We start from the raw sequence: 66,197 nt of genomic DNA, 5'->3' as shown, positions 1-66,197 counted from the left end.
TCTATCTATCTATCTATCTATCTATCTATCTATCTATCTATCTATCTATCTATCTATCTACATATACACGTTACAACACAACATTGATTTATATTATTTTCTGAGCAACCAAGACCTAGAATGGAATTTGAAGTTACATATATTGTTTCTCCCTCCCCATGTATGTTTCTACTATGCTCAATTTCCTTTGTACTCATGTAATTAACTCTTTTAATCTTAATGTAAGGAATAAAAAATACATAATGCAAAATTTCCAATTTGTATCCATACAAATTCTTTCAAAAATGAATTCCTAATGCATCATTCATTTTTAAATCACTTACATATATGCAATTTCTTTTTTGTCATTGTGTAAGTTATTATGCTGGTTTTATTTCACAATGTATCAGTTCAGATGTCTTCCAATGCTTCTTTATATCCACCATTTTCATCATTTCTTACAGATCAACAATATTACATTGCTTTTATATACTACAATTTGTTCAGCCATTCTCAAATCAATAGCCATCTACTTTGTTTTTAGTTCTTTGCTACTACAAAAAAAGTACTACTATAAATGTTTTGATACATATGGGACTTTTTCTTTTAATCAGGGACATCTTTTTGGTATATGTGTCATAATGAGATCTTTAGGACACAGAGTATAAATATCTTAGTCACTTCAGTTTAATTGCAAATGATTTTGCAGAGTAATTACACCAACTCATAACTTCATCCACAATGAATTCATGTTCTATGAACTTCATAATACTGAATAATCCTAGCATTTATTTATGAAGTGAAACTTCAGAGTTCTTTTGATCTCTACTTCCCTTACTATTAGTGATTTAGAATATTCTCCTATAAGGGTATTAATGGTTTGAAATTCTCCTCTTGAGGGCAATTTGTTCATATCCTCAACCACATATCTATTGGGAAATAGCCATTTTTGCTATATCTTTCCCTTAGATATTTATCCATCTTGGTTATCATACCCCTGTCAGATACAATGCAATGATTTTTCTCCATTGAATTGCTTTTCTTTATTTCTCCTGTTTGTGCCGTTATTGCACCCATTCTCCTGGTTCTACTCACTTCTGTTGTTCTTGTTGTTCAAGCATTTTCAGTTATATCTGACTCTTCATGACCCCATTTGGAGTTTTCTTGGCAAAGATACTGGAGCGGTTTGCCATTTCTTTTTGCAGCTCATTTTACAGGTGAGAAAACTGAGGTAAACAGTTAAGTGACTTGTCCAGGGTCACACAGCTAATAAGTGTTTGAAGCTGGATTTGAATTAAGGAAGATGAGTCATCCTGAATTTAGGCCCTGAGCTCCATTCGCTTCCCCACCTAGCTATTTATGTTCATTTTATTCATGCAAAACTTTTCAATTTCATGAAATTAAAATTATCCATTTTTGTTTTCTATGATTATCTCTGTATCTCGTTTAAGAATTCAAGCTCTCCAGTGATAGTTATGAAAGCTATCTGATCTAGTTTTCTTCTAAACTTTTATATGACCTTTATTATTCAGGTTACATCAATTTTGAGTTTGTTGTGGTATATGATGTAAGATGTTGGTCTAAACTTACTTTCTGCTAGATGCTTTTCAAGTTTTCTCAGCAATTCTCAACAAATAGAGGTCATCCATATCTAACAAGTATGTAGGTGTATTGAACACTAGATTATTGTCATTGTTTCTGATTTTTTCTTGTCTAATCTATTCCACATTTCTGCTTTCCTATTTTTAAACTTGTACCAGATAATTTTGACAAATACTGCTTTATAATTTAGTTTGAAATCTGGATATACTATTCTCTCTTCATTTCTAGTTTCCTAAATTATTTCTTTTATATTTGATATATTTTTTCCCTCCAAATAAATTCTAATATTATTTTATTTAGATCTATAAAGTGCTACTTGGTAATTTGATTGTTGTAGCATTGATTCTATAATTTATAGGTGATAATGTCATTTTTATTATATTGGCATGACCTAGTTATGAGTACTGAATACTCCTGTTATTTAAGTTGTTCTTACTTTAAAGTGTTTTGCAATTTTATTTCTATGGGTATTAAGTCTGTCTTGGTATAGTAACTGCAAGATAGTTTATGCATTTTATAGTTATTGATACTGGGTCTTCTCTTTATTTTTTTTGCTTCTAAATTTTATTATTTCTATATACAGATCCTAGTGATTAACGAGAGGCAGTTATTTTATGGCCTTATGTTTTATCCTATTAATTTTCTCAATTGGTTTCATTACTTTTTCTTTAGGATTTCTTAAGTAAAATATCATCAGGAAACTGTGATAGTTTTGTCTTCTATTTACCAGTCTTTCTTCCTTAAATCTCTTTCTTTTGTGTTATTCCTATTGCTAGAAGCTCTATTGCTATGAAGTGTCCTGGTAACTATAGGATATTATCTGGCCTGGTTTGAACCTAGTATGCCAGCCTCTTGGAATAATTTTGAATATTTTTTCTTAGTTATGACCTAGGAATGAAATCTATGATTCATTATAGACCCTTCTCTGAATCTTTTGGCCTCATGTGAAGTAGTGACCAAAAAGGGTGGGTTTTGGTAGGATAACATAGGTGATACCAAGAAAACATTTTACACTCTAACATGAGCTTCAAATGGACATCTCATGGTGCATATACAATTTTAAATTCAACAAATATTTATTAAGCATCTATTGAATATAAATGATGTGTTAAGTTAAGATATGGTCCCTGCCTTCACAGAGTTTACAATCTATAGCTTAATAGGGGAACAAGGCACAAAGCCATAATTAAAAGAAGTACTTGGGGACACTATCTTCAACTTTTATGTGGATTCTCCCAGACATACTATCATAGATTCAAGGTATTCCAGTCCCAAATTTATTGAAAAATCTTACAACTCCCAACCCCAATTTTTAACTTTTTTTTTTATCAGAGTATATATTCAATTCAAGCCAAAGTTGTTTTTTAAAAATTTAAATAGATAATATTGACAACATAAAATTGAAAATATCATATGAACAAAATTAGTACAACTAGGATAGGAAGTAAGTGATACAATTCTGGGGGGGGGGGAGGGTGGACAAAACTCAGAACAGTCTTATAGCCAAGATATATAGGGACATAACAGAAATTTGTAAAATCAATAGATAAATGGTTGAAGGATGTGGTCAAACAGTTCTCAAAGGTAGAATTGTGAGTTATTAACAAACACATGAAAGAATTCTTTATATGACTAAATTAATCAGAAACCAACAAGTGACACCATAGAGGAAAAAGTGTGGCTGAGGTGTGTTTTCTTTCCTCCCAATTTAGAATGGGAAGAGGCTGATTCCTCTTAGGCTGGACTGATTCAAGGGTATAATCTTCCATTTAGTAAGCATTCTCTCCAAGAATTCTCTCCATTCTTTCCACAAGAAGGCTAAAGATTTGTAGTGAGACCTAATGTTCAAGGCTACTGGGGATGGCTACAGAAAAGAAGCTCACATGGTTTTGGCCAAGGGAAAATGATTCAGATCTATGTAGATTTCTTTCCTTACCATGTTAGAGTGCTCATTAAAATGAATCATAAACAAAAAATACTATGAAACCTACCTAGCTTGTCAAGCCCCCAGGTAAAGAAAACCCATACATTTGACCAGAGATGTAGATATCTAAATGATTTACATTATGTGTATTCAAAAAAGTAACTCTCCTTTTCCCAGTCTGGAAAAGGTATACACAGTTTGAAGCATATGTGATCAACCATGAATTTTATGTGAAGTATGGGGAAAAAAAGGATAAATAAACAACTTTGGAGAGATAGAAAAAATCATATAACAATGGACTCCCTTATCCCATGAAACTGACTTTCTTGCCCTTCCTCACACAAGACATTCCATATCCTGACATGGCATTTTTTACTGGCTCTTCCACATGTCTGGGATTTTCTTCATCTTCATCTATGCCTCCTGATTTCCTTTAAGTTCCACTTAAAATCCTATCTTCTATAGGAAATGTTTTCTGATTACCTTTGATGCTAATACTTACCTTCTTTTGATTTTTTCAAATTTATCCCATATGAATCATCTTTGTATATAGTTGTACACTGAGTCTTATGTAAAAAAAATTCACAAGATGCTTATGGTAACCCAATAGTTCATTCAGATGGCTCCTTTTACTTCACTATCTTTTCCACAAATTTAACAAATTAATTCCTTACTGAAGCTGCTGTCACAAATTGCCAAACCAGCATTCTCAATAGTCTTATTTTCTATAATAGGAAAAAGCAACAGCATCTCTTGCAGACACACTACATCCCTGCACATGGTAAAAACCTATAGTGTCCAAAACAAACTAGAAATTTCCTTTTAGCCAAATGTCATTGCCATGCGATATCCAGAGTAATTCCTCTTTGGCAGAGATTATTGCCATGTGATATCTTGGTTGTTAATAATAATAATAAAGTTTCAGATAAAAATAAATATTGTTTCATCTCATATCCAGTAAATTGACAAAGAATAAAAGGTGGGAATAGTTAATGTTGGATGGGTTGTGTAAAGATATGTTCATTGTTGGTGGAGCTATGAACCATTTTGAAGGGCAATTAGGAATTATGCACAGATATTGACAAATATATCCATACTATCTTGATCAAGAGATATCATTGCTAGGTATGTGTCACAGGGAGGATAATGACAAAAATATATGCCCCAAGTAGTAGAAAATATTTATAATACGTTTCTTTTTGTAATGTCAAAGAAATGAAAAGAAAGTAGCTGCCTCTAGATTTACTAGACAAATTATGGCTCATCAGCGTAATGGGACTCTTTGAAAAATTATAAATGAGGTGATGAATACAGAGAAATATGAGTAGACCTAGAAATTGATTAGAAATAAGGTATTCATTGAAAAGGAGATGAAATGGCAGTGTGAGAGGAATGACTTTTGTCTAGCTACCTTTATACATCTCCACAACAATGTAAGAAAAATATGACAAACTGAATTCTGATTGAAAAAAAGAGAATACATGCAGCAATGAGTCATTTTTCCAGCTGAGGATAACCTAAGAAGACTGACAGAGAGTTATATGGGTATTGAGGTGGGTGTTAATCAGGAACACAGCATGGTGTCAGTGGCAGCCAAGTCAAGACCTGGAGTAGTAAGGGAATTGAAATGGAACACCAGGAAAGGAAGCATTGGAGCAAATAGAGAACCTAGGTTACCTCTAACTAGTGCTGGAAGCAAGAACATATGTCATCTGGTAGTTCTGTCCCCAATTACCCAGTTCCAGGTAACAATTTTAGGGCAGAGAAGAATGAACCAGTCTTTAAAAAGCATGGGACTCTAACTGAGTACTGAAAACAAAACAAGTTTCAGAAATGTACCTCTATGACTCTGAGCCCAAGAGCAGAATGGAAGCTCAGTAATAACCCTTAGAAGAGCATGTAAGACTGCAGTAAAATAACTAAAGCAAGAGATGAAGATTAAAGGGGAACCAGAAGTTTGGTCACTCTGAGTTTGCAGAATGTCCCAGTAGACTACTAATGACTGAGTTTAGTGGAATCTTTTGAAACCCAATTACACACAAGCCAATAGAAGCAAACCTGGATCAGACACTTACAGAACTCAGATCAGGAGGTCATTGAAGGGACTTCTCCCCAGATAATCACAATTTGGTAGCACTAGAAACTTGCAGATCTTCAGATTGAACTATGAAAGCAACATGAGGACATAAAAGGACAGAAACCAAGGACAGACCTCCCCTACCCCAGATATGCACACCATGCATCATAAACAAGAGTTCAAAGTCAGTAAATAGGCCAGAAAAGTGAGCAGACAACAACATTAACAAAAGAACCGGATTATAAAGAACTCCTATGGTGACAAGGAAGCTGAAGACATAAATGCATAAAATAATCACCTGAAAACATCTACAAGCAAAAGCTGAAGAACAATGCAGACTGGACACAACCTCAAAAAGATTTTCTGGGAGAGCTAAAGAAAAAAAAATTAAGCAAAATATGACTTTAAAAACTAAAAAGCTGGAATGGCTAGGTGACACAGAGAATAAAGCACCAGCTCTGAAGTTAGGAGGACCTGAGTTCAAATCCAGCCTCAGACACTTAACACTTATCACTTACTAGCCGTGTGACTTTGGGCAAGTCACTTAATCCCAACTGCCCTCCAAAAAGCCAAATAAAAAGATTTTTGGGGTGGCTAGGTGGTGCAGTGAATAGAGCACTGGCCTTGGAGTCAGGAGGACCTGAGTTCAAATCCGGCTTCAGACACTTAACACAAAAACTAGCCATATGACCTTGGGCAAGTCACTTAACCCCAATTGCCTTCCAAAAAAAATTAAAAAGCAGCATCAAAGAAATGGAAGAAATGAGAGGAGTGAAAGCATTGCAATAAGGTAATGAAAAGGGAATTAATAAGCTTAGTAAAAGAGAGAAAAAACTTACTGAAATAACTTCTTCAATAACTTCTTAAATTGACCAAAGGAAGCTAATAACTTCATAAGATATCAAGAAATAATAAAACAAAACAAAAGACAGAAAAGCAGAAGAAAATATGAAATATCTGACAGGAAAGACAACTGACCTATAATATAGATAGAGGAGAGATAATTTAAGAATCATTAGAATATCTAATAGCCATAAACAGAAAGTGAAGCAATCAGAATCTAGAAAAATAATTTACATAAGTAAAACTCTGTAAATGGAAATAATAATAAAAGGAAATTAAATGTTACAAAATTATAATAATCAAATTTAGCTGCAAAGCAGAGTTACGAGAAGAGAACTCCTGATTTCTTTGCAGAGGTGGACTTCTTTGAGTGTGGAACATCATAGGTATTGGTCCTCAATATGAGGAATGGCTCCCATGGTGACAACAGGGTAGAGAGGTGGAGAGCAGGGATACATTGGAAAATGGTGACATTTTTGTGATGTGAAAGCAAAGAACATCAATGAGTTATACCAGTAGAATGATTTTCATCTCTGGGAGTACCCTATACCCTTAAATTCAAAGAAAAAGACTAAACAAGAATGTCCTTAGAGTGTTTTTTTGTGCACTAGACTGCAAGCACCACAAAGGAGATTAGGTCCAAATATTTCAGTTTGGCCAGTGCCTAGAATTGTACTTTGCAAAGAGTGCATACTTAATAAATGTTTCTTGAATTTCTCCAAGTGGACAGAACACTCTCAAATAGCAATGAGAGATATTTCTTCATTTGCATGTTCTTCCCACACTACCTAAGACAAGATTACATGTACTTTAGGTGCTTTACTGGAAATATTCAACAGTTTTAAAAATGGTGTCCTCAGAGTAATCCTTTCTGAGAAACTAATTGCCTGACTGACACAAGAACAAAAAACATAGGAACTATATTTTCTGGTCTCAGGACAGACATAGATTTGATCTGAAGAAGTTGACTCAAGCTAACACTGGCTGTTGACCTTGGAAATTTGCATTTCAGAACTGTCAAATTTCTAGTGTCAAAAAGTGCTGTACTAATCTGTCCTTTGGGCCTTTGGCAGCTATTCACTGGTTAGTGACTGAACAATGTAAACTCTGAAGGATTTGTGTCCCTTCAGTGCCACATCATAAGGAACCCCACCCAAGGATGAAGTATAAAGGCAGCTGACCAGAAAGCCCAGAGTATTCATCAGAATCCTCACACATTTAGGTGCTGCTGAAAGCATCAAAGAGAAACCCTTCAGAAGATGAAGATTCTACTGCTGAACATGGGGCTAGCCTTGGTGTGTGGCCTCCAAGCCCTCGATAACAATACAGAAGACTAACAAAATGTAAGTGAGCCAGAATGGGAATAGATTGATAGAGTGGTCTGGGAAAGGTGTAAAGGTAATAGGTAAATAGAACTTCTTTGGGCAGAACAGAGAAAAATAGCACTTGCAGTTGAAAGGAAAAGATGTGTATTTGTGTCTTCTCACTCAAAACTGTCTGTCCCAATAGTTGCTGTCGACTAATGATTAGTCAGAAGAAAATATGAAATTACACATGAGTATGTGTCCATGCCTTTATTTCTTTTATGTAACTAGAATAAAAATAGTCCCAAACTCTCATTCATCATAACAAAAACCATAGAACAAATTTTGCATCTGATAAATGAAGGGTTTTACTGCATTATCTATAAGAGTTTTCTTCCTCTAAGGTGTTGAAATCCTGAAATGACATTCTTTAAAAAACTGAAATTGAAATCTATGATCTCTACTTCTGATTACAATAGTAAATGAGATGATAAATTCCACCAAGTCCCCCTTTCTGCAACCTGCCATTTAAACCAATTTTGCCATTAGGGTTCAGATGGTAGCTTGATGGCCTTTGTTTTGTGCATGTTTTGGATTTGATGTTACATGAATTCTCCGATGGGGTGTTATCTCACATCCAGGTAGAGCAGAAGAGAAAAGTATCCCTCAGGACCATGAGTAATTAGAGTCACAGGATGAATGCAAGTCTTTCATAAGTAATTGTAGCAGCAAGCACCCCAAGCGTCCTCAGGGTTTTCTGCCAACACAGGTTCTTAGATCTGTTTTGTTAAAGGAAAGCAACTCAAAATGGGTTAACAAGCTTACTTTAATCAGTCAAACATATATAGTTTACCTCGTTCAGGGGAAAAAGGTCAGCACCCTGAACTTCAAAGTATACAGGCAGAATTATCAAGACAGAAACAGATCAAGTAGACAGCTTTCCAAACTGTCCAACCATTACATCCATACCAAACAACATCTGGATTTCAAAGCCGGGGGGCTCTGGACAACGGCTTCCCATAATCCAGATCAAATCACAGAATACTTCCCAAAGCGAGCCCCAAAACAAAGCTACACATGAGGGCTTATATAGCCTTCTCCTGGCTCAGAGAATGTAACAACCTTATTGACTCACTGGCCAATCAAGAAGTATCTACTGAAAAACAAGCCTCCTACCCCAGGCTCCAGGTGCACTTTAGCCTAGGGGCGGGGAAGATCTTTAAATTTACATTCCCATTACAGTAATAAGGGAGAACTTTTGTTAGGACCCCAGTTGAGATCTTCTCATGTGTTCCTGTGGCAATATCTCTCCCTTATCCCCAAATAATTCAAGAAATTGCCAGTCACACATAAGTCTAGAATACATAGCAAGAGGAGGGGGAAATAATGCGATCATGAGAATAATGCCATGAACCACACAGTGCCAATACAATTAGACCCATTGGACAAATGAGCAAATCAGGGTCCTGTAAGCTTCAATAATTTGCCAAAAGTCACAGAGTGAGTTAGTATTAGAACCAGACTAGAACTCAGATTTCCTAACTCCTAGTCTCATTAACTTTCTGCTATGCTATGAAGATAATGTGAGAACCAGATAGAATTGAGGCAAAGATATACTTCACCATTCAGGCCTCAGTTTCCTCACTTATAAAAAGAGAGATTTGGACTATGGTTTTCCCAGCTGACAAAGACTATGGGCCTATGTGAGCAGAGACATCTTTTTTCAATTCTCATCAGAGCTCTTTGCCACAGTTTATTGGAGAATGGTCTATTGTTGGATTCACCTCAAAGGTGACATCTAAGATTGAGGAAGGAGGTAGCTTCAGAAAGTTTGTCAAAAGTATCAGTGAACATAATAATGCTCTCACTTCAGTGTGCTTCAGAAGGTTAAGTACTACCTGTGTTAGTTGGTAGATAAGGAAGTGGGGACAAAAACCTGGGTAATAGTTCTAGGATCCTTTAACCCACACAGGCTAAGCCAGGAGTCAACTAGTGATGAAGTTCCTGGGATGTGGTTGGTTTTATTAAGAGCAACAAGGAAATTAATGGCTACACACATACTTGAAGCTTCTGTGCAGTAGTGAGGACGGTACTGATTAAAATATTTTTATATGAAATTTAGATCTTTTGAATCACCCCTTAGGGGAGCTACAATTTCCATTCTGTTCAAGCCTCTTTGGACCACCAATCTCCATTTCATAGTAGAGATGGGATCCTTGAGGCCCCTCTCTGATAAGAAAATAGAAAGCAGAGTGAGAAAGAGTAAAGAAAGGTACTCAACTTACACATTTGGAGTACCTTATTTAGCCATTTACCAATGGATAGGCCTCAACTTTGCTTAGAATCCTTTCCTACTCCAAAATATACTATCAATCATTTTTTCCTAATAAACAGTCTTTCTTTTACTCATTGACCTCCTTGAGATATACAGTTAACCTTGGGAATTCTGGTTTAAAAGGTATGGACATTTTAGTCCTTTTCTTAACATAATATTAAATGACTTTCCAAACCAATTGAACAACTTGTAACTCCAAAAATAATGCATTTGATAAAACAAGCCCTCAGGGGGAAGAGCCAAGATGGCAGAGTAAAAACAGGAACTCCACTGGGCTCTGACTCCAACCACCTCCAATACCTGTAAAATATGACTCTAAACAAATTTTAGAGCTACAAAACCCTCAAAGTGACAGAGGGAAACAAATATCCTGCTGAAGGCAGCATGGCAGGCCAAAAGGTGGGGTAGCACAGACTGGCTGGAGCAGACTTCAGGAGAGTGAATCATCAGCAGCTGTGGTGGTTTCCAGACTTCTAAACATATAAACTCCAAAGAGAACGTATAAGGTCATTGGGGAACTCTGTTGGAACCAGATGCCCTGGGGCAAGAATTGGTAGAGGTGTGGTGGATTCAGCTGTTGCTGCTGCTGAATAGCTGCCTCTGGAGCTCCTGGCCTGCAGATTGTAGGGGGACAGAGCAACCATTCAGAGGGTAATCACTCTTGCTTTCACAATGTAACTACTATGAAGATGTTTTGCATAACTACACACTTACAACTTATATCCAATTGCTTATCTTCCCAATGGGGGTGAGTGAGGAGGGAAGAAGGGAAAGAATCTGGAAATCAAAGTTTTAAAAACAAATGTTATATTAAAAAATTTGTTTTTTACATGCAACTGGGAAATAAGATATAAAGACATTGGGGTATAGAAATCCATCTTGCCCTACAAGAAAGTTTGGGTGGGGGGAGAGGATATAAGAGAGAGAAAATTAGGGGAAGGGTACTCAGTGGGCTCTCTATCTTGGGGTGGGGGGTAGAGGAAAGATGGGGAGAAAATTTGTAACTCAAAGTCTTGTGGAAATGAATGTTGAAAACTATAAATAAATTTTTAAAAATTGAAAAGTAAAACAAAAGAAATAATGCATTTGCACTTTGTCCAGATATAAAACAAACTATTCCTAATTTTTTTTCATCTTTGTCAATTTGCTAAGTAAGATGAAAACCCTCAGTTTTTAAAAATTTGTATTTCTCATATTTTTAGCGATTGAGAACATTTTCTCCTTTGGTTGTTAAAAGTTTGAAATTTAGGGGCAGCTAGGTGGCGCAGTGAGTAAGAGTGCTGGCCCCAGAGTCGGGAGGACCCACATAAACACAAAAAATCTTGGGCAAGTTATTTAACCCCAATTGCTTAAAAAAAAAGTTTGAAATTTTTTTTTTCTGAAGATTTCTGTTTATATTTACGCTCGAATCATCTAGATGACTCAGTGGAGAGAGCACTAGGCCTTGAGTCAGGAAGACCTAAGTGCATTTGGCTTCATACACTTACTAGCTGTGTGCTGCTAGTCAAGTCATTTCACCACCGTTTGCATCAGTTTCCTTATCTGTAAAATGGGCATAAAAATAACACCTATTTCTCACAGTTGTTATGATGATCACATAAGGTAATATATGTAAAGTGCTCAACACAGTATTTGACATACAATAAACACTTTATCAATGCTATTATTAGTAGTATTATATCCTTCAACTATTTCTCTATTGGGAAAAGACTTTGTGTCTTGCATGTTACTATTATTTACCTATATATTTAGAGTATTTTAGATTTAGATTATTTGATTTAAAGATTTTTTTTCCTTCCCAACTGATTGCTTCTTTTCTCATTCTAGTTATTTTATTTTGTTCAAGCAAAAGCTTTTCAATTTCATTTAATAGAAAATGTCCTCCTAGGTATATTCATGAAAGCAGCTTAATATATTTTTTTTCCTTACTTTTGTGACCATTAATATTCAGCCACACATCTCTTTGAGTTATGGCATAAACTTACTGTATTATGTTGTCTTAAATGTATTTTCTGCCAGACCACTTTCTTGCTTTCCCAGAAATTTTTGTCAACTACAAATTTCTTTTCCAGGTACTTTATATTTTCATGTGTACCAAACTCTGATTCTTTATTGTCCTGTCTTTTTTTCCTGATCACTTTTCTGTCTTTTTTTAAAGAAATGAGTGTGAAATAGTTTAAATTATTTCAGTTATATTGATTAAATCGGGAAATTTTTTGTTTGTTTTTCTCCTGAGACATTGTGGAAATAAAATGCAACAAGTTCATATCTTATAAGTTCTTTCAGTTTAAAGAAATTATAGATTTTCTTCAAAATGAGTTTATAAGGTAAGACAGAATATTAATATCTCTATTTTGCAGATGAGATACTTGATTCTCAAAAAGATAAAAGAGACTTGCAATCTGGAACTATGCCCAAAGGGCTATAAGTAATTTCATATTCTTTGAGCCAGTAATGCTACTTCTAGTATTTAATTACTAGTTATTTAAGTAACTTTAAAGGTCACACAGTCAGTAACTGGAGGTAAGTAAGAGTAAGTAAGTAAGAGTCAGGATTTGAATGGAGATCCAACTTTAGTTGACTTTTGGAAAGCCTAGTGATTATCCCAAAGCATTTTTATGCATAACTTCTAAAGTGCATTCTATTTTCTTTGAATGCTTTCACCAGAGAAGATAGTGATATGCATATGCAATGTAAGTATAAATGAGTATCTCAATGTCTTTCAGTATTACTGTAAAATGAATTAATAGACCCAGTGATTAACAAAGAAGTGGACAATGGTCAGAAATGATACAAGTATAAAGAGAGAGAGAAATGAAAGACTGGGAGATAAGTGTTCCTCCACTTTTTGCAGCACCTCTCCATACCCTTTCTTAATTCCATCATGACTGCATTGTGCAAAGCCTAGAATAGATCCTTTGACCTCGTTTCTTCCTTATAGAGCTCTAGAGGTCTGATTAACTCTTGCATGATTGAAATGGAAAGTCACTATGTAGTCTTGCACAAGTGTTTTGTCCTCTCTTGGCCTCAGTTTCCCCATCTATAAAGGAGGTGGTTGGACTAGATGGTTTCCAAAATTCCTTCCATTTCCAGCATTTTGTGACTCCAGAGGCAGATAAGAAGAATGATGAAAAAAAGAAAAGACCTAAAAAGCATAGGTCAAAAAAAATTGCAGTTTGATTGGAATGGCAAAGCTATAATGCATTTGAGTTTTCTGGAAAACCCTGAAAAAGGTCTTTGCATGAAGTTTAAGTGCTAATAAGTCTCAAGTCTGTGCCTTTGTTACTATAGTTTCAAAATTCTGACCTCACTTTCTGAATGTATCACCGATGATGCAGAAAGTGATTTATCCTTTCAAAGTATGGAATCTAAACATTTTATATTCATCTTGTATAATACCAAAGAAGGAGAGGTGACTGGGGAGAACTATATATTATGTATCCTATAATCCTGCACTAATATTCTTCCCCTTCTCTTTTTCATAAGAGTACTAAAAGAAAATTAGTTGTAGCATTGTAGCTTTGGGGGTGGCCCAAACTGTGTATCGCTATGATTTAAATGCCTGAGATCAAAGGGGAAGATAAAAGCTTCCCAATAAAACAAACTGTCCATGTTGAGCTTCCTTTAGTAATGTTTAAAGCAACTCTAAACCTTAAGTAGAATTCAAGCTTTGTAAGAGCCAGGTCAGAGAGACAGACAGACGGACAGACAGACACAGACAGACACAGAGACACAGACAGAGAGAGAAAGAGAGAGTCAGAGAGAGAGACGCGCACACACACAGATAAAGATAAAGACAAAGCGAGAGAGATAGGTCTCAGTGTAAATTTTTCTCTCTCTGATCTGAAAAAAAAAATGGTAAATATGAATTAATTATTTTCTGTTGTTCAGCCAAAACCACTAACTAGTCATATTTATCCCCAAATCAGGTTTTAAAGTAAGGTAAGCAGATAGAGAAAATTTCCTAAGAGATAGAAGTAAACTTTGGGAAGGATACACTCCTCCTTTGGAAAGATTGAAGGAATGTAGAGAAGGGAGATGAGTAATCATCAGTACAAGTCTCAGGAACCAGAATGGTTTCAGCAATGCAATCCTATGCTATGTTTCTCTTCATTGTTGTATCACATGGCCCTGAAATCCCAGATTTGCTGCTCATACCTCCCAGTCTCTTAGTTTCTGAGATGACTGTTGGTCCCCCAGGCTGTTGCTCTACATTCTCATCTCCATTGCCTGGATTCCTTAGTTCCCTTCAAGGCTCATCATAAGTGCTATATCCCTTAAAAGGGCTTCTTCCCGATAGCATTCTTCCTTCCATAAAAATTTACTTTGTATTTGTCTTTCGTATTTCTCCTGTAATAGATGTTTGGACCTTGTAACCCCAGGGTTCACTCTTACATTTTCTTATTTGTGAAGATGTTTCTTTCCAGTGGATTGTAAACTCCTTGAGAGAAATGACTAGCTCTTCATTGTCTTTACATCGTCACATTTGTCACATAGTACTCATCACCTAGTAGGTGTTTATAAATGTTTGTTAATTGGTTTACTAGTAATAGGGAATTCTCTTTCATCCTTTATTACTGGTCACATAAAATTCTTGAACATATGAAAGTTCCAATTCCCAAAGTTATTAGCTCAGTCACCTGGGTCAAAGGTATAGGCCCCTTCCCCTGTACCCTACACCCCACATTCATCTAGCTACTTTTTTTCTTTATACAGTTGAATGTGATCAGTGAGAAAGACTGAGCAGTCATTCTCACTTTCACAGTAACTACAGGCCACACTCCAGATCTGTCAGATGAAATAAAGAAAAATTTGAGTAAATATGTGAAAATTTTGGAAATAGGAAGGATCAGATTAGAGACCTACCCAGAGATGGTAAACTCTGCTCGACTCTGTCTCTAATTCCCCATTTTCCCTGTGAGACTGGGAGGAGAGAATTCCCTAGAATGGAAATCCATCCTGTTGACTCCCCTTGTTCTCACCCAGTCAATCTTATTTCGTTTAACTTTTGGGATAGTGATGAAAAGCTCTGAGAAAGATTCATGTTTGAGAATCACTGGCATCCTGCTTTGTCTCCATACATCGATGTGAGGAGGTTAGCTAAGGAAGTTCACCCTGACATGCAGGTTTGTAAACTTTGACCATGGGGTTGTTGCCTGAGAGTCATATTTCTATAGAAAACCACAGCAGGTTGCTGTGGTCTTCAACTGCATAAAATAGGATAGCTATAGATCTACTTGGGTAGACCCTATTGATTTTCAGGTGCAAGGAAACTCTTCAGCAGTTCTTGACCTCTCTTTGGTCATCTTGACATTATCTAAGAAATCAAGTACTTGAAGAGGGAGTGATGGTGTGTTATTCTATTTTTTCTAAAGGATATTTTAATTCCCTCTTTATCTTCCAAAATTATACATATAGATATAGATTAAATTGAGGATGTGCAATAGTCAGAGGGATGGGGCTTGGAGAGAAGGTATAGAAAGGGATCAAACCAAGGAACTAGGATATAGAATTAGGAAATGAGGTGAGCGTGCAGATGAGTTTGGGATGAGGTTTGGAGTGACAATCTGAATTGATAATCCATTCAATCTAACCCATCAGATGCATCCATCTAATTCAAGAAGGATTTTTGTGCTTCTGAACCTCCCAAAGCTGTCTGTCTTTGTTTCCTATCCTGAGGGTAACAGGAATAAGGATTTTTATCTGTTTTTTTTTCATCCTCATCAATTTCAATTCTCAATGGGTTCCCACTCACCCCAGACAATATTGCTGAATCTCCTGAAGTCTATGCTTTCCTAGCTACCTTCTTATGGGTCAATATTACCTCCAGAATGTGGATATTTCATCTTTATTCCAAGCTCTACTTCCTAATCTAATTCCTAAGTCACTTTGTGATATTGTATAATCAGGATTCTTTCACTGTCTCACAGTAATTGCTAGGATGAAGCACCCCTATGTTTCCATGAACCAGTTCTATTTCCTCCAAAGAACTGTTAATATGGATGACAAACATTTCTACTGACTGTCTGTTCTTTTCTCTAAACTCTAGGGGGACACTATTCCCCTCCCTGATCTGCCTTATCTGATTCATCTTTCACAACAAGACTAATGTGGAAATGTGGGCAATATGATCCTACATGTATAGCCTATATCAAATTGGGGAAGGGAAAGGGAGGTTTGGGAAAAAATTTAGAGCTCAAAGTCTGAAAAATTGTATGTTGAAAACTAAAAATAAATATTTAAAGAATTGCTTTTACTTGTAATTAGGGAACTATAAAGTACCAAATAAAAATAAAATAAGTAAAAAAAAGAAAAAGAATAGTTATATGAAAAACTTGTAGAAGTATCAAGAGATAATTCATAAGAATAGATTCTTGGTAGAAAGATGGCTTTTCATTTCAAAGTGTCTTTTTCTTAAGAGAGTTTCAATTCAAATAAACAAATTTTTATTCTCCTAAAAAGAGAAACATACTTTTTTACACTTTCTTTTTGTTTGTCTGTTTTTTGTTTCACAACCTAAGAAGGAATTATATTTTGCATGTATAACCAAATTTAATTGCTTGCATTCTCAAAAAACTGGGTAGGAAAGATATGAAGAGAGAGAGAATTTGGAACACCAACATTTAAAAATGAATGTTAAAAATTGTTTTTATATGTAATTGGGGAAAATAAATGTTAGATTTTTTTTTTTTGCCTTTTGGAGGGCAATTGCGGTTAAGTAACTTGCCCAAGGTTACACAGCTAGTATTTTTGTGTGGGTGTTAAGTGTCTCAGGCCAGAACCGAACTTGTGTCCTCACGACTCCAGGGCCAACACTTTACTCACTGCACCATCTAGCCACCCCAGTGTTAGATATTTTACAAAGGCTGCAGAGAGGTCAAGAAAGATAAAGATTTTAAAAGTCCATTATATTTGTTAGTCAAAAGATTTTTGGGTGTGGAGGCAAGATGGTAGAGTAAAAACAGAAACTCCAATCAGCTCCAGCTCCAACCACCTCCAATACGTATAAAATGTCATTCTAAACAAATTTTAGAGCCACAGAACCCATAAAGTGACAGAGAGAAACAAATCATCTGCTGAAGGCAGCCTGGCAGGCAGACAGGTAGGGTCTATCACACTGAGCTGGGAGCTGAACTCAGACCCCCATGACCTGCAAGGTCCTGGCCCCAGGATTGCCTGGCCAGTGGCACAGATGGGTCAGAGAAGATTTCAGGAAAGTGAATCACCAGCAGCTGTGGTGGTTTCCAGACTTCTCAATCCATAAACACCAAAGATAAAGTAAAAGTTCAGTGGGGAACTCTGTTGGAACCAGGTGACAGAAGAGTGTGGTTGAGCCTCTGCCCCCAGAGTGAGAGGTGGTAGAGATGCAGTGTGTTCAGCAGCAGCTGTTTGCCTGCCTCTGGAGCTCCTGGCCTACAAATTGTGGGGGGACCAAGCAACCTTTCAGAGGGTAATTGCTCTTGCTTTGAACTGCTTGGTCTGATCATGGTCTTGGGTGGTGGTCCTGAGGTGTGAAGCAGTGTGTCAGAGCTTGAGGTGTCTGTAGAGAGGGTAACCTACTCAGTCTTCTGACATTTGCAAAAATCCTTGTGATTTAGGACAAAGATCTATCCATTCTGGAAGCAGAGATCTACCATGGCAAAGGGCTCAAAAGACAAGTAATTGGCTTGCAAGATGAGCAAGCAGAGGGTAAAAATATCAGACCATAGGATTCTTTTTGGGGGGCAAAAAGGATCAAAGCATGGAACCAGAATAAGATAGCGAAGTAAAAACTCCTGCATCAAAGCTTCCAAGAAAAAAAATATGAACTGATTATAGGCCATGGAGGAGCTCAAGAAGAATTTTGAAAATAAAGTAAGAGAAGTAGAAGAAAATTGGGAAGAGAAATGAGAATGATTTAAGAAAATAATATAAAGCAAGAAAGCAGCCTGCTAGGGAGAGCCCCCAAAATACTGAAGAAAATAGCACCTTAAAAAATGGACTAACTCAAATGGCAAAAGAGGCCCAAAAAGCCAATGAGGAGAACAATGTCTTAAATAGTTGAATTGCATAAATGGTCAAAGGATATGAACAGGCAGTTTTCAGAGGAAGAAATATCTCACTAGAAAAATAACTGACCTAGAGAACAGATCCAGGAGAGATAACTTAAGAATTCTTCGTCTACCAGAAAGCCATGATGAAAAAAGCAGCCTGAACAACATCCTCCAAGAGATTGTCAAAGAAAACTGTCCCGAAATCCTAGAATCAGAGGATAAAATAGTTACTGAAAGAATTCACCAGACTCCTCCTGAAAGAGATTCCAGAATTACAAGGTCAAGGAGAAAATACTGCAAGCAGCCAAAAAGAAACAATTCAAATGTCGTGGAACTACAGTTAGCATTACACAGGACCTAGCAGCTTATACATTAATATATTGGAGGGATTTGAATTTGATATTTTGTAAGGCAAAAAAGCTAGGACTGCAACCAAAGATCAACTACCTGGCAAAACTGAGCATAATCTTTCAGGCAAGGAGACGGTCATTTTATGAGATAAGGGACATCCAGACTTTGCTGACAACAAAGCCAGAGCTCAATGGGAAATTGGTTCTCCAATTACAAGATTCAAGAAAGACAAAAAAAAAGGAAAAAGGAAAACATTCTCTCTCTCTCTCTCTCTCTCTCTCTCTCTCTCTCTCTCTCTCTCTCACACACACACACACACACACACATACACATGCACATAACTTGGGATTCAATAAGAGCAAATTGTTTATATCCCCATATGAGAAGCTAATACCTGCCAATACTGGAATTTATATAACTATCATGACATTTAAAAGGGATATACATAGATAGAGGGCATGGGTATAAATTAACTAATCTGGTGGTTTAAAAAAACCTTATTAAGGTGTTCAAAGGGACTATAATGGGAGAATATTAAAGGATAAGGAAGCAAAAGGTAAATTGTGCCACACACAGAGGCATAAAAACATACTATATTAGAGGGGAAAGAGGGAGGGAGATGATCATCATATGAACTTTATTCTCATTGGTTCTGTTTCAAAGAGGGATCAACATAATCAGTTAAGTTTAAGATTCTAATGTGAAAAAAAACCAAAAACTCATTATAATAGAGGGAAAGGAGGGAGGGAGAGGAGCAATGTATGAAATTTATGCTCTTTGGTTCGGGGCCAAAGAGGGAATAACATACTCCAACAAGTATAACAAAATCTCTTGTGCCCTATGGGCAGTAGAAGTGGTAAGGGAGGATAAGAAGAGGAGGGTGGTTAGAAGGGCGATAACAAGGGGAAAGAGTAGAACAAGAGGGGGTCACAGGCATGGAACGCTAAGGGAGGTGGCGGCCAAAAGGAAAACTCTTAAGGAGGGGGAGGGAAAAGGTAAAGAAAACAAAAGCATGAATAGGGGAGGAAATAGGATGGAGGGAAAGAGACAGACAGTAATCATAACTGTGAATGTGAATGGGATGAACTCTCCTATAAAACAGAGGCAGATAGCAGAGTGGATTAAAAACCATAATCCTACAATATGCTGTCTACAAGAAACACATTGGAAACAAGGGGATACACACAGGATAAAGGTAAAAGGCTGAAGCAGAATATATTATGCTTCAGCTAAAGGAAAAAAAAAAGCAGGGGTAGCAATCCTTATCTCAGATAAAGCAAAAGGTGAGGGAGAGATGGAGGGTGAGAAAATTTGAAATTCAAGGGATTGTGGAACTGAATCTTGTAAGCTAAAAGTGAACAAACAAATTAACAAAGAACAAAAAGAAATAAATTGTCCCCTAAGTACTTCTCTGACTGCATCTCATAAATTTTGGTAGGTTGCATCATTGTCATTCTCTTTAATGAAATTATTATTTCTATGATTTTTTTGTCCCACTCATTCTTCCCTCCCTTCTGTCAGTCCTACCCACTTTTCTTAACTTCCTCCTCTCCTACTTCCCTGTTGGGTAAGATAGATTCCTATGTGCAACTGGTTGTGAATGTCATTACCTCTTTGAGCCAATTCTGATAAGAGTAAGATTCAATAAATGCCCGCTGCATCTCTTCCCATCATCCACTCTACTGTAATAAGTCATTCATGCCTTTTCATGTGAGATAATTTACCTCATTCTAACACTCCCTTCCTCCTGTTCCCAGTGTAAGCCTTTTTATTTCACCATGTAATTTTGTTTTTGGATATCATTCCATCATATTCATCTTATACCCACACCCTCTGCCTATGTATACTCCTTTTCACTGCACTAATCCAAATTCCATTCTTTTCTTTTTAAGCAATCAGGGTTAAGTAACTTACTGAAGGTTACACGGCCAGTTATTTTTATGTGGGTGCCAAGTATCTGAGGCCGGAACCAATCCCAGGTCTCCTGACGCTGGGGCCGGCGCTCTTACTCACTGCACCACCTGGCCGGCCCATCCAAATTCCATTCTTAAGAGTTATAAGTATCATCTTCCGGTGTAGGGATACAAACAGTTTAATATTATGGAATCTCTCACATTTTCTCTTTCCTTTTTGCCTTGTTATGCTTCTCTTGAGTCTTGTATTTGAAAACCATTTTTATTTTTGTTCAACTTTGGTCTTTTCATCAGGAAACTTTGAAAGTTCTCTATTTTATTAAATGACCATTTTTTCCCACTGAAGGATTGTGCTTTGTTTCACTATATAAGTGATTCTTGGTTTTAATCCTAGTGCCTTTGCCTTCCAGAATATCATATTCCAAATCCTCTGATCTATTTATGTGGAAACTGTATAATACTGTGTAATGCTGACTGTAGTTAAATATCTGAATTTTTTCATTCTGATTCTTTTCAACATTTTCTCCTTTATTTGGAAATTCTGGAATTTGGCTATAATGTTCTTGGGAATTTTCTTTAGGGATCTCTTTCATGAAGGGATTTGTGGATACTTTCTATCTTATATTGTTTTCAATTAATGGACTAAAAGTGTTTCCATAGCATAGTACCATGTTAAAAAAAGATGGTTGTCTATTAAACTGAAAATCTACTATATACAATTTACTATTCCTTTCAAATATACAAGAAATTACCATGCTCATTTCTTTTCTTCTTCCCTCCTCCTCAGCCTAGAGATGGTTGCCATTAGACACAAAAAGGTATTTATATATGTAAAATTAGTAAAAAAAAAAAAAACATACTTCTCTCTATCAGTTGTTTTTTTTCTGGATGTAGATAGCATATCTTTATATGCCCTCTATAGTTAATTTGGGTATTTATAATGCACAAAATAACTTATTTGGTCGTCATTTAAAAAAAATATATTGCTGTTACCGTATATGATGTTCTCTTGATTCTGCTTATTTTGTTATTCATTATTTCAAGCTAGTCCTTCCATGCATGTTTTACTATAACCATTTAGATGATCATTTCTTTTTTGTTAGGGGGTAAGAAAAGGCAATTAGGGTTAAGTGACTTGTCCAAGGTCACACAGCTAGTAAGTGTGTCAAGTGTCTTAGGCCAGATTTGAAATCAGGTCTTCCTGACTCCAGGGCAGTTACTATATTCACTGTGCCACTTAACTGCCCCTAGTACGTCATTTCTTATAGCACAATTGTATTCCATCATGATAGTAGACCACAACTTGTTCAGTCATTCTCCAATTGATGAACATCCCTGCAATTTCTAGATCTTTGTCACCACAGAGAGAGCTGTTATAAACATTCCAGAATATATAGGTTCTTTCCTTTATCCCTAATCATCTCTGGGAATATATCAAATAGTAGTATTACTTGGTGGAAGGATATAGGTAGTTTAATAACTCTTTGGGCATAATTCCAGATTGCTCTCCAAAATGGTTGGATCATTTTGCAATACCACTGACAATGAATTAGTGTCCCAATTTTTCCACATCCTCTCCAACATTTGTCACTTTTTCCTTCTATCAATTAACCAATTTTCTAGGTGTAAAATAATGTCTCAATGTTGTGTTAATCTGCCTTGTTCTAATTAATATTGATTTAGTGCATTTTATATGACTACAAGTTGTTTAAATCACTTCATTAGAACACTGTCTATTCATATCTTTTAACCATTTATCAATTGAGGAATTACTTATGTTTGTATATATTTTAATATTATATGCGTATATGTTTGTTTCTGTGTATGTATATGTGTGTGTATTTCTTTGTCTATGGTACCTTTTAACAAACTGTAGTCACCCTGCTTATCAATTTTAATCATATCTTTTTTATCCATAACTTTCTCTAAGATCATAATTGCAATATCTGCTTTTTTTTCTTTCAGTTCAAGTATTAAAAGAACAATGAAAGGGGGGCAGAGTCAAGATAGCAGAGTAGGAACAGGACTTCTGAGTAGCTCCAGCTCCCACCTTCCCCAATCCATGTAAAAGGGGACTCTGAACAAACTTTGGAGCTACAGAAGCCACAAAATGACACAGAGAAGCTAACCTCCTGCTGAGGAGAGCTCAGCAGGCTGGCAGGAATCGGCCAGCGCAGTGCTCTGGGAGCCGAGCCCAGCCACACACGAGCCAAGGTTTTAGCCCCAGGGTGGGCCTGACCAGCCAATGGCTGGAGGGACTTCAGATCACCAGCAGCTGTGGCAGTCGAGAATTATCAACACATAGATGCTAAGTACAAAGTGAGAGGTCAGTACAGTGCGGATTTTGGGACCCAGTAGTTGGGAGTGCTTTGGCTTTTGCCCCTGGGATGAGAAGCCACTAAGGAGACATGGCTGTGCAGCCACCCAAAAGTGTCAGCTTCAGCTCCTGGCCTGCAGAGTGTAGGGGGACCAAACAACCAGTCTGAGGGGTAATCACTCTTGCTTTAACCTGCTTTGATATTGATTGAAGTACAGGGTGGAGGTCCTGGGGTGTGTGACCAGCTTGCCAGAGCATGTGGAAACTTCAGAGAGGGCACCCAATTAATACATCTAGCAGCTGAGAAAACCTCAGAATTTGGAATGAAAGCTCCCCTGTCAGATGGCAGACTCCTACTGTGGCAAAAAGGACAGGGGTCAAGTGACTGAGTGGAAACATGACCAGGTAAAGCAAGCAAAGCAAACAGAAGAATCCAACATTAGACTCCTATTTTCAGGAAAAAAAGGATAATAGCATGGAACAGGAGAAAGACAGTGAAGTCAGAACTCCTGCACCAAAAGCTTCAAAGGAAAATACGAGCTGGTTACAGGCCATAGAGAACCTTAAGAAGCAGATAAGAGAAGTAGAGGAAAAAATGGGAAGAGAAATGAGAATGATGCAAGAAAATTACAAAATAAGAATCAATAGCCTGACTGAGGAAAATAACACCCTAAAAAACAGACTAACCCAAATGGCAAAAGAGGCTCAAAAAGGCAATGAGGGGAAGAATGCCTTAACAAGCTGAATTTGCCAGATGGAAAAAGGATCTCAAAAGCTCACTGAGGAGAATCATTCCTTCAGAATGAGAATGGAACAAATGGAAGCTAGTGACTTTATGAGAAATCAAGATGCTGGTAAACAGATCCAAAAAAATGAAAGGATAGAAGGCAATGGGAAATATCTCATTGGAAAAACCACTGACTTGGAAAATAGATCCAGGAGAGATAATTTTAAAATGATTGGACTACTTGAAAGCCATGATCAAAGAAAGAACCTAGAAATCATCCTCCAATAAATTCTCAAGGAAAACTGCCCTGATGTTTTAGAACCAGGAGGCAAAATAGAGGTTGAAAGAATCCACCGATCACCTCCTGAAAAAGATCCCAAAAAGAAAACTCCTAGGAATATTATAGCCAGATTCTGAAATTCCCAGATCAAGGGCAGAATATTACAAGCAGCCAAGAAGAAACAATTTGAGTACTGTGGAAACACAATCAAGATAACACAGGATCTGGCAGCTTCTACACTGAGGGATCGAAGGGCTTGGAATATGATATTCTGGAGGGCAAAGGAGCTGATATTAAAACCAAGAATCACCTGCCCAGCAAAACTGAGTATCATCTATCAGGGGAAAGTACGGTCATTCAGTGGAATAGAGGACTTTCAAGCATTCTTTTTTTTTTTAAGCAATTGGGGTTAAGTAACTTGCTCAAGGTTACACGACCAGTTATTTCTGGGTGTGGTGCTGAGTGTCTGAGCCCGGGATTCGATCTCCAGGTCGTCCCAACACTGGAGCCGGTACTCTTACTCGCTGAGCCACATGGCCGCCCCTCTTTCAAACATTCTTGATGGAAAAAAAAAAAGTTGAATAGAAAATTTGACATTCAGATACAAGAAGCAAGAGAAGCATGAAAAGGTAAACAGGGAAAAGAAATCATAAGGAACTTATCAAATTTGAACGATTAACATTCCTACATGGAAAAATGATAATTTTAACTGATGAAATTTATCTCATTATGAAAATAGTTGAAGGGAATATATATATATATATATATATATATATATATATACATATATATATATATATATGTTTGTGTGTGTGTGTATGTCTATATCTATATTGGAAGGTATACTGGCTTATGAATACATATGTAAATATTTGTATATATGTTTACAGGTATACATAGATAGAAGGCACAGGACCAATTTATTAGGAAGGGATGATACTTAAAAGGTGAAATTAAGAGGTGAGAGAAGAATATAATGAGAGGAGATAGGCCAGACAGAATAAACTATCTCATATAGAAGAGGCAAGGGAAAATGGATACAATGGAGGGGAAGAAAAGGAAGGCAAATGGGAATGGGTCAATCTTATTCTCATTGAATTTGGCTTGGGGGGGGATGAAATACACACTAAATAAGGTGTCTCACACTACAGGAGAGTAGGGGGGAAGGCGATGAGAGGGGGATGATGGAAGGGAGGGCAGGCTGGGGGAGAGGGAAGTTGGAAGCACCTACTTTTGAAAAGGGACAGGATCAAAGTAGAGAATAGAACAAATGGGAGGTAGGATAGGAGGGAGGGAAATATAGTCAGTCTTTTACAATATATCTACTATGTTAATGTTTTGCATTAGCTATACATCTAAAATCTATACTTAACTGCTTATCTTCCCAGTAAGGGTGGGTGACAAGGGAGGGAATGAATCTGGAATTCAGTGTTTTTAAATCAAATGTTTAATATATATTAAATATATATTATATTTATTATATATGATATATTATATATAATATATATTTATTACATTATATATAATATATATTTATTACATAAATATATTATATATACACTATTATTAATACTATTTTACACGTAATTGGGAAATAAGATATACAGGCACTGGGGCATAGAGATCCATCATGCCCTACTGGAAAAGTCAAAGAAGGTATGGAAGAAGATATGGGAGAGAGCAGAGTGGAGGAGGGGATATCCTGTGGGACTGTTATTTTGGCAGGGTGGGTAGGGGAAAAATGGGGAGAAAATTTGTAACTCAAAATCTGGCAGGAAATGAATGATATACATCAGAAGTTAATAAAGCATTTGGAAAAAAATAAAATATAGCATGAGTTCTAAAAAAAAGAAAGAACATTGAAAGAATCTATTTTAAAATGATAGATTAACACAGAGATAAAATGGAGAGTTTGCTGAACTGAGCAGGGTAAAAACCTTGGTACTGAACTGGAGCTACAGGGGTGCAGGTTGTGGCTGGGCTTTCCTTGATGTTACTGCTGCAGTGGCTTCTGGGGTCTCAGTCATTGACCTGAACTTTCTTCTGGCTTGCTGAGTTAGCCTTTGTTAATGCCTTGCCAGGATATTCCCTGCCCTTGACTTCATTTCCCTTTCGCTTGAGTGAGACAGAGTTCTCCTACCAACCTTCCAAGTTCTCTTGGGCTAGAAAACTTTTTCACTGCATTACTTTTTTGGTTCTACTATTCCAGAATTCATTGTGAGGTTCTATTTTTTATCTTTTCTTTTTTTGTCTTTATTAATTTATTTGTTTACTTTTAGAAGATTCAGTCCCACAATCCCTTGAGTTTCAAATTTTCTCCCCCTCCATCTCTTTCCCCCCTCCCCTCCCACTCATGGTGATACGCAATCAAGTATAGGATCTGCAAATACTTTCATGTTAGACATTGGTCAGGTTATAAAGAAGGATTGTAACTGATGGGATGAACAATGGGAGAGAGGGAACAAAACCAAACAAGAAAAAGAAAGAGATCAGGTACTTTGCTTCAATATGCATTCAAACTCTCTTCTTTCTAGGTCTTTCTCTGAATGTAGAAATCTCTCTTCATCATGAGTCTTTTGGAGTTGTCGTATAACCCTGCATTGCTGAGAAGAGTCCAGTCTATCAAAGTTGGTTGTCACACAAACGTTGTGTCTGTAATTCTGTACAGATTTCTACTAGTTCTGCTCAGCTTCAATTCATAATCATTTGCTTTATCTGAGATAAGGATGGATACCCCTACTTTTATTACTTTAGCTGAAGCATAATATATTCTACTCTAACCTTTTACCTTTACCCTGTGTGTATCCCATTGTTTCAAATGTGTTTCTTGTAGACAGCATACTGTAGGATTGTGGTTTTTGATCCATTCTGTTGTCTGCCTCTGTTTTATGGGAGAATTCATTCCATTCACATTCACAGTTATGGTTACTATCTGTGTCTTTCCCTCCATCTCATTTCCTCCCTGTTTATGTTTTTGTTTCTTCTGTTTCTCTTCCCCTTCTTAAGAGTTTTGCTTTTTACCACCACCTCCCTCAGTGTTCCCTCCCTGTGCCCCTTACCCTTTTCCCTTACTATTATTTCTCTCCCTTCTAACCAACCCCACCCCCACCCCCTTTTACTCCTCCTTACACTTCCTACTGCCCGCAGGGCCAATGGATTTTTATACTTAATGGAATATGTTATTTCCTCCTTAAACCCAAACCAGTGAGCACAAATTTCATACAGAGCTCCACTCCCTCCCTCCTTTCCCTCTATTATAATGAGTTTTTGTGTTTTTTTTACATTATAATATTAAACTTAACTGATTATGTTGATCCCTCTTTGAAACATAACCAATGAAAATAAAGTTTATATGATATTCATCACCCTCCCTCCTTCCCCTCTGCTATAGTATGTTTTTATGCCCCTGTGTGTGGCATAATTTACCTTTTTCTGCCTCTTCCTTTCCTTTTCTCCCATTACATTCCTTTGTACTGCTTAGTAAGGTTTTTTTTTAATCATAAGATTAGTTCATTTATACCCATGACATCTATCTATGTATATCCCTTTTAAATGTCATGATAGTTATATAAATTTCAGTATTGACAGGTACCAGCTTCTCATATAGGGATGTAAATGGTTTGCTTTTATTGAATCCCAAGTTATGTGCATGTATGCGTGTGTGTGTATGTGTGTGTGAGAGAGAATGTGTACGTTTTCCTTGTTTACTGTTTTATGTCTTTCTTGAGTCTTGTAATCGGAGATCCAATTTCCTAGTGAGCTCTGGCTTTTTCATCAGGAAAGTCTGGAAATCCCTTATCTCATTACATAACCATCTCCTTGCCTGAAAGATTATGCTCGGTTTTTCCAAGTAGTTGATCCTTGCCTGCAATCCTAACTCTTTTGCCTTACAAAATATCAAATTCCAACCCCTCCAAAATTTTAATGTAGAATATGCTAGGTCCTGTGTAATCCTGACTGTAGTTCCACAATATTTGAATTGTTTCTTTTTGCCTGCTTGCAGTATTTTCTCCTTGACCTTGCAATTCTGGAATCTGGCTACTACACTTCTTGGAGTTTTCAGTTTGGGATCTCTTTCAGAAGGAGTCCGGCGAATTCTTTCAATAACTATTTTATCTTCTGATTCTAGGACTTTGGGACAGTTTTCTTTGACAATCTCTTGGAGGATGTTGTCCAGGCTGCTTTTTTTCATCATGGATTTCTGGTAGACCAAGAATTCTTAGCTTATCTCTCCTGGATCTATTCTCTAGGTCAGTTGTTTTTCCAGTGAGATATTTTACACTTTCTTCTAACTTTTCAATCTTCATGTTTTGTTTGATGGACCCTTGATGCATCATAGAGTCCTTAGCTCAATTTGACAGATTCTAATTTTTAGTAAATCATTTTCCTCAGTTAGATTTTGAACCTCCGTTCCTAGTTCACACATTTTACTTTTTAGAGATTTGTTTTCTTCAGTGAGATTTTTTTTCCAGTTTGTTCACTGTATATTTGAATTTATCTTCTACCTCTCTAATTTGGCTTTTAAAATATTTCCTGAAGGTCAACTATGTGATGCAGTGAATAGAATACTGGTTGTGGAGTCAGGAAGACCTGAGTTCAAATCCAACCTCAGTCACTTAACACAAAACTAGCTGTGTGACCTTGGTCACTTAAGCCCAATTGCCCTTCCTTCTCCTCTCCATAAAGCAAAAACAAACAAACAAAAAATCTTTCTTGAGCTTCCCCAAGAATGCTTTTTAGGCTTGAGACCAGTTCATATTTCCTTCTGTAGTCTCAGGTGTGAGTATAGAGAGCATATTGTCCTCTGTATTTTTTTTCTTCCATGCTATAAGCTTGGATCGATTTTCTTGCTTTTCCCTTCTCAGCTTCCTTCTTTCCCATTGTGATTTCCTATTTCCTGATTTCTCAGGCTGGGAACTAATGGTCTGTTTGTTGACTTTGTGTGCTGTAGCCTCTGGGTGTCTAGACTGAGGCCAAGGCCAGGATTCTCAGTGTTTCCTCTGAGTTACCCTGAGGCTCACAGAGTAACCTGTGGTGGAGCTGTGGTCTGGCTGCTTCAGATATCCACTTCTATGCCCCTGGCCTGCAACTCAGGCAGGCTCAGCAGCTGCCAGCCAGCAGAGCTGGTGTCTGCTGATTCCCCTGTTGATGCTAAGGCCCACCTGGGCTTGTGTTGTTAATGCTTGCTCATTCCACCACCCTGGGCTTCTGGATCTCCTTCTGGTCAGCTGAGGTGGGTCTTGTTGGGACCCCTCCATCCCTGCATTTCAGACTTCTTACTGAGTATAATATATCATGGGATAAAATGGATATTCAATGAAATTGAGGGATTTCAAGCATCTTTGTTAAAAGACAAGAGCTGAATATAAATTTTCACTTTCAAATACAAAACTCAAGAGAAGAATCAAAATATAAACAGGAAAAAGAAAACATAAGGGACTTTTTAAAGTTAAACTGTTTACATTACTACATGGGGAAAAGATATTTGTAACTCATGATACCATTCTCAGTATTAGGTTAGTTGGATAAAATATGTGTGTAGTGTGTGTGTATGTATATAGACAAATAGATAAGTATAGATATGTATGTGTGTATGTATACATTTATGTACATGTGTGTATATAAGTATATATGTAATATATAACTGTGTATATATATACATTTATGTGTGCATATAAGTATATATGTATATACAAATGTGTTTATGTGTACATTTATGTGTGTATAAGTGTGTATATATAAATGTGTGTGTATATAAGTATATATATAAAAGTGTGTATACATTTATGTGTGTATATGTATGTACACACACAAATTTATATACATGTGTAGATAAAAAGAGGGCACAAGGTGAGTTGAATATGAAGGGATGATATCTAAAAAATAAAATTAAGGGGTGAGAGAGGAATATATTGGGAGAAGGAGAAAGGGAAAGATAGAATGGGATAAGTTATCTCACATTAAAGAGGCAAGGAAAAGTTTTCACAATGGAAAGGAAGAGGGAGGTGGTGAGGAAATGAGTGAAGCTTACTTTAATTGGATTTGGCTTAAGGAGGGAATAACATTCACACCCAATTGGGTATCTTTCCTACAGGAAAGTAAGGGGCAAGGGGTCAGGAGACATGACAGAAGAGAGGGTAGATTGGGGGAGGGGTAAACAGAAGCAAATACTTTTGAAAAGGGACAGGGTCAAAGGAGAAAATAGAATAAGTGAGGGGAGGGAAAATAGTATGGAGGGAAATATAGCAAGTCTTTCACAACATGACTATTATGGAAGTGTTTTTGGATAACTACATAAGTATAACTATATTGAATTGCTTGCTTTCTCAATGAGAGTGGGTGGGGAGGTGTAAAGCCAAGCATGAGCAGCTTTCCAGAAGAATGCTATTGTAAACAACTTTCAATATTCTGATTACATAGTATAATTAACACTCTATTCAATAACAAATCAGAGCAAAACATTCACAGTAAATCAAGGTACAACATTCACAATGTTACAACTTATTGCAGAAAATCAAAATAGAGCATTCACAACAACTTATCACAGAAATGGCCACATAATTTTCACCGCAGTGGTCACATGGTTTTGAACAAAATACAATCATGTAGTCAATCAATCACTTAGTAACTCAATCATTCACTCAACTCAATCATTCAGTCATCCTTAAGGAGAAGGGACACAAAATACAAAAGTCAAAATACTCCACCCCTGGATAGTACATTCATTTAGTCAATCACAGAGTCCTTAATTCAGTCACAAAGTACAGTCATAAATAAATTACACAACTCAAAAGACAGGGCTCCCAGCTGTCTGACCATTACATCCATATCTAGTTAGTTACCAGAGAAGGAAGCACAAACATCTGGGTTTTCAAAGCCAGGGGCTCAATAGCTGCCCAGAGTCTCATCTGGCCAAATCACACAACTCTTCCCAAAGTGAGTCCCAAAGCAAAACCTCACATCAGGGTCAGTCACTACTCAGTATTCACAGAGCGGTATTTTCATCTTGATCCAAGGTAGGCTCTCAGATTCCCTGGATCCACTTCTATGGTCTCACTCCTACCTAGGTTCACCAAACTGTCACTTGGGTTCAAAGGCAGATAGCTCCCACCTCCTTATCGAGCTCTTCATGCACTCCCTGTATCACACTGAAGCTTACAGTGTCCAGTTTACCTTAAATCCATCACAGTCTCTGCTCCTAGGAAGTCAAGGCTTAACAAAACCACAAGCAGACAAAGTATTGACATCACAGTCATGCTTCCTCAGTCTTCTGCAGCTCTGGCTGGTCCTAGGAAATCCTCAGCAACTTGACTGGCCCTCAGACTCAGCAGCTTCTCAGCAGTTCCAGCTGGCCCTTGGACTTAGCAGCTCCTCAGAAGTTACTCAGGAGATCCTCAGCAGCTCCAGTTGGCCCTAGAACTCAGCATAAGTTTCAGCTGGTTCCCAGAATCAAAATCACTTCTTCCAGGTTCTCAAAATAAAAATCATTCTCTCCAGCCTGGGCCCCTCTTCCTCAGCCTCCAGAACCTGGCTCCAAGAAGATCTGTCTGACCCAGCAGGTGCTTCTCCTTATACACACACGTGTGTACACACACACATGTGTGTACACACACACACACACACACACACACCCCGTGTTAGCTTCTTCCTGTTGTTTCAGCGATTTCCTGTTACATCAGCAGGAGGGGTTCATACCTTCTGTTTCTTTAACAGAAGCTTTATTAATTACTAAGTGCTAAGTACCTGTTAGCTTTGCCAATACAATGTGATCAAATTACATTACTGTTACAGGAGGGAAGAAGGGAGAGAACTGAAACTTGACATTCTAAAAACAAATGTTAAACTTTTTTTGTTGTTGCAGTAAGCATCCCAGTATCCCCAGGGTGGCTACCAACACAGATTCTTAGATCTGCTTTTCTAAAGGAAAGCAACTCAAAATGGGTTAACAAGCTTACTTTAATCAATCAAACATATATTGTTTACCTAGTTCAGGGAAAAAGGTCAGCACCCTGAACTTCAGAGTATACAGTCAGAAGTTACAAGACAGAAAAACAGATCAAGCAGACAGGTTTCCAAACTATCCAGCCATTACATCCATACCAAATCACAGTTACCAGAGAGGGAAACATCAACATCTGGGTTTTCAAAGCTGGGGGGCTCTCAACGGCTGCCCAGAGTCTCATCTGGTCAAATCACATACCACTTCTCAAAGTGAGCACCAAAGCAAAACCTCACATCAGGGATTATATAGCCTTCTCCTGGGTCAGAGAATGTAACCACGCTCTTGACCCACTGCCCAATTACACAGCATCAAGGTGTGGACATTCCTGAAAACAAAGCCTCCTGCCACAGGCTCCATGTGACCACATTTATCCTATTAAGGGGAAGAGTATATTTTCAGATCAAGGAAGGTTCTCAGCACCTCTTAAGCCTATCAAAGGGCCTAGGGGCAGGGAAGATCTTTAAATTTGCATTTAAATTACAGTTTTACATAGAACTGGGAAATAAGATGCACAGGCAATGGGGAAAAGAAAATCTATCTTGGGGCAGCCAGGTAGCACAGCGAGTAAGAGCCCCGGCTCCAGTGTTGGGACAACCTGGAGATTGAATCCCGGGCTCAGACACTTAGCACCCACCCAGAAATACCTGGCTGTGTGACCTTGAGCAAGCTACTTAACCCAGATTGCTTTAAAAAAAAAAAGAAAGTCTATCTTACCCTACAAGAAAATAAAGGGGAGGGGGATAAGGGAGTGGGGTTGGATAATAGAGGAGAAGACAGATTAGAGGAAGGGGTAATCAGAATGCTTGCCACCTTGGGATGGGAAGGAGGGGAGAGATGGGGAGAAAATTTGAAACTCAAAATCTTGTAGAAATGAATGTTAAAAATTAATTAATTAATTAAAAAAATAGAAGAACCCAAATGGCAAAAGAGGTCTAAAAAGCCAATGAGGAGAAAAGTACCTTAAAAAGCAGATTTGGGCAAATAGAAAATTAAGTCCAAAAGTTTGCTGAAGAATATAATTCCTTAAAAATTAGCATGGACAGACGATCCTGGGAAGATGGCAGAGTAGGTCAGAAAATTCTGAGTTCTCAATATTTCCCCCGATAAAAGAGTTAAAATAGCAACTTAGGGTGAACAAGTGTGGGTGGAGATAAATAAGAATAGGGGAACACAGGGAGTCTTCCTGGCACAATTTGAGAAGATTAGAAGAAAAAGCTGAGGACAAGGTTTCATCCCTGTGAAGGGTAAACCCCTTCAAGTTAGGTTCCATTTTAACAAGCCATAAGACATTTTATCAACAAGTGGCAAGCTCTTGTGGGTTTGAAAGGCTGCTTTGGCTCCAATCACAGGAACTTTTACTCCCAGGATAGTGAAGGGAATTTGGGCATTTGAGGCTGGGAAGACTGAGGGAACCTTTGCTGACCAGGAATGCCAGAAACAGCTGTGCTGCAAAGAATGGCAGGGGTGAGAAGGAACCACAATATGCCCAGTGAGTGCAGAAGTAGTGGGGCAGAAAGCCCCTGTATGTGGGCACTTACCGGAGGTTGCAGGTTTGCCTTTGGTTCCAGGCTAGAGGAGAGAACTGAACTTCTTGGGCAAGAGGCACCATTTCCCATACCCCAGGGCTACAGATGATTATGAAAATTAAGTTATTACCACAAAAAATGCACAGGCAAAGGAGAAGGAATCCAACCATAGAAAACTATTATAGGAATAGAGATAACTGGGGTTCATCTTCAGAAGAGGATACTGAAGTAAAGAAACTGCCAAAGGGTAACATTAAATGGTCACCTGCCCCCCAAAATTCATAGAAGATCTTTAAAAACATTTTAAAACTCAAATAACAGAGAGGGAGGAAAAATTAAAAAGAGTAAGAATAATCCAAGAAAAACAAGAAGTGTATGAAAGGAAAGGCAACCAATAGTAAAAGAGATCCAAAATCTTAAGAAAGAAAATGAGATGTTGAATATTAGAATTGGGCAAAGTGAAATTATAAGAGATCAAGAAATAATTAAACAAAATATGAATAATGAAAATAGAAGAGAAAATGAAACATCTTATAAGAAAAGCAACAGATTTGGAGAATAGATCAAGGAGAGAAAATGCAAAAATTGTTGAACTAACTGAAATTAATGATCAAAAAAAGAATTGTGATGCAATAACACAAGAAATAATTAAAGAAAATTGTCCTAGAGCATTAGAACAAGAGGGGAAAGTAGAAATAGAAAAAAAATCAATTGAACATTATTTAAAAGAGATCCTATGAGGAAAATTCATAGGAATATTATAGTCAAATTCTGAAACTTCCAGCTCAAGGATAAAATATTAAAAGTATCAAAATTAAAACAATTTAAATATTATTCTGCCACAATTAGAATTATACATGACCCAGCAGAAGAGACATTAAAGGACTTGAACACAACCTATCAAAAAGCAAAAGAACCAGGGCTCTGGACAAAAATATCATACCCTGCAAAATTAAGTATTATCTTGAATGTGGAAAAAGTGGACATTTGATAAACTCTCAGTCTTTCAAGACTTTTTTTTAAAAATTCCTGCTCTTAATGGAAGATTCGACATACAAGAACCAATAAAAATATAAGGCATAGACCAAAGACTTATTATAAGGAATTCTTATGGACAGACTGTTTACTTTTTATATAATGTTAAATGTAAAATGTATATCTAAGATTCCTATTAATAATTGGGTAACTCATAAGAAAGATTGATGTAAACATGAGTATGATATGAATTTAAAAATAAAATCCCTTTAGGAACAGTTAAGAAGAGTAATTATTTCATACAAATGAGGTACAAGAGGAAGAATTGATACAGGGGAATTAGAGGAGGACTGGTAGTTCAGATAAAATACTTTCATAGGGAATGGATTCAAGAGGGAATTTTATATATATATATTTAGAGGAGTATAAAATTCTAAATTCAGAACAAATAAAATGGTAGGAGCATAGGGAGGGGAAGGAAGGGATATTTAGAGGGTAGGCTGAGGGAATAGGTAAAAGGGGAATTGAAGTGTGTTTAGATTTCTGGGAATGGGAGGATAGGGAGGGGTCCTTGGAGGGGCGTAGGCAAGTAGCAGGAGGGCAAGGCAATGGGTAGATGTAAGGGGAACAAAATATATTAAGGAAAGTATATGTCTATATATGTATATGTGTATGTATATATTTACAGCTATAGGAAAATTAGGAAGGAGGATATGGAAGTGAATGACTCTATGAGAAATCAAGTAATTATAAAACACAACTAAAAGTGGAAAAAAATAGGAAACAATGTTAAATATCTTATTGTAAAAAATAACTGACCTGGAAAATAGTAGTAGTGATCATTGAAAAATTATTGGACATTTATGAGGGTATATGTGCATATGAATACATATGTGAATGTGTATATATGTTTACAGGTATACATAGATAGAGGGCACAAGACCAATTTAACAGGAAGGGACAATACTCAAAAGGTGAAATTAAGAGGTGAGAGAGTAATATAATGAGAGGAGATGGGGAGAGACAGATTGGGGTAAACTATCTCATATAGAAGAGACAAGGGAAAATGGTTACAATGGAGGAGAAGAATAGGAAGGCAAAAGGGAATGGGTCAAACTTATTCCCATTGAATTTGGCTTGAGGAGGGAATGAAATACACACTAAATAGGGTATCTCACCCTCCAGGAGAGTAGGGGTGAAGGGGATGAGAGGGGGGATGATGGAAGGGAGGGCAGGCCGGGGGGGAGGGAAGTTGGGAGCACCCACTTTTGAAAAGGGACGGGATCAAAGCAGAGAATAAAACAAGTGGGAGGTGGGATAAGAGGGAGGGAAATATAGTCAGTCTTTTACAATATATGTCCTACGTTATTGTTTTGCATTAGCCACACATGTACAACCTATACTGAACTGCTCATCATCCCAGTAAGGGTGGGTGACAAGGGAGGAAGGGAATGAATCTGGAATTCAAAGTTTTAAAATCAAATATTTAAATATATACATATATTATTAATACTATTTTACATGTAATTGGGAAATAAGATATACAGGCACTGGGGCATAAAGATCCACTGGAAACATCAAAAGGGGTATGGGAGAAAATATGGGAGAGAGCAGATTGGAGGAGGGGTTATCCTGTGGGACTGCTATTTTGGGGCAGTGGGTAGGGGTAAAATGGAGAGAAAATGTGTAACTCAAAATCTGGCGGCAATGAACGATGTAAATCAGAAGTTAATAAGCATTTGGGAAAAAAAGAAAAATTATTGGACTACCTGAAGGTCATGATAAAAAAAAAACCTGGACATCCTCTTTCAAGAAATTATGAAGGAAAACTGCCCTGATATTCTGGAACCAGAGGGAAAAATAGAAATGGAAGGAGTTCACTGATCACCACCTGAAAGAGATCCCCAAGGGAAAATTTCTAGGAATAGTGAAGTAAAATTCCAGAGATCCCAGGTCAAGGAGAAAATATTGTAAGCAACCCAAAAGAAACAATTTAAATATTGTGGAAGCACAATCAGGACAACACAAGTTTTTAGGAACTTCTACATTAAGTGATTGAAGGGCTTGGAATATGATATTCCAGACATCAAAAGAGCAAGGATTGAAACCAAGAATCACCCACCCAGCAAACTGTGCATGATCCTTCAGGGGAAAAATGGATATTCAATGAAATAGAAGACTTTTAAGCATTCTTGATAGAAAGACAAGAGCTGAATAGAAAATTTGGCTTTCAAACACAAAACTCAAGAAGCATGAAAAGGTAAACAGAAAAGAGAAATCATAAAGGACTTATTAAAGTTGAACTGTTTACATTCCTACCTGGAAAAATCATATATATTTGTAACTTATGAGACCTTTCTCAGTATTAGGGTAGTTGGGATAGTTAGAGGGTATATACATATACATATTTATGCATGTGAGTGTGTGTGTCTGTGTGTGTGTACACACTCACAGGGCATAGGGTGAGTTGAATATAAAATGATGATATCTAAAATAGAAAATTAAGGAGTGAGAAAGGAGTGTACTAGGAAAGGGGAAAAGGGTTATAGAATGGGGTAAATTTTCTCACATAAAAGAGACAAAAATGTTTTAAGGTAGTGGGGAAGAGGGGGAAGGTGAGAGGGAATGAGTGGACTTCACTCTCATGAGATATGGTATAAGAAGAAAATAACATACAAACTCAATTGCTTATGGAAATCTATTTTACACTACAGGAAATCAGGGGAAAAGAGAATAAGATAGAGGGGATGATAGAAAGGAGGGAAGATAGGGGGAGGGGTAAACAGAAGTAAACTCTTTTGAGGAAGGACAGGGTCAAAAGACAGAATAGAATAAACAGGGAAGGGAGTAGGATAGGATGGAGGGAAATATAGCTAGTCTTTCACAACATGACTATTTTGGAAATGTTTTGCATGACTACACATGTATAACTTATATTGAATTGCTTACTTTCTCAATGAGGGTGGGTGGAGAGGGAGAGAATTTGGAAGTCAAAGTTTTGAAAACAAATGTTAAAAAATTGTTTTTACATGCAACTGGGAAATAATGTACACAGGTAATGGGGTATAGAAATCTATCTTGTCCTGAAGGGCAATAGAAAGGGAAGTTGATAAGAAAAGAAGGAGGGGTGGGAGAAGGTAAGGAAGACTGGGGAAAGGATAATCATAATGTACACTGTCTTGAGGAGGGGAAAGGAGAGAGATGGCGAGGATATTTGGAACTCAAAAACCTTGTGGAAGTGAATGTTGAAAATTAAAAGGAAATAATTTTTTAAAAAGTCTTCCAAAGAAAAATAGCAAACTGTCAACAGCCATACAAAGGAATGCTCTAAATTACTAACATAACCACAAAGGATCACAGTAGACAGCAGAGTTTGGCTGAGGAGTGCTTTTCCTCTGAACTGTTAAGAGAAAGTGATGGTTTCTCCCAGAACTAGATCATGCCTTTTCTTTCACCTGGGTTGGCTCAGGACTATAGCTTTGCATTTAGTCACAACTCTCTCCAAAACACTCCTCTATTTAGTAAAGGATTGGGATTTCATGGTTCTCCTATATTAACGTGACCAGGCTCTGATAAAGGGCTTGCATGGTTTTGAATCCTCCTGCAATGTCATAGATCCACCTCCATCCCTTTCACTGCTATTTTAGAGGAATTATTAATGTGGGCTATTAATAACAATCACCACAATAAGAGTCTTTAAAATACGCATAGTCAATCAAGTCCTCATTTAGGGAAACTTCTAACATTTTGTCAGAGACAGAGATGTCCAGTTTGATTAAATTCTATGTACTTAAACTTGTCACTGGAGTCCAGAATTCCTCCATTCCAACATGGAAGAAATAAATGTGACATAAACCCTCACCTCTTCTGGTCTTTCCTTTTACTGTCAAGTACACCAACCCTTCCTTGTCACCAAGGCTAGGCATCATCTAGCTGTCATCTTTGAGTCTTTCAGAGTCTCCATACTCTGCCCATGTTCCAAAGCTAATCTGTTGCCAAAGTCTGTCAACATTAGTTTTTTCACATTTCTCCTATACACCTCCTCCCCTCTGATGCTGTCACAACCTTGGTTACTTCACATTTGGAATATCACAATAACCTGCTGTTTGGTTTACCTGCCACAAATCTCCCCTTACTTCAATACATTCTCTACTTAGCTGTTAAAGGATGGTTCTGACCATGTCAATACCCCTACTCAGTTACTTTAGCAATTCCCTATCACTTCCAGGATGAAATATAAAATGCAATATTTGATGTTTGAAGGTATTCCTATCCAGACCCCATCCCTTAAGTTTCCTGTTCTTTACATTTTTCTCACTGTTTTGTACTTTTTTATGTTTTACTCACTTATGTACTCCTTAATTCAGTGATACTGACTTCCTTGCTGTTCCTTTCAGGAGACTTTCCATCTCTTGACATTGCATTTTCACTGGCTCTTCCACATACCTGGAATATTCTCCATCTTCATCTATGCCTCCTGATTTCCTTCTAGTTCCAGCTAAAATCATATAAATATATTTCATTATTTCATATATGTATATATATGAAACTTTTTCTGATTTCCCTTAATGCTACTACTTAACTTGTTTTGATTATTTCAAATTTATCCTATAAAAATCTTCTTTGTGTATAGCTGTATGCTTTCCCTCATCAGATTGTGAGATCCTTGAGAACAAGTGCATTTTTTTGTTCTTTCTTTATATTCCCAGAATGCCTGGAACATGAATGCTGCTTAATAAATATTTATTATTGGCTTATAAACAACTTGGAGGAATGAGACACAATACAATATGAGTATTACCTAAAAATTAGGAGTGATAGGGAGTTGTTTAAATGGGCTGCAGAAAATAAACCCTTTCCATAGTTTTTCTCAACTCTTAAAAGGATGATCACATAGCAGCTATAGCCCATTTTTTTTGTTTCATTAAGGAGTGACAAGTTATTTGAAGACAGGATGTACAATGAATCCCAAGTAAAGAAACTCATAAGACAAGATGCTTATGAGGTCCATTGGTCCATTAATATGGCTCTGTTGACTACACCATCTTTTCCTCAGACTCAATTAATTAATCCTCTGGATTAATTAATTAAATGCTGGAACTGCTATCACAAACTGCCAAATCAGCATTCTCAATAGTTTTCTTATTTCTATGATAGGGAAGAACTACAGCATATCTTACAGACACACTCCTTACTTCCTTGCTCATGATTTAAAAAAAAGCAACAACAACTTCTAGTGTCCATACCAAAGAAAACTTCCTTTTGGACAAATGTCATTGCCGTGTGACATCCGGAGTAATTTCTCTTTGGCAGAGAGCATTGCCATGTGATGTCTTGTTTGTTACAAATGATAATAAAAGAGATTCAAATGAAAATGGATATTGGTCCACCTTATACAATGTTAACTGACAATAAAAATGGAAAAGAGTTGATGTTGGATGTGTTTTGGAAAGACGTACATTGTTGGTGGAGCTATGAGCTTTTTTAAAGAGCAATTAGGAATTATGTGCATAGATTGACAAATATATATTATATATATATATATATATATATATACCATCTTGATCAAGAGATATCACTGTGAGATATATACCTCAGGGAGTTATATGACAGAAATTAATCCCCCAAATAGTGGAAAATATTTATAATACTCTATTTTTGTAATATCAAAGGACTGAAAAGAAAGTAGCTGCCTTTAGATTTAGGAATAACTAGATAAGTACTGGCTCATCAATGTAATAGGATGCTTTAAGAAATGATGAATATGATATATGGAGAAATATATGTGGACCTAGATATTGATTAGAAATAAAGTATTCATGGAGGAAGAGGCAAAAAGACAGTTTGAGAGGAAATATTTTTGTCTAGCCATGTTTATATACCTCCACAACAATATACAAAAAATAATCCAAAATGAATTCTGATTCAAAAAAGAAGAAATTCCACAGTGAGTCATTTTTTTCCAGCTCAGAGCAACCTAAGAATACTGACAGAGAGTTCTGTGGACATTGGGGTGGTGGCTAACCAGGAAAAAGAATGATGTACATGGCAGCCATGGCAAGATAATGAGTGGTAAGGGAATTGATATAGAAGACTGGGGAATGAAACATTGTGGCAAATATAGAACCCAGAATACCTCTGAACTAATGCTAAGAGCAAGAACATGTGCCACCTCGCAGTTCTCTCCCAAATTATCCGATTCCAAGTCACTGTTTTAGGGTAGAGTGGAATCAACAAATCTTAAAATGGGGCTCTATGGGGCTCTAGCTGACAACTGAAAATAAAACAAGTTCCAGAAATTTACCTGGAAGACTCTGAGCCCATGAGCAGGACAAAAGCCCAATTACAACCCTTAGCACAGCCTGTAAAATTGCAGTAAAATAAGTAGAGCAAGAGATGAAGATCAAAAGTGAGTCAGAAGTTCAGTCACTATAAGACTGCAGAACCTTCAAGTAGGTTAGTAATGGCTGAGATTAGTAGAATCTTTTGTAACCTAACTACACACATGCCAATAGTGCCAAACCTGGATCAGGTACTATAGAGCTAAGAGGTCACTAAAGAGATTTCTCCCTGAATAATACCAATTTGGCAGTGCTGAAAACTTACAGCTGTCTAGACTGAGCTATGAAAGAGCAGAAGGATGGAAAAGGACAGAAGCCAAGAACAGACATCCCCCACCACAGATATACAAACAACCCAACAAAAACATAGAGTTAAAATCAAGAAATAAGACTGGAAAAACAAGCAGACAGCAACAATAAAGGAACCTGATCATAAGGTGCTCCTTTGGTGACAACGAAGTTGAAGACATAAATGCAGAAGACAATGACTTGGAAACATCTACAAGCAAAGACTGGAAGAACTATAGAGACTGGACATGACCCCAAAAGAATTGCTAGGATAGTTAAAGAAAGAATTTTTTTTTAAAAAAAGCATAACATCACTTCAAAAAGTAGAAGAAATGAGAAAAGATTAGAAGAGAAATGAGACCTATATAATAAAGTAATGAAAAGAGAATTAAATAATTATCCTAATAAAAAGGTTAAAAATAAATCTTACTGGCAGCTAGGTGGTGCAGTGAATAGAGCACTGGCCCGGGAGTTAGGAGGACTGGAGTTCGAATCCTCACTCAGACACTTAAAACTTGCTATCTGTGTGACCTTGGGCAAGTCACTTAACCTCAATCGCCCTGCCTTCCCTCCTCCAAAAAAGCAAAAAAAAGAAAAGAAATTAATTAAAAGTAAAAGCAGCTTTAAAAGTAATCTTACTGAATTAACTTCTTCAATAATTCTCTAAATTTTAGAATTGGACAAAGGAAGCTAATAACTTCATGAGATATTAAGAATAATAAAACAAAGGAAAAGACTAAAAAAATAGAAGAAAATGTGAAATATCTGATAGGAAAAACCACTGAATTAGAATACAGATCAAGGAGAGATAATTTAGGTATCATTGGAATATCAAAAAATGAACAGAAAGGGAAGCAATCAGAACCTGAACAAAGACTTACCTAATGAGTAAAATTCTGTAAATAGAAAGAATGATTATAGCAACAAAAGAAAGTAAATATTCTAAAATTATAATAATCAAATTTGGCTCCAAAGAATAGATATGAAAATTGAGCTTATTTACTTGCAGAAGTGGGCTCCTATTAGGGTGGTCCTTTATTGTCCTTAGTATGAATGATGACTCCCAACATGGTGATGAATTCTGGAGATAGAGCACAGGGATATGTTGAAAAATGGTGACATTTCTGTCTTGAAAAACCAAGATATATCCATGTAATTTAGTTTTTAAAATTGAAAATTCCAATAATACATTTCACCTTAAACTTGGCATTTGCTTTTTCCCAATGATATAAAAAATTGGTGGAAAGAGTGAAATAATTCCAGCACTTACATTTAGAAGAGCAGATGTAAGAGATGAACTGAATTTCTATTTCCATAAGAAAATATGCACTATGCCAGAAGTCTTGTATTTGCTGGGAAAGGCAGGCAAACAAAGGATTAGAAATGCTGATAATATTTCACTCACCCAACTATGATGCGGGTGTCTGCTTATTAAGATATCGAAAGGCCAACAACCCCTTCCTTATACTTTAGATAAAATCCAAGACTTCAAAGGTTGGAGAAGAATTTCATCACTCTTCTTATGTAAATGGTAAAGGAACTTTAAAACATCCTGGTTTTGGCCTCCTATTAATTCAATGTATTCCTTTAAAACCATTTATGATGGAGGGGTGGAGTCAAGATGGCAGAGTAGAAACAGGACTTCCACATGGCTCTGGCTTCCACCTCCTCCAATTCATGTAAAAGATGACTCTGAAAAAACTTTGGAACTACAGAACTCACAAAATTCATAGAGAAGCTAACCTCCCTCGGAGGAGAGCCCAGCAGGCTGGCAGGAAGCAACTAGCACAGCTCTCTGGGAGCCAAGCTCAGCCCTGCCAGGGCCTGAGGTTTTAGCCTCAGGGCAGCCTCACCAGCCACCAGCTGGAGGGACTTCAGATCACCAGAAACTGTGCCAGTTTTCAGAATTATCAACACATAGATGCTATAGACAAAATGAGAGGTCAGTTCAGTGTGGACTTTGGGATCTGGTAGTTTGGGAGTTCAGTCTTACCTTTATACCCTGGAAGGAGAAGCCTCTGAGGTGCCACGGCCATGCAGCCACCCCCACACAGCAGCTTCAGCTTCTGGCCGGCATTTTGTAGGAGGACCAAGCAACCAGTAAGAGGAGTAATTGTTCTTGCTTTAACCTGATTGGATCTGGTCTGCAGTCTAGGGTGGAGGTCCTGAGATGTGTGGTCATCTTGCCAGAGCATGTGGAGGTTTCAGAGAGGGCACCCAACTAATACATTTGACAGCTGAGAAAACCCCAGCATTTGGGACAACACTCCTCTCTCTGCTAGCAGAAGCCTACTGTGGAAAAATTTCAAAAGTCAAGTAATTGAGTGGCAACATGAGCAGGCAAAGGAAGCAAAGCAAGCAGAGCAACCCAACTTTACACTCCTATTTTGTGGACAAAAAGGATAAAAGCATGGAACAGGAGGAAGACAATGAAGTCAGAACTCCTGCACCAAAAACTTCCAAGAAAAATACGAGCTGGTTACAGGCCATAAGGCCATACCTTAAAAAGGATTTTGAAAATCAAATAAGAGAAGTGGAGTAAAATTGGGAAGAGAAATGAGAATGATGCAAGAAAATTATGAAATGAGAGTCAACAACCTGACTGAAGAAAATAACACCTTGAAATATAGACTAACTCAAATGGCCAAAGAGGCTCAAAAATGCAATGAGGAGAATGCCTTAAAAACCTGAATTGCCAGATGGAAAAAGAATCTCAAAAGCTCTCTGAGGAGAATCATTCCTTCAAAATTATATTGGAGCAAATGGAAGCTAAGTGACTTTATGAGCAAACAAGATACTATTAAACAGATCCAAATAAATGAAAAAATAGAAGACAATATGAAATATCTGATTGGAAAAACCACTGACCTGGAAAATAGATTCAGGAGAGATAATTTAAAGATTATTGGACTACCTGAAAGCCACGATCAAAAAAAAGAACTTAGTCATCATCCTTCAAGAAATTAAAAAGGAAAACTGCCCTGATATTCTAAAAAAAGAAGGTAAAATTTAAAAAATGGAACAATTCACTGATCACTTCTTGAAAAAAAATCCCCAAAAGAAAACTCCTACAAGTATTATAGCAAAATTCCAGAGTTCCCAGGTCAAGGAGAAAATAGTACAGCAGTCAGGAAGAAACAATTTCAGCAATGTGGAAACACAATTAGGATAACACAAGATCTAGCAGCATCTACATTAAAGGATTGAAGGGCTTGATATAGGATATTACTGAGGTCAAAGGAGCTAGAATTAAAACCAAGAATCACCGACCCGGCAAAACCGAGAATAATATGTTCAGAGGAAAAATAGATATTCAATGAAGTACAGAACTTTCAAGCACTCTTGATGAAAAGACCAGAACTGAACAGAAAATTTGACTTGCTAATAAAATAATCAAGAGAAGCATGGAAAGGTCAACAGGAAAGAGAAATCATAAGGAACTTATTAAAGTTGAACTGTTTATATTCCTACATAGAAAGACAATATTTGTAACTCATGAGACTTTTCTCTGTATTAGGATAGTTGATGGAAATATATGTGTGTGTATGTGTGTGTGTGTGGATGTATGTGTAGGTGGATGTATGTGTGTATATTATATATGTATATGTGTGTGTGTGTATATATATATATGTATATATATATACAGAGAGAGAGAGAGAGAGAGAGAGAGAGAGAGAGAGAGAGAGAGAGAGAGAGAGAGAGAGAGAGAGAGAGAGGGCATAGGGTGAGTTGAATATGAAGGGATGATATCTGAAAAATAAAATTAAGAGGTGGGAGAAGGATATGTTGGGAGGAGAAAGGGAGAGAGAATAGGGTAAATTATCTCATATAAAAGAGGAAGAGAAAGCTGTTACAGTGAAGGGGAAGGGCAGGGTGGTGAAAGGGAATGAGTCAACTTTACTCCATTGGACTTGGATTAAGGAGGAAATAACATATACAATTCATTGAGCATATTACCCTTCAGGAAAATAGGGAGGAAGGAGATAAAATGGGGAATAATAGAAGGGAGGGCAGATTGGGGGATAGGGTTGTCAGAAGCCAACACTTTTAAAAAGGGCATTGTCAAAGTAGAAAATAGAATAACTGGGGGATGGGATAGGATGAAGGGAAATATAGTTGGTTGTTGAGGACCACAGGCTAGTGGGACTCTGACCCTCATGATTGAATAAGCCTCCTCAGGTGATGGGCTTCCTGCCAGGCCTGTATAGGTTCCCCATCCCCCAGAGAAAGAGTTCAAGGACACAGTTGTGAGGATTGTATCCTTGCAATAAAGCATGGTGTTTATGCCCCCTGCCTGGGAGCACTGAAGTGCCCAATGGCCACAGGGGGAAGCCATTAGGAAGCATCCTATAAAAGGCTTGCACTTAGGGCAATAAATGAGACTCTATTTTCCATCACTCTTTGAGTCCTCATCTCTCTTTTAACTTGCCCTTTCACAGCGACTGGATAGACAACTCTCTCAGACCTGCTGAGGAACAGCAGGGCTCTCAATTCTCTCTCAGCCCTGCTCCGGGACAGCAGGGGTCCTCACATTTTCTTAGCTCTGTCATGGAAGGCAGGGTTCCCCTAACTTGGCCCTCCACAGTTGATCTTTCACAACATGGCTTCTATGGAAATGTTTTGCAAACCACACATGTATAACCTATGTTGAATTGCCTGTCTTCCCAGTGGGGTTGGGTGAGAAGGGAAGAAGGGAGAAAATATGTAAATCAAAATTTTCTTCATTTTTAAAAAAAATATTTGTTTACTTTTAGATTACAAGATTCAGTTCCACAATCTCTTGAGTTTCAAATTTTCTCCCTTTCCCTCTCTTCCCCCCCCCCCCCATGTTGGCATGCAATCAAATACAGGATCTGCAAATACCTTCACATTTAACATTAGTCAGGTTGTAAAAAAGGATTATAAACAATGGAATGAACAATGGGAAAGAGAAAACAAAACAAAACAAGAAAAAGAAAGAGATCAGGTAGTTAGTTTGCTTCAATCTGTATTCAGACTCTATAGTTCTTTCTCTGGATATGGAGATCTCTTTCCATAATGAGTCTTTTGGAGTTGTCTTATAACCTTGCATTGCTGAGAAGAGCCCAGTCTATCAAAGCTGGTCATCACACATATGTTGTATCTGTAATTGTGTACAGATTTCTCCTGGTTCTGCTCTTCTCACTCAGTTTATATAAGTTTCTCCAAGTTATTATGAAGTCCATCTGCTCTTCATTTCTTATAGCACAATAGTATTCCATTACATTCATATACCACACCTTCTTTAGCCATTCCCCAACTGCTGGGCATCCTCTTGATTTCCAATTCTTTGCCACCACAAAAAGAGCTGCTATAAATATTTTTCCACTTACGGGGCCTCTTCCCACTACTATGATCTCTTTGGGATGCAACTCTACAAGTGGTATTGCTGGGTCAAAGGGTATGTACTTAGTTATATCCCTTTTGGTGCAGTGAATAGAGCTCTGGCCCTGGAGTCAGGAGGACCTGAGTTCAAACCCAGCCTAAGACAGTTAACACAAAAACTAGCCATGTGACCTTGGGCAAGTCACTTAACCCCAATTGCCCCTCCAAAAAGCAAAAAAAAATTTTAATAACAAATGTTAAAAAATTATTTTTACATGCAACTGGGAAATAAGACATATAGGCAATGGGTTATAGAAATCCATCTTTCCCTACAATAAAGTAAGGTGGAATGGGCTGGTGGGGGGGTAATGGAAGGGATATAAGAGAGGGCAGACTGGGGGAAGGGGCATTCAGTATGCTTGCTATCTTGGGGTGGGGGTAGTGCAGAGATGGGGAGAAAATTTGTAACTCAAAATCTTGTGGAAATGAATGTTGAAAAAAATAAATAAATAAATTCTGGGGGAAAAAAAGAAAGAAATCCTGTGGATTATGCTTTATTTGTTTCTCTTCTTTTCTCTCTGTTTCAGGATGTAACGACCACTCTCTTCTATTACTGGTATTTTTCTGCTACTCTATAGCTACTGAACTAATGTAAAATTCTTTTAATGAAACAGTCATTTGTAGTCTTTCTCACTGAAAGAAAAGCCCTAAGCTTGGGGTCTGTAGCTTTCTAGTTTGAATCCCTTGAATGGGTGCTGAAAAGCTTAAACCACTTTTGTGACAACATTTTCAATAAGTCAGAGAACTTTGAAGTTCTTCAATTCTCTTGATGCTCTCACTCAAACTTTCCTGCCTTTTCTCCTCTCAAGTCAGGGAGGGAAGTAGAGGGCAATGGTTCAAGCCCCTGAGGGATTCCTCCTCTCAGGTGGCAGGTAACACTAACACCATTCCAGCTCATCACAACAGGATTCTGATCGCCTTCGAATCGCCCTCAGCACCCTTCGATCGCCCTCAGCACCTGCAGGGCTTAACTTACCTTAAAGAGTTCTCCAGTTCTGGATGGAAATAAAAAGCAGCAAGACCAGCTAACTCATTATACTATAGGAAGGTTCTTCAAGCTTTAATCTGTTTCCATCCTCTAAAGAATCTTCTGTGATTTTTAGTCTCTAGGGAGTGAGCAGGGAGCAGGGCCCTGATACCCCAGTCCCATGATGTCAATGTCTGGTGGATTTTGAAGACTGTGGGAAGTGTCTCCATGATGATTCTGAAGAAGTGTTAGAGGACAACATAAACAATCTCCTCTGCAACTACCCTTTCGATCACTCCACAGGTTGAAGGGATTTTTAAATCATAATATTCCTCTTCACACACACTCCATTCTAGTCAAACTGGACTACTAGTAATTCACTCTGTGGGCACTCAGTTTTCCTGACACTATGCCATTGAGAAAGTGATTTCTTTCTCTCCCTCCTCAAGTCCTCCTTTTGACTCCTTCTAGGTAAAGATCATCCTTTCATGAGGGATGATCTCTCTACCAATAACTAGAGGCATTTTCTCACTCTCTAGAAATTGCAGTATACAATTTTGTATATATAAGTGTGTGTGTGTGTGTGTGTAATTTATTTGCTTTCTAACATACAAATTGTAAACCTAACCTGGTCATATAAACATTCCTTGGTGTAACAAGAATGTAAATTTTAAAGATCTTCCCTGCCCCTAGGCTAAAGTGCACCTGGAGACTGGGGTGGGAGGCTTGTTTTTCAGTTGATACTTTTTGATTGGCCAGTGGGTCCAAAAGGTTGTTACATTCTCTGAGCCAGGAGAAGGCTATATAAGCCCTGATGTGTAGCTTTGTTTTGGGACTCACTTTGAGAAGTATTCTGTGATTTGATCTGAATTCTGGGAAGCCGTTGTTGAGAGTCCCCCGGTTTTGAAAAACCCAGAATGTGGAAACCCAGATGTTGACTGGGTATGGATGTAATGGTTGGACAGTTTGGAAATCTGTCTACTTGATGTTTCTGTCTTGATAATTATGCCTGTATACTTTGAGGTTCAGGGTGCTGACCTTTTCTCCTGAACAAGGTAAACGATATATGTCTGACTGATTAAAGTAAGCTTGTTAACCCATTTTGAGTTGCTTTCCTTTAACAAAGCAGATCCAAGAACCTGTGTGAGCAGGCACCCTGGGGACACTGGGGTGCTTGCTGCAACACTTGGAAGCAGAGTTTTTTTTTTTTATGTGTTTGTTTTGCTACCATCTGCTACAAAGTCTTGAATATAATGGACTGTTAATAAATATATGTTAAGGTGAATAAGATTTTATTTTAGGGCAAATTGAAATTGCGTACTATCAAGGCCTCTGATAAATACTACCACAGTGACATTGGCCAAATATTTTAACCTCTCCATACCCTGATAAAATTCTTTTTTTTATTATTTTTGTTATATTTTTAATAACTTCTGATTTACATCATTCATTTCTGCAAGATTTTGAGTTACAAATTTTCTCCCCATTTTTCCCCTAACCACCACCCCAAAACAGCAGTCCCACAGGATATCCCCTCCTCCAATCCGCCCTCTCCCACATCTTATCCCATACCCTCTTCGACTTTTCCAGTGAATCTCTATGCCCCAGTGACTGCCCATCCCATTTCCCAATAACATGTAAAATAGTATTAAAAGTATATATATACCATGTTTCCCCAATAATAAGACACTGTCTTATTATTTTTTTGGACAGAAAAACACCAGAGGGCTTATTTTCAGGGGAGGGCTTATTTTAATGAACATTGACAGCAATTTTAATAAACAGGTAAATGTGAACAAAAAAAATGCACCTTTATTCAATAAGCAAATCACTGGGAAAGAACAGGATGACACGCTCACTGCTGTAGCTCTGATTGGATGCAGCTTGGAGCGCGGCATGCGTTTCACTGGGGGAGGGGGGAAGGTGCATACAGAGGGTACCGTAATGTAGCATGTAGTGCAGGGGATCACCTTCACTATAGTAGCTATCTCAAGAGGGCTTATTTTTGGGGGAGGGCTTATTTTAGAGGAATCTTACACAGTAAGGGGAGGGCTTATTTTCGGGATAGGTCTTATTATCAGGGAAACACGGACATATATATATATATATATGTTTGTGTGTGTGTGTGTATTTAAACATTTGGTTTTAAAACTTTGAATTCCAGATTCATTCCCTTCCTCCCTTATCACCCACCCCCACTGGGAAGACAAACAGTTCAGTATAGGTTGTACATATGTGGCTAATGCAAAACAGTAACATAGTAGATGTATTGTAAAAGACTGACTACATTTCCCTCCCTCATATCTCACCTCCCACTTGTTCTATTCTCCACCCTGATTCCATCCCTTTTCAAAAGTGGGTGCCTCCAACTTCCCTTTCCCCCAAGCTTGCCCCCCCTCCATCATCTCCCCTCTCATCCCTTCCCCCCTACTCTCCTGCAGGGTGAGATTCCCCATTTAGTGTGTATTTCATTCCCTCCCTCAGCCAAATTCAATGGGAATAAGGTTGACCCATTCCCCTTCGTCTTCCTATTCTTCCCCTCCATTACTACCATTTTCCCTTGCCTCTTCTATATGAGATAGTTTACCCCATTCTGTCTCTCCCCATCTCCTCTCACTATACTCCCCTCTCACCTCTCAATTTCACCCCCTAAGTATCATCCCTTCCTGTTAAATTGGTCCTGTGCCCTCTATCTATGTATACCTGTAAACATATGCCCATAAAGCCTCATATGTAGACATATATATTTCTATTCCCTTCAACTACCAAGAAGGTTTCTTAAGTTACAATTATTGTTTTTCCATGTAGGAATGTCAACAGTTCAACCCTGATAAGTTCCCCATGATTTCCCCAACCTGCTTACCCTCTCATGCTTCTCCTGCCTTCCGCATGTGAATGTCAAATTTTCTATTCAACTCTGGTTTTTTCAACAAGAATGCTTGAAAGTCCTCTATTCCACTGACTGACCACATTTTCCCCTAAAACACGATACTCAGTTTTGCTGGGTAGGTGACTCCTGGTCTCAATCCCAGCTCCTTGGACCTCCAGAATATCATATTCCAAGCCCTTTGATCCCTCAGTGTAGAAGCTGCCAGACCCTGGGCCATCCTGATTGTGTTTCCACAATATTTAAAATGTTTCTTCCTTGCTTGTAATATTCTCTCCTTAATCTGGAAATTCCTGAAACCTGGCTATAATATTCCCAGGAGTTTTCTTTTTGGGATATTTTTCAGGAGGTGATCAGTAGATTCCTTCAACCTCTATTTTACCCTCTGGTTCTAAAACATCAGGGCAGTTTTCTTTGAGAACTTCCAGGAGGATGATTTCTAGGTTCTTTGATCATGACTTTCAGGTAGTCCAATAATTTTTAAATTCTCTCTCCTGGATCTATTTTCCAGGTCAGTGGCCCTTCCCATGAGATATTTCACATTGCCCTCCATTCCCTCATCTGTCTGGACCTATTCAACAGCATCCCAATTTCTCATAAAGTCACCAGCTTCCATTTGCTCCAATCCAACTCTGAAGAAATAATTCTTCTCAGTGAGCTTTTGAGATTCTTTGTCCATCTGGCAAATTTGGCTTTTTAAGGCATTCTTCTCCTCATTACCTTTTTTGAGCCTCTTTTGCCATTTGAGTTAGTCTATTTTTAAGCTGTGATTTTCCTCAGCCAGGCTGTTGACTCTCATTTCACAATTTTCTTGCATTGTTCTCATTTCTCTTCCCAATTTTTCCTTCACTTCTCTTATCTGCTTCTTAAGGTCCTCTATGGCCTGTAACCAGATCGTATTTTCCTTTGAAGCTTTTGGTGCAGGAATTCTGACTTCACTGTCTTCCTCCTGTTCCATGCCTTGCTCTTTCTTGTCCCCAAAATAGGAGTGTAATGTTGGAATCTTCTGTCTGCTTTGTTTCCTTTGCCTGGTCATGTCGCCCCTCAGTCACTTGACCCCTGGGGTTTTTGCCACAGTAGGACTCTGCCACCAGACAGGGGAGGTTTCATCCCAAATGCTGGGGTTTTCTCAGCTACCAGAGGTATTAGATGGGTGCCCTCTCTGAGGTCTCCACACGCTCTGGCAAGCTGGACACACACCCCAGGACCTTCACCCTAGACCGCAATCCAGATCCAAGCAAGTTAAAGCAAGAGCGATTACCCCTCAGACTGGTGCTTGGTCCCCCTACACTCTGCAGGCCAGGAGCTGAAGCTGCTACGTGGCCCTGGCTGGCTGTGACGATGTCTCAGTGGCTTCTCACTCTGGGGGAAAAAAGCACTTCCACTTACTGGGTCCCAAAGTCCAGACTGCACTGACCTCTCTCTTTGTCCTTTGCATCTATGTGTTGATAAATCTGGAAATGGCCACAGCTGCTGCTGATCTGGAGTCCCTCTGGCTGGTGGCTGGTACAATATAACTCTTTAAGATGATAAATTCTAAAGGAGTTGATAAGCCATATGAGAGAATGAGCTTTATCTCTGGGAGCATTCTATACCACTAAATTTAAAGATACAGACCATAAAAAAGAACATACTTATAATATTTTATTGTATACTACACTGTAAGCACCACAAAGGAGATCAAGTCCAAACATTTCAGTTTGGCCAATTGTGATCTGAAAACAGTAGGTACTTAACAAATGTTTATTGAATTTCTACAAATAGAGATCTCCCAGACAGTGATGAGAAATCTTTCTTTATTTGTGCACTCTTCCCATATTACCTAAGACAAGACTGCATGTACTTTAGGTTCTTTGTTGGCAAGTTTCAACATTTCTAAAAATGGTGACTTCAGTGTAATCTTTTCTGAGAACTTAATTGCTTGACTGAAACAAGGACAAAAAACACAGGAAATGTATTTTCTGGTCTCTGGATTCTGAAGAAACTGGCCAAACCTAACACTGGCTGTTGATCTTGGGAATTTGCATTGCAGAATTGTTATTTTTTGTTGTGTAAATATACTTTACCAATCTGTCCTTGGGACACTTGGCCAGCAGTTACTCATTGGCTAGTGACTCTGCAAATAAAATATACTTTGAAGGATTAGTGTCCCTTTAGTGCCACATCATCAGGAACCCTGCCCCAGAATGAGATATAAAGACAGCTGACCAGACAGCCAGAGAATTTATCAGAATCCTCATTCATTCAAGTGCTGCTGAAGCATCAAAGAGAAACCCTTCAGAAGATGAAGATTCTACTATTGACTGTGGGACTGGCCCTGGTCTGTGGCCTCCAGGCCCTGGAAAACAATGCAGAAGACTCAACAGAGGTAAGTGAGCAAGAATAGCAGTAGGTTGATGAGAGTTTTCTGGCAAAGGCATGAGGGTGACAGGTAAGGAAAACAGAACCTCTTCAGGCAGAACAAAACAAAAAGAAGGCTTGTGAATGAAATCAAAAGATTTGCACTTGTGTCTTCTCACTCAAAACTGTCCTTCCCAATAGTTGTATTGTTTACCAATGTTTAAAGTCAGGTGAAAATATGAAATTCCACATGAGTGTGTGCCCATCCCCTATTTCTTTTAAGTAAGAGAAATAAAAACCAAAAGAACACATCATGCATCTGACATATGAAGGGTTGCACTGGATGATCTGTAAAGGTTTTCTAACTTTAAGATGCTGAAATCCTGAGATGCCATTCTTTCAAAAACAAACAAAAACAAGTATAATTGAAATCTATGCTCTCTGATTTTGATTATAATAGTACATGAAATGATAAATTCCAGCAAATTTCCTTTTCTGTGATCTACCATTTCAAACAATTTTGCTGATAGAATTCAGATGGCAGATTGAGAGCTTTTGTTCTGTATACCTTCTGGGATTAGATGAGATGGTATATGAATTCTGTAATGCAGTATTATCTCACATCCTGGTAGAGTAGAGGGAAAGAGAATCCCCCAGGACCATTAGTGATTAGGGTCAGAGAATGAACACAAGTTTTCATAAGTAACAAAGGAGAATTACTTTTAGGACCCCAGTAGAGATCTTTCATGATCTTGTGGCAAAATCTCTCCCTAATCCCCATATAACTGAAGAAATTATCAGTCATGTCTAAATTTAAGTTGCATAGTAAGAGGAGGAGGAAATAATGTTATCAGTAGAATAATGCTATGAAACAGAAAGTGCAAACATAATTAGGCCCATGATAGAGGGTGAATTTGTGGGAGAGGAGGTGGGGGAACCTGAGGTCTCAAGGCTACAGGTGGCCTTCTAGGTCCTAAAGTAGGACCCTTTGACTAGATCCAAACCTCACAGAACAAATTCCCCTAATAAAAGGATTTTTTTCTATATAACTTGGACTCAGTCAAAAAGCCACTCCCTAAGACTTAGAAGGGTACATGTGGCCTCAAGACCTAGGGTTGCCCACCATTGAATTGGACAAACAAGCAGACTAGGACACTGAAAGGTTAAATAACTTGCCAAAATCTCAGAGTATGACAGTCAAACCAGAACTCAAATTTCCTAACTCTTACTAGTCTTATAAGCTTATTACTTTACTATGAACATAATGTGTGAACCAGGTAGGATTAAGGTAAAGATATATTTCATTTTAAGGTCTCAGTTTCTTCACTTTTAGAATAAGGGATTTAGACTATGATTCTTCCCAGCTTAAAAATGCTATGTGTTTCTGTGACCAAAGACATCTTTCAATTCTCATCTGAGAATTTTTCCATAGATTACTGGGAATTGGTTCACTGTTGCATTGGCTTCAAATGTGACATCTAAAATTGAGGAAGGAGGTAGCTTTCACATATTTGTCAAAAGTATCAGTGGAAACAATGACGTTCTTCAAGGGGAATTCTTTAAAAGGTAAGCACTATCTGTGTTAACTGGTGTATTTGGAAATGGGGAAAAATCTGGGGTCATATTTCAGGCATCCTTTAATCCATGCAAGATGAATCAGGAGTCAGTTACTGAAAAAGTTCTTAGGATGTGGTTGGTTCTATGAACATTAAGGGCAACTGTTGATTCCCCTGTATTGGCTTAGTTTTTGGTTAAAACCCAGAGCTTGTTAATCCCACTTATGGGATGGACTTGTTGATGTGAAAAGAGAGGGCTGGACTGGGAGGAACTGGTGACAGTAGATTGGGAGAGACACAAGAGAGGCAGAAGAACTTTTTGGAAGCAGCACCCTTTTTGGAGGCAGAGAGAGACTGAGAGGATTGCTGAGGGCCACTTTGAATTGTTCTGGACTTTTGAGACCTGCCCCCAGAGCTGCCAAGGACTGAGGAGACATGGCTGTTTTGCTGGTACTTTGTCTGTCTGTTTTGATGTTGTTTTGCCCAATTTGTTCACTGGTGAAAGACAGTCCTGTTGTTGCAGAAGTACTGGAACCTGGCTGTTGGTTAAGAGCTCCTGAGACTGTTCTGCAGACAGAGAGTGAATACTGTCCACTGGTGAAGGACAGTGCTGTTGTTGCAGGGGTCTGGGAACCTTTCTGTTGGTTCAGAGCTACTGAGACTGTTCTGCAGACAGAGAGTTAATACTGTCCACTGGTGAAGGACAGTGCTGTTGTTGCAGAAGTCTTGGAACCTTGCTGTTGGTTCCGAAGCCTGGAAGAAGGATTTTCTTGTTGCATGTTTACAGAAATCCTGGGAGAGGGTTTTGCTAATGTTTTCAGGGGTCCTAGGACTGTTCTGCAGACAGAGGATGAATTAATGAAGAGACTGGCAATGTATCTTGTGGGCTTGCTAAGCCTTGTCTCCCCAGGAACTAAGATTGCTGAGAACTTGCCTCTTGTGTCAAGATGAAGAAAAGACCTCCATTTGGGTATTAAGTGCTGTGCTTAAACTTGTTGTAACTCTGGGGTAGATTCAATTGTGATCCAGGGGTGGGGAACTTTTGACCTTTTTGTGTTCTATGATTGAACAAATGAATGTACTTTACTTATGATTGGAAACTAATCTCCATTTGAAAAGAGGGGCTTTGTGATGGACTAAATGAAGGTACAGCCTAGGGGTGGAGTAGTATTTAGAACAGGGACTTTGTAATTGATTGAATGAATGTAAGGTCCTGGGGTGGGGTAGTACTTGGAGATTATTTAATCACACTTAGTAAATGCTGTATTTTGAATGATGTCATATTTTGATCTTCTCTGTTCTTAATTTGTCACTGAATAAAATGGAGATCACCTATGCTGGTATTTTGAACCTTGGGAAGTTGCCTTTGCTTGGCATTACATTACAATATGCTGTACACATACTTGAAACTTGTATGTAGAGCTGAAGGACAATGCTAATTTAAAATATTTTTATATGAGTTTTGGATCTTTTGAATCATCTTCTTTGTGCACTATCATTTCCTTTCTGTTCTAAACCTTCCTGAGTCACCAGTCTACATTTCATAGTAGAAATGGGATACTTGAGTCCCTTCTGCTAAGAAGACAGAAAGTATAGTGAGAGAGATGGAAGAAAGATACTAACCTAAGTCACACATTTTCAGTAACTTATTTAGCCATTCCCCAATTGGTGAGGGGGATTATTTTGTTTATAATTCTAATCAAGTTTATTTGGCTCAGTATCCTTATTTGTAAAAGAGGAATAACAATAACACCTATTTCTCTTGGTTGTTATGGTTATCAAATGACATGATGTTTATTAAGTGCTCAGCACAGTATTTGGCATTTAATAAATGCTTTATAAATGTTATTTTTATACTTCAACTATATCTCTGTTTGGGAAAAGCTTTGGGTCATATATATTACTATAAGTTTCCTATATAGTTTGAGTATTTTAAATTAGGATAGATTGGATTCAAAGGTTTTTTTCTTCCCATCTAACTGCTTCCTTTGTCATCATGGTTATTTCATTTTGTTTTTAAAAAAAGCTTTTCAATTTCTTTTAGAATGGAATATCCTCCTAGGCATGTTTGTGAGAGGTGCTTAATATGATTTTCTGCCTATTTTTATGACCACTAATGTTCAACCATGTATCCCTTTGAGTTATGGTATAAATTTACAGTATAATGTCTTAAACCAATCTCTGCCAGTCCATTTTCCTGGTTTCCAAGAAATTCATGTCAAATACAAAGTTTTCCCAGGTAATTTGTTTTCACGTGTACCAAACTCTGATTCTTCCTTGTCCTGTCTTTTTTTATAATCTACTTTTCCATATTTTAAATAAAGGTGAAATATTTTAGATTATTTCAGTTATATTGATGAAATTGGGAAAATTTTTGTTTGTTCTTCTCCTGAAATGCTATGAGTATAAAATACAATAAAAGTTAATATTTATATATAGTTCTTTCTGTTTGAAGAAGTTATAGATTTTCTCCACAATAAGTTCATGAGGAAAGGCAAAGCATTAATATCCCTATTTTGAAATGAGAACTCTAAGTCTCTGAAAGGTGAAAAGACTTGCTTACCCAAGTTGGCAGAGTTAGAATAGGGGAAGAATCAGGATTTGCAACCAGATCCAGCTTCAAAGTTGATTTATGGAAATTCCGGTGGTTATCCCAAAGTATTTTTATGCAGAAACACTAAAGAAAGAGCTCTTCTGTATAATCAAGTATTTTATTTAAATAATATCATAATTATTCACCTCACCAGAGATTCCAGATTTTCAAAGAATGAAATTGAATTAAATATATTCAAGAATTTAAAATGGTGAACTCAATTTATTCCTTTCTAAGAAGTTAAAAGTCACCTGAGATTCAGCAGTTTATAATCTTATTGCAAGAAGTGAAAAAATAAACAATTTTGCAGATAATATTAAAATTAAGCTAATTAATGAACCAGAGTAATTCTTTGTAAAATTTCCTTTGTCAAACTGAGGTGCTCTAATAATCCTAATCTTTATTTCCAGGACAAATGGCAAATGCATTGCATTTTCTGTGACTGCTACTACAGGAGAAGATGGTGAACTGCATACAGAATGTAAGTATAAATGAGCATCTCAGTGTCTTTCAGTATTATTCTGAAATGAATTAATGGGCCCAGTCATTAACAAAGAAGTAGAAAATGATCAGAAACTATACAAAAAATACCTTTTTGCAGATGTCCCTCCACCACCCTGTTTTAATTTCATCACTGTGGAAAGTCTAGATGAGACTGTTTGATCTTTTCTTCCTCCTTATAGAACTCTAGAGGTCTAATTAGCCTTTATATGATTGAAATGGAAACAATCTCACTGTGTAGGTTGAACAAGTTTTTTGCCCTCCCTTGGCTTCAGTTTCCTCATCTATAAAGTGAGGTGTTAGAACTAAGTGGTTTCCAAAGTTCCTTCCATTTCTAATATTTTGTGATTCTAGAGGCAGTAAAGAGGAATATTTGAAAAATTATAGACTTGTCAAGAAAATTACAGTTTATTTGGAATGGCAGAGCTTGTAATGGAATTGAGGTTTCCAGAAAACTTTGGGAAAGGCCTTTGCATTAAGCTTAAATACTAGTAAGTCTCAAGTCTTTGCCTTTGTTCCTGTAGTTTCAAAATTCTGACCTGACCTTTTGAATCCTTTACAGATGATGGAGAAAATGATATCACTGTTCAAAGTATAGACTCTGAACATGTGATATTTATCTTGAATAATACCAAAGATGGGAAGGTGACCGTTTGGGGAGAACTCTTTGGTTTGTATCCTATGATCTAGCACTAACATTCTTCCTCTTCTCTTTTTCATAAGAATACTAAAGCAAAATAACATCACATCATAGCTTTGGGGGTGGACCCAACTGTGTTTGACTACAATTTAAATGCCTGAAGTCAGGGGGAAAATAAAAGCTTCCCAGTATAGCAAACTGTCCATGTTGAGTTTCCTTCAGTAACTTCCGTGGGTAACTCTGAACCTTAAGTAGAATTCAAGCTTTGTAAGAGCCAGGTTATAAAGAGATAACAAGGGAGAGGGAGTGAGAAACAGAGAGAGAGAGAGAGAGAGAGAGAGTGACAGAGACAGAGTGACTGATGAGAGAGGGAAAGAGTGATAGAGGGACAGAAAGAGGTCACAATATAAATCTTTCTTTCTCTCTATTATGAACAATGGTAAATATTGAAATAATTATTCTCGTTGTTCACCCCAACCCTCTTGCTAGTAAAGAAAATGTGACCAGGGAGGCCTCTGGTCTAATTAAATCTACCTAAATCTAAGTCATTAAATCTATTTCTCTTCCCTCCTGGGTGCTCCATTTTTGTCATTTTGGGCTATACTTACTGAATGGCAAATATAAGTTGATAATGGAATGTTTAATCACATTTATCCCAAATCAGATTTTAAAGTCAGGTAAGCAGAAAGAGCAAATGTCCTAAGAGATAGAAATAAATTTTGAGAAAGATACATTCCTTCTTGGATGAAATTGAGGGAATGTGATGAAGGGAGATGAGTAATCAAGAGTTCAAGCCTCAGGAATCTTAATGGTTTCAGCAATGGGATCCTATGCTATGTTTCTCTTCATTGTTATATCACATGGCCCTGTCACCTCCTCATACCTCCCAGTGTCTCCCAGTCTGAGATGACTGTTGAGTGCCCATGTGAGGTTCCCCTACATTCTCATTTCCACCCCTTGGATTCTGTAGTTCCCTTCTCCCCATTAAAAATTTACTTTAATATTTCTTATGTAATAGATGTTAAGACCTTATAACCTCAGGGGGTCCCACTTGCATTTACTTATCTGTGAAGATGTTTCTTCACAGTAGATTGTAAACTCCTTGAGGCAAAGGGTAAGCTCTCCATTGTCTTTGCATCAGTAATGTGTTTCATAGTACTTGGCACCTAGTAAATGCTTAAAAAATGCTTCTTAATTGATTTATTGGTAATCAACAAGGAATTCTCTATCCTCCTTTATTAATGGGTTCAACTAATACAGGTGCATATGATCATTCCAATTACCAAAGTTATTAGCTCAGTCATGCAGATCAAATACTGCTTCCCCTGTACCCTGCAGTCCACATTCATCTAGCTACTTCCTTTTCTATGTATTTTTTTTGCTATTCTTTTTTTTGGAGGGCAATTTGGGGTTAAGTGACTTGTCCAAGGTCACACAGGTTTTGTGTTGTGTCTGAGGCCAGATTTGAACTCAGGTCCTCCTGACTCCAGGGTTGGTGCTCTATTCACTGTGCCACCTAGCTGCCCCCTTTTCTATGTATTTTTGAAAGTGATCACTGAGAGAGACTGAGACCATTCTCACTTTCACCCTAATAACAGGCCGAACTCCAGATCTGTCAGATGAGATAAAGAAGAAATTTGAAGAAATATGTGAAAAATTTGGAATTAGGAAGGATCAAATTAGAGACCTGTCCAATGATGGTAAGTTCTTCTCAACTCTGTGTCTAACTCCCCATTTTCTCTGTGAGAGCTGGAGGAGAGAATTCCATAGAATGGAAACACGCCCAGTCTGACTCCCCTTACCTTCACCCAAACAATCTTAGTTCGCTTGCCTTTGGGATAGAAACAAAAAAAAAATCATTTGTATCCTACTTTGTCTCCACAGATCGATGTGAGAAACTTAGATAAGGAACTTCACTCTGGCTTGCAGGTTTGTTATCTTAAATTATTGGATTATTACCTGATAGTCATATTTCTTTAGAAAGCTACAGCAGGTTGCTCTGGTCTTCAACTGCGTATAGCAATATATACATATATGATATAGATCAGCTAGTGAGACCCTACTGGATTTTGGTTGCTGTTGGAGTCTTCAGAGGTGCTTGACCTCTCCTTGGTCACCCTGACATTTTCTGGTACAGCAATGGCTTAATATGGGGAGTGAGCCTTTTTCCTAAAGGCTCTTTTAATTCTGTCCCTTGCCTCTTTCTCTCTCTTCCAAAAGTTGATGTATATGAGATTAATGGAATGGTCAGTGTGATGGAGCTTACAGGGAAGATAAGAAAAGGGATCAAACTAAGGAAATAGAATAACGATGTAGAGGGGTTTTAGTAGCAGGAATTGGGGTGAGTATCCGTGTGAGGTTTTGGGATGGTGATTGGAGTGACAATCTGGATTTGTGATCCATTCAATCTAGTCCATTATATGCATTCATCTAATTCAGGACAGATTTTTGTTCTTTTCAACAGCATAAAGTTGTAAGTTTTGTTTACTAGCCTGAGGGTTATAGGAATAAGTATTTTTATCTGACTGCTTTTTACCTTTATAAAATTCCATTCACAATGGGTTTTCTACTCATCTTAGATAATATTACTGAATCTCTTGAAGTCTATACTTCCTTAGCTACCTTCTTATGATTCAGAATTACCTCCAGAATGTGAATGTTTCATCTTTGTTCCAAGCTCTACCTCTTACTACAAATTCTTAAGTCACTTTGTGATTTTATATAACCTGGATTCTTTCACTGTTTCACAGGAAGTGAGGGGAAGTCCTACAGGAAGATCAGTCCCACAGGAAATCCTAGGATGAAATATCCCTTTGTTTCTGTGAACCAGTCCTACTTTCTCCAAGGAATTGCTAATCTGGATGATGAAAATTTCTACTGCCTTTCTCTTCTCTCCTCCAAACTTCAGGGGGATACTATTCCCCTCCCTGTTCTGTCTTATCATAAGCAGGACTCTTGCTTGCAAATGTCTAATAAATGATTAATACAGTACACTGTGTCTCAAATAAATTGGGTATCTAGGAGAGGTGGGGAGGTGTTGAAGAGCACTAGCCAAAGGAGTTATTAATAGGTTTATGGGAATTCACTAAGGCACCTCAACTGACAGAATTTTATCTGTACATACTATTAATTCATTAGTTTTTACCTGATAGTTATTAATGTTTATATAGCACCCATTCATCCAGTGAGTCCTTTCTAAAAACTCAGTACCCTTTCTAGGCCACCCCCTTTCTCCCAGCCTCCACCCACCTTGCAATATAATAATAAAGTATGGTACTTACAAGACTTCAGATTGGATGCTCAGGAGTTGATTATTTTCAAAGGTGCTAAAAGGTATTCTGTGAACCTATTCTCCTAGTAGCATCCTTACCCTTAATAGTTAGCCAGTAGACTCAATTAACACAAAGCAAAGGCATATGTTAAGTTGCCCAGAATAAGAACACCAAAGTAACACAGTAAGAAACTAGAAGTGAGATGAAGCAATTCTTATTCATTTTCTGCCTGTCTTTTGGAGCGTAATTCCTGTTAATCTATTTAGAAGTTGTCTTATACCCAGCCATCTTCTTTCTTGATATTTTTGTTTTTAAGCCCATTCCATTCACACCTCTGATTTCTGACAATTTGTCTGAAATGTTCTTCTTCATAGTTTGAAACCGCCTATTTCTATTGTCTTGGTGCTCACACATATCTTGAGACTGAGGAGCCTCATGCTTCTTGGATTGGAAACTGTGAAAGCCTCGCTAGTTCCCTGTCTCCTATGAAGACTTCTAAGAGAAACCTGACCACAAGTTAATAGGGGCCTTTCCATCAAGCATGGAAAGCTCTTCCTCTTTAACCTGATCTGGACTGCACCATCTTCACCTCACCCACTCATAATTAAGAGGAGTTTATTGTAGGAAAAAGAGGGGTAAAGAACATTTCTTACATATGTGATATAGGCAACACAGCAATGCTAATAAACTTAGTAAGATTAAAAGCATTACTATAAGCATAGAAGAAAATGAAAGAGAAAACATCACCAATTGGGGGAGCACCAACTCTTCACTTTTTCACAATGGCTGGGGAATCCCAGGTTTCAGCCTATGAGTCCTGACTGGGGGGTCCCAGGTACAACGTTCTCTCCATGGGTGAGATTCCAAATTGGGCTTCTCATTAACCAACTTTTAAGAAGTTTAGACAAAGAAGGCTTTGTGCCGGTGAGTTGGAAAAGAGACAGTAAACTCAGAAGAAAAAGTTAAGGACTCAAAGAGTGCTGACTGAATATAGGATAAGCAGGGGAAGCAAGCTAAATCAGCAAGGACGTCAAAGTGCCTGGTAGACATTCCAGTATCTTCGGCCAAGGTCTTTACTTACTAAATAAACTCTGGGTGGATAGCCAGTCCTCCCAAAGTTTAAAGGAATCCAGGAATGGCTAATTCCTGGGGTCTACAAGCACACACAGATAGTGGAGTCATACCACGGTAGGGTCATAAAGGAAAAATTTATAGGCCATGGACAATATCATTATAAGGGGTAGAAATTAACCCTTCAGACGCCATCAGGAAATTGCTAAGCAGAGGACATGACAGCTAGAGCTTGAAACATGAAGCAGTCAGATTATTTGTGTTGACTGTCCTTGGCACACAAGAAGAGAATAGAGACTGGGTACTTAGGATGAATGGGAGAAATCACAAGGTACTTTAATTCTCTGGTTTAAAGTTTGACATATTGCTGTCTGCCCCCATTTTGATGCAGATTTAATTACTTTAGATTTGGGTTGTTTTCCCTTTTTAGAGTTATTTTCCAATAGATAGCTTTCCTTCTTCTCTAGAAGAATAGCATGGCATCTTCTATCAAAAGCTTTCCTAAAATCCAGTTGAACTATATAGCCACAACATTCCCTTCATCTACTAGCTTGGGAATACTATGAGAAAAGGAAATGAGCTTAGTCTGGCATAACTTGTTCTTTAGGAAGCTCTGCAGGCTTTGTGTAATTGCTGCTTCCCTTTCTAGATAGCCACCAGCCATCTTTTTAATGATATGTCCTTCAATTTTTCCAGGAATAAAGTCAAACTCACTGGTCTATAATTTCAAACTCTATCCTCCCCACCTACCTTCCCCCCCCCTTTTTTTTTTTAGAAAATCAGGACATATACCAATCTCTGATTGTGTGATATTGCTGCCATTTTCTATAGTCTTTCAAATACCACTCTCAGCAATCACATCTGCCTGTTCATTTAGAACCTGAGGATGTAGTTAATTTAAAGTTAGAAAGACTTGAGTTCAAATCCAGCCTCAGACGTTTACTAGCTTTGTGGCCCTGGGCCAGTTACATGCCCTTTGTCTGCCTCAGCTTCCACGCCTACTAAATAGCAATAATAACAAATGCCTTGCAGGGATATTGAAACTTGGTAGGCACTATATACATACTTATTACCTTCCCTGTTGGTCATTTTAGAATAATTACAATTTCCATTTTAAAAGTCAGAAAAAAAAGCTGCTTTGCAGAAACAAAAGAGGCATTGTGAGATTTTGTCTTGTTTCTATTGTCACTTATGACCAGTCCATCTATCCTAAGTAAAAATCCTATCACTTCTTTGTTCATCTTTGTCCCCTCTTCATGTGGTTTTTAAAATGATGTTTTATTTTTTTTTCCAATTTACAAGTTATCTCACATAAAACAGGAATGAAAGAGCTTTTACTGGTGTGTGAAAATGGGGTAAATTTTTGGAGGGGAGTTCTTGAACCTCATTTTCATCACAATTAGCTCAATGAAGGAATAACAAACACACATATTTTTATATAGAAATCTCTCTTACCCTTCAGATGAGGAATTTAAAATTCTATAAGATTTGTCAGTCAAAAGATTTTTGGTGACTTTGGAGAAGGCTGTCTCTGTTGAATGATGTGGTTGGAATTCAGACTGCAATGGTTTAGAAGAGAGTTAAAGAAAAAGACTGAAAGCACTGAGTGTAGATGACTTTCTCAGGGAGATTAATCAGGAGGGTAGGGAGAGCTACAGGAAAAGAAAATGATTAAAGCCAGTGAAAAATTTTTAAGGATGAGGGAGACATGGATATATTTATATATAGCAGGGATGTAACCAGTAAGTGTGGAGAGGTTGAAGATAAGAAAGAAAATCGGAATATTAATGGAAGCAATCTGCTGGAGAAGTCTAGAGATAATAGAATCATAGATGCATGTTGCATGATTGGTTTTGGCAAGGAGAAGAACTATTTCTTCATGTAAGACTAGATTGAAGTAGTAGAAAATGAGGAAAGATGTTATGGTATGGCATGGTATAAGATAAGAAGTGGGTAAGAACAAAGAAATAAACTGAAAGGAAAAAATGGTGAAGAATTGTTAGAGCCGCGAGTGTGAGAGACACTGCGGCAGTCACAAGATGTCAGAGGGAGTGCACGTGACCTCTGAGGGGCAGGAGCTTGCTTGTGGTGCTGTTAAGATGTAACGGAATAAACAGCTTTGCATCATACTTTCCGTGTCCTGGGTGTTCTGTTGGGGGTAAGTTCTTCTTGGAGACAAGAAGCCAGAGACGTCCGAAGACCTGGTATAAGGTAAGACAAGTCCAGAGTTGGGACCGGGAACCCAACAAAGAATCTCAAGAGCTGAACTAGAAAGAATGTGTGGCAGAAGGGCCATAGGCAAAAAGAGAAATTATCTATAACAGACAAGAGAGAGATGGAGAAGGACCAGGCATCTTGGAATAGAAAAACTGAGGTAAAGGTCCTGGTTATACTTTGAGAACTGAAGAGACTCCAAGAAAAGAGCAGGAGAGGCTCTGCTCTTGCCTCAGTTTCCCTTCCTATTGTTCTTCCTTTAATAGACATAACATACTTTGCTCATTTTTATACCCCAACATTTCCACTAAGCTGCGTTATTTGCCTCAAATGGCTATCATTTGAAGTAACTGGCTAGTTGGAGGTCCTTTTGACATTTTTGCACTTTACTCACCAGGAAATCCCCTACACCACTGAAAATCACAAGACTGTATGTGTAGTTCAGTGGCTCTAATGCCATAGTTACAAATGACTTATTGAAATGATAGACTAAAACGGCCACTAATATGAATACCAACTGTACATTATTAATAAGGCAGTTTTCCTTTAGCTAGTTTCCTTTTTGGGGGGTCATTTTTGAGAATCTTATGGACAGAGATAAAACCACAGAGGATTTATCTTTCACTATTGGGTTTTGTAGTATACATATATACTAATGATTTTTACAAATTTACATCCTCCAACTTCTCTGAAGGTATAATTTCATTAATTTCTTTCAGTCGATGATCAAAGATTCTCTATGTAAACCATAACATCACAGTCAAAAAGTGATAATTTTGTTTCTTTCATCTATTCTTATTCCATCAATTTATTTTCTTATATTCTTTCTATTGCTCACATTTCTAGAATTCTACCAAAAAATGTTGGTGATAATAGATAACCTTGCTTTACCTCTTAGCAAATCACAAAGGCCTCTATGTATCCTGAGTTCATATAATGCTAGATTTTATTTGTAGATAGCTATTATTTACCACATTATTAAGAGTTCATTATTTCCTATGCTTTTTAGTGATTTTCAATGCAGACATATAGGTTGGTTTTTTTCCAAAAATTTTTGCATCTACTGATATTGTCTTATGATTATTACTTTCCTGTTACTAATATGGCCTATTATTTTCATAGCTTTCCTGATAATAAAACCAAACCTGGATTCCTGGTATAAATACAATCTTTTCATGTTGTGTAATATTTTTTATTTAATGCTATAACCTATTTATTAATATTTTATTTAAACTTTTATACTTATATTCATTGAGGATATTGTTCTATAGTTTTCTTTCTGTTTTTTTCTCTCTGTGATCTAGAAGTTAACTACCAACTCTGAAAAAAAATAGTATATCATGTGAGGTATAGAAGGTAAAGAATTCCCACCTGTCAAGATTAATAGTGCTTAGTGAAAGTTGATGCTTATTAATAATGACCTTGAGTCAATTTCAGATCTTGATCATATAGGGAACATGTGGAAACATTCTTTGAGTCAGAATATTCGATGAATTTTAGCACTTTTATTTCATGTCAGTTCTGTATAACCAAGAGTTTAGTATTCTTCCATTGATTAATTTTTTTTTAATTTTCATGAAAGGTAACCAACAGATTAGTACCAACTGTTTTACAGTATAATTTGGGATCTTGGATATTGTATCCTTCTTTACTTTTTTTCCATTTATATTCTTGATATTTTTGTCCCTCTAAATGGATTTTGGTAATGTTTTCTTTAGCTCTACAGATTCCTTTGGTACATTGATTGTTTGAACACTACCACTCTTAACTGAGAGAGTATTTTCATTTTTGTTATATTGGCAGACTTAACCATGAATACTGAATATCCCTCCAGTTTTTTTTTTTTTTGGTTTTCTTAATATCTTTAAGGACAGCTGAGTGGAAGAGTGGATAAAGTGCCAGGTCTGGAATCATAATGACTCATCTTCCTGAGTTT

At 37.5% G+C, this 66,197-nt stretch overlaps 1 protein-coding gene and 1 pseudogene across 1 annotated transcript; both read left to right on the top strand.

Annotated features, from left to right (window-relative positions):
* The first annotated feature begins 7,684 nt into the window (after window positions 1–7,684).
* On the top strand, window positions 7,685–31,102 carry LOC138177293 (uncharacterized; annotated as a pseudogene).
* Window positions 31,103–52,358: 21,256 nt separating this feature from the next.
* On the top strand, window positions 52,359–59,611 carry LOC138177266 (trichosurin-like). Its single transcript, XM_069108362.1, has 6 exons — window positions 52,359–52,442; window positions 53,847–53,980; window positions 56,974–57,044; window positions 57,627–57,734; window positions 59,303–59,404; window positions 59,589–59,611. The coding sequence occupies exons 1-6, from the start codon at window positions 52,359–52,361 to the stop codon at window positions 59,609–59,611; spliced, it is 522 nt and encodes a 173-aa protein (XP_068964463.1).
* Window positions 59,612–66,197: the final 6,586 nt, after the last annotated feature.

This window comes from Petaurus breviceps, unplaced genomic scaffold, assembly GCF_028583685.1.
Source record: "Petaurus breviceps papuanus isolate PSGF00001 unplaced genomic scaffold, PetGlider_PUasm1.0 90383, whole genome shotgun sequence".
In the NCBI taxonomy this organism is placed as follows: Eukaryota; Metazoa; Chordata; class Mammalia; order Diprotodontia; family Petauridae; genus Petaurus; species Petaurus breviceps.
Note: the sequence above shows the minus strand (reverse complement) of the source record. Positions and strands in the feature narration are given on the sequence as shown.

Bases quoted from the DNA above. Each gene is read 5' to 3' on its own strand.
- LOC138177266 (XM_069108362.1), top strand. From the start codon at position 52,359: ATGAAGATTCTACTATTGACTGTGGGACTGGCCCTGGTCTGTGGCCTC. The intron at 57,735-59,302 runs GTTTGTATCCTA...CCCTAATAACAG, and splicing joins CGTTTGGGGAGAACTCTTTG to GCCGAACTCCAGATCTGTCA. The intron at 59,405-59,588 runs GTAAGTTCTTCT...TTGTCTCCACAG, and splicing joins TAGAGACCTGTCCAATGATG to ATCGATGTGAGAAACTTAGA.